Source organism: Nicotiana tabacum, chromosome 5, assembly GCF_000715075.1.
Source record: "Nicotiana tabacum cultivar K326 chromosome 5, ASM71507v2, whole genome shotgun sequence".
Classification (NCBI taxonomy): Eukaryota; Viridiplantae; Streptophyta; class Magnoliopsida; order Solanales; family Solanaceae; genus Nicotiana; species Nicotiana tabacum.
In genome coordinates, this window is record NC_134084.1 from 24,773,269 (window position 1) to 24,845,357 (window position 72,089).

The 72,089-nt window shown below is 39.4% G+C and overlaps 2 protein-coding genes and 1 pseudogene across 2 annotated transcripts; 2 read left to right on the forward strand and 1 right to left on the reverse strand.

Moving 5' to 3' along the window:
- Positions 1–37,430: 37,430 nt before the first annotated feature.
- On the forward strand, positions 37,431–41,779 carry LOC107811075 (agmatine coumaroyltransferase-2-like; annotated as a pseudogene).
- Positions 41,780–47,546: 5,767 nt separating this feature from the next.
- Positions 47,547–48,772, reverse strand: LOC142180721 (uncharacterized). The gene is made up of 3 exons (XM_075252784.1): positions 48,343–48,772; positions 47,977–48,169; positions 47,547–47,784 (listed from the first exon to the last, which is right to left on the reverse strand). The coding sequence occupies exons 1-3, from the start codon at positions 48,770–48,772 to the stop codon at positions 47,547–47,549; spliced, it is 861 nt and encodes a 286-aa protein (XP_075108885.1).
- Positions 48,773–50,223: 1,451 nt separating this feature from the next.
- On the forward strand, positions 50,224–57,395 carry LOC107811077 (uncharacterized). The gene is made up of 4 exons (XM_075252785.1): positions 50,224–50,851; positions 51,020–51,453; positions 51,608–51,771; positions 56,747–57,395. The coding sequence occupies exons 1-4, from the start codon at positions 50,224–50,226 to the stop codon at positions 57,393–57,395; spliced, it is 1,875 nt and encodes a 624-aa protein (XP_075108886.1).
- Positions 57,396–72,089: the final 14,694 nt, after the last annotated feature.

The window sequence follows — 72,089 nt, forward strand, 5'->3', positions numbered from 1 at the left end:
GGTTTTCACTATCAAGCCTCTCTCATTTTGGCTTTTTTTTCTCAGCTTTCATCGCCTTATGGTGTCCGTGAAGATTTTCACCGATAAGACTCTCTTAGTTATATCACTTTACAGCTGGGGATTTGGAGTGTTGCCGATATGACTCTTTCTGCTGGGGATTAGAGTCCTTTCTGCCGTGGAACAGAATGTTATATTCACCGGTAAGACTCTATTTGTCTGACTTGGCATCTTTTGAAGACTGATCAGAAGGTCTCTCTTTAGACCGTAATGTGGGTTTTGGATAGGCTAGAAAGAAAGGGGTATTAAAGGCTCAAAAACAAAATAAACTTGGGGTTCAAAATTACAACCTTCGGAACCATATTTGCTTACGACAAGCGCCACTCTTGCCCCAGTTTCTAGCTTGGGGATTATTATTATTATTACACTATGCACATTATGCACATTAAGCACCCTATGCACATTATGCACCATATGACCGAGCCGTGAAGCGCCTACGTATCCTCTTTGAGGAATCAGGTCAAACGTAGTTCCCAATTCCTCTGTTTTCTTCTGACTTTCTTTTGTTTTCTGTTATCATTTTTCTCATTTCTTTTCATTTTTTTTCTTTTTTGTTGCTTTTTGTTTTTCTTTTCTCTTTGTGTTGTTTTTTTTCTTTTTCTTTTTGTGTTTTTTTTCTTTTTCTTTTCTTATCTTTTTATGTTTGTGTTTCTACTCTTTGCTACTGATTCCGAAAGAGGGGTACGAAATAAAAATAAATAAGGCTCAAAAAGGGGTAACGAAGGATAAAGTGTTTAGGTAGAAGAACAAAATGCCTTCGTCATTCCAGTCTTCAAAACATGCCAAGTGCAAACAACACAATTAAACAAAGATTTGTAGTATCTTCTGATGGTGCTGGACTTGACAATTATATTCACACATTTTCTTTTTCATTTGTCATTTCTAAAGCACCGTCGGGCGACACTCTCACCCTCATTATCATGAACGACCCTCATGCCAATTTGGCGAATCTTGCTTTTAACGGTTTTCTTTGTGTTTTACTTGCCCTAGTTCCACATGACTCGAGCTCTGAATAATCTCAAACCGTTCATATTTCCTTTAAACGTTCTGATCAACTTTCCGGGGTTTTATGATTAACTTTTAAGATTAGGCCCAAACTGTATGCGCATGTCATGTCACGAGAATCGGCGCCGAACAAAAATGATAAAAGTACTAAACAAAAAGATGACTGGAAATAATAAAAGACCGGATTTTGCATTAGACTACCGGTGAAATGGTAAAAACAAACCAGAATAAAATCCTAAAACAACCTAGACAAAACTTAAACAAACCACTATGACAAAATGGAAAGATAAGAAAGTTTGACACAAGACAACATCCGAATTACAACCCTAACAATCCGGACAACAGAAATGACAACAAAATAAGCCACCAAAAGCTTCTCTCTTGCTAACCAAGGAACGAAGCGTCCTCCCACAATTATCAAACCTGGCATCTTAGTCACTGAGCTTTGCATCAATACTGCCAAGACCATTACCAGCTTCAATATCATCAACCTCCGTCAACAAGTTCTCGATAGGGTTCGAGTGCTCCATGTCACTGTTATTGATCACAATCCGCCCTTTTTGGATCATTTTTTCTACTTCCCTTTTCAGATTACGACAGCTCTCAATGTTGTGCCCTCTGACATTGGAGTGGTATGCGCATCGTGCTGCCGGATCAAAGTTTCTTGCACGTGGATCTGGAGTATATACGGGGAGTGGCTCAATCAAGCCAACATGCTTTAGCCTTTCAAACAGACTTGCATAAGATACTCCGATAGGGGTGAGATCCTTTCCTCGTTTCAACAACCTCTCGTTCCTAAATGCTTGATTAGGCCGAAAACCTGATCCAGGGGGCTTCCAGTAGGCTTGTGAGGGTGGATAGGCCTTTTGTGGAGTTGGGTATTTAGAAAGTGAAGCATGTCTTTGGGAGTCTAGTGGAGAGAAGTAGCGTTGGGGAGGAGAGTAGCATTGACGAGTGATGGAGCTACTCGGGTAGCTAGGAAAGCTGCCATAAGTGGGTTGGGATGAAGAGTATGAGGGATCTTCCGTTATGGTGTTGGGTGCTGGGGTAAGGACAGAATTCAAGAAGCTTGGCGGTGGCGGGGGTGGTGTTTTCCCAGTCATCCATGCCTGATACATGTCTGCCACATGCTGTCTCAGCATTTTCACTTCTTCTACCAACCCGTTGTTCCGTTCAACCAGTTGTTGTCTGTCATCAGTACCGACCCACTCGGTTCTGCGGTTCTGTGTCATTGTCCTTTGACTTTGCTTTGTAGGGAGGAGTTACCACAACCAACCACTTTTCTATATATGAACAACAGCAAAGTGAAGCCATCACGTTAGTGTTAGGGCATTTGACAGATAATTATATATCAGAGATACAATGCCCCTAAGCAGTTAGACCGTTCTATCACGCATTCACTTCAGTTACGTGCGTCGTTCCGGCTTCTTGTAATTGTGCCCCTTTGAAAATCTCCCACACTTTCCTTTATTTTCCTTTTTTTTCTTTTTTCTTTCAATGGTGGTCGAATCTTATAGAGATTGCCTACGTATCATGACCCCGCATGAATCAGACCTTGCGTAGTTCGGACAAAATGAAAGGTAACAACAATGAAACATTTTTTTTCTTTATCAATTTTCATAATAAAACAAACTGGGTTTCAAAGGCTTAAAGATGGCCTACAAACTCGAAAATCAAAACAACCCACATATTCTAATCAAAAGATTTACAAACTTAAAAACAAAAGGCCAGCTCTCGTTCTCCGTTTGACAAATACATCCAAACGGTTATTTTTGCAAATGTGGCCCCTTCCAAATTTCACATGAATTTTGAGGCCGGGGAGGATTATTTTATGACACTTTACAAACTTGTCCGTTCTTTTACGAAAATAGCCTTTCGACAACTAAAATATACTCTAAGGCTATTTCGGCAAGAACGGTTTAAGACGCTGCCGAAGCTGGCTCGGCTTATTTTTGACTAAAAATCCAAACGGTATTCACCTGACCGCTGAATCTTTGTTTTTTTTTTCAAATTACAATAAAACCTGGTGTTGCAAACACGGCCCTTCAGCGCCTCGGGGATGAAGATTTTTAAGGCTGTGTGGGTCAACTGGGCCAAAAAATCTAAAAAAATGACCCAAGGTGGCTGTTTATACAAAGTCAGCCCTTCTGCGTCCATTTCGGGAACATTCGGCTATTTTTGACAAAAACAGCATCACCCAACTTATTTATGACTCTTTTTATCATTTTTCAAAATAGAAAACTCAATATTGCAAACACGGCCTTTCAACGCCTCGGGGATGAAGATTTTTAAGGCTGTGTGGGTCAACTGGACCAAATCTTAAACATGACCCAAAAGGTGGCTGTTTATACAAAGTCAGCCTTCCGGTGTCCCTTTCGGGAACATTCGGCTATGTCTTGACAAAACAGCGTCACCCAACTTCTTTAAAGTTTGACATATATATATAATTTTCTTATTTTTATTTTTTTTGCTATTTTTTGCAAAAGGGGAGGTTGGACCTGATGAGGGTTGCCTACGTATCTCACATCTGGTGAGAATCAAACCCGCGTAGTTCGGGCAAATGATGAATGAAGTAAATGAACTAACTTTTTTTTTTTGAAAGGAAAAGACTTATAAAGAAGAAAGGGAGCATTTTTTAAAGAAATGCTTCTAAAAAATATTTTTGAATTTTCTTTTCAATTTTGAAAGAAGAATGAAAATATTTTTCTTGGATTTTTTTTTGAAGAAATTAAAAGAAAATATTTAAGAAAAACAATAAAAAAAATTTCTAATGAAATAAATAGTGGAAAATATTTTTGGATTTTTCTTTATATATATATATATATATATATATATATATATATATATATATATATATATATATATATATATATATATATATATATATATATATATATATATATATATATATATATATATATATATATATATATATATATATATATATATATATATATATATATATATATATATATATATATATATATATATATATATAGAGAGAGAGAGAGATATTTTTATTTTTGGCATTTTCATAAACAAATAAATAAATAATAAAAAATCATTTTAAAAACAAGACTCTTTTTCATTTTCATTTTTCATGGCAAGACAAACTATTTTTTTTTTTTTTGAAAATAAAATAAAACATTTTTCCTTTCTTCACTTTTTCAAGATTTTCGGCAGAATTTCGACAGTATTTGGGTATTGTTTTCTTTCTCTTCCTAAAATAGGCGATTAATTCTCTACACTGTTACCTCGCTCTTCTTTTTTCCATAATTTTCCAATATTCCTGATTTTTCGAAGCCGGTCAGCATGCAAGTCTGAAGCAAATAAATGTGTAAAGCAAACAGGATGCTGCAGGATGGTCTTTTCATTTCAGGTTGCTAGTCCTAGACGGACCCAACCCCTGTGTTGAGTCCCCTAAGTCAAAGCAACATGATACAAATAATCGTTCCTACTAGGGATCCGGCATGAAGTCATGTTATTCTATGTTCAAAACCTAAGTCGGTGTTCTAGATTGTGTACCCGAGCGGACAACTCGAATCGAGGAGGGGACAACTTTCTGGGAACCAAAGGGCCATCCGGCTTAGTAACTTGTCCGACCTCTTTCCTATTTCAAGGTATGACACTAACAGAATAGGGAGTCTCAACCAGTAAGCACATCCCCGGAGGTAAGAAGAGAATGGTTTCGGCACAGTTTATATACAGTTTAGATAATATCAAAGCGGTAAAAGCAGCATTTAGCACATTAGGCTCAAACATGTAAAAATCAGATAAAGCCAAATATAACAATTTATCTAAGCTCGAATTCTGAACCCTGAACCAGAGATTCTGGGTTTAAGATCCCCAGCAGAGTCGCCAGAGCTGTTACACCTCCTTTTTCCGCCCCCGCGAGGCGTAGAGGGAGTTTTTCCAATTAAAGGACAATCGAAATGAGATTTGTTTGTTTAATTCAGAGTCGCCACTTGGGAGATTTATGGTGTCCCAAGTCACCGGTTTAATCCCGAATCGAGGAAAAAAATAACTCTGTATTACAGTCCGTGAACCAGAAATCCGAATAAGGAATTCTGTTAACCCGGGAGAAGGTGTTAGGCATTCCCGAGTTCCATGGTTCTAGCACGGTCGTTCAAATATCATATTCGGCTTGTTTATCTGATTTTATACAATTATGAGCTCATGAGCAAATTTTAACTCTTAACCGCTTTTGTCATTATTATTATTTTTTTTTAGAATTGCAACGTCGTAAAAATGCGTTTAGTACCACACCGCAATCATTGCACCCATGGTTGTTGACACGTTTTGACTCCGTTGAGATTTGGATTTGGGTCGCATAAATGCGCACCCGAGTTTAGGGATGTAGTATTAATAAAATCATGCCTAAAGAATCTAACACTTTATTACTTTGGAGAAAGCCGTGAAATTTGCTAAACGACCCATCTCGAAATCTAAGTATTCAATTAAACATTATTGAGGGCCCCGCAATTGGTGCGTTTTATTGGGCGAGGCTCGTCTCATTTTATTTAAAAGGATAAACCTATAGTGACTACATTTTTTCTATTAAGTTCGTTTTCTAAAATAAATGAAGAAAAAGTCCTACTTTATTTACATACTTTCGAGTTATTATAGTCAAGTTTCGAAAATGAGTCGTTTAAAGAGTTTACATGGAGAACAGATATAATGTTCTATATACAGATAGTAAAAGAAAGAAAAGACTACATTAAACTACAACTTCAAATATTTCTCATTTTTGCATTCATGTTTCGAGTGGCTTACAAGATGAACCAGTGTATCAGTTTGTGTACCTAGTATTTGGAAAGCAAGGAAAGAAGATGAAGATCAGTAGAAGCAGCAGTAGTGTAAATACACAGCAACCCAGCAGCAATTCGACCCAGATTCAAGGCACAGAAAACTTTGAAGAAAAACCGAACAACTCAATAGAACAAACCCAAAAGTATGTAAACAAACTAAACAGTAATAACCGACGCGTGTATTAAAACCCGAAACTAAACTCGTTTCTCACTTTGTTTTTGTTTTCTCTTTTTAAACTCTATCACACTCTCTTCCGATTTTCAGAATGTATTCCTCTCTCAAAAATGTTCTCCCCCAAAAATCCCTTCTCTCCCCTTTATATACCCAAAGCAAGACCCAATATTCTTCTACTATGTGCACTCTTTAACTTTTATTATTACCCACACTTTTACTTTAGTAAAAGTAGTCAACGTGGGCCCCCCGTGTTCCCTCTTTTTGAAAAGTAGTCAAAGTGGGCCCCCATGTTCCCTCTTTTTGAAAAGAAGACATCATTATCCACTTTTTCCTTTTTGCTTTTATCATTACGTCTTGTCCCCCACCATAATTAAATAATCTGCAATGGGTTAATTCCCGTTTTACCCCCTAAAACTACTGTTACGCCCCGATTCAAAAATATGTTCAACTTCAAAATTATTTAAGAACCTAAAATTAAATTACCAGCTATAACCAATCCTTAATCCAGTTCAATCAACGAATTCAAACTTAAACTATGAACAACAAATCAACAATCGGAATTATTTTGACTGAACGATATTCTTAACCACACATATAGTTGCAGATTCAATAATATTAACAAATTGAACACAACCAACAAGTATATTTGAATTTCTAAATTCAATAACCAATTAATCTTTAAACTAAATCCAACAACATTACAACCAAGATGAATATTCAAATTAAATCAAGCATTTAAAACATAAATTCACATTAAATCACCGGATTAAGAACGAACTTCAACCAAAAGATGAACACGAATTTAATCTAAACTAATCAACAAAGACGGATGATTCGAGCGATTAAACTAAATCTAACAATATTAAAATTAAACTAACAATTCCTTTTTACAAAAATAAATAAAATTAACATGAAACAAACCAAAATAAGTAATTAAATTTCAATTTGATTCTAACAACATAAAAATTAAACTAACAATTTCGCATGACCAAACTGAAAAATTAACAAAACAATGAACACGAACGAAACAAAAATCAAACATTTACCGATTTTAGATTCGAGAATATCAAAAACAAAATACGGACAAAAGTAAAAATTGAACCTACTAACCTGATCGAAACCACGAAGAACTTGATGAAAACAAATCTGCCCGGAGACCATTATCGCACCAAAATAATTCGACGACGAAGACGACCATTAACAGACGACTCATGACTAGAAGATCTCTGGAGGCAGTCGCGGGGGAGGCAGCCATGGTCGCTGGAGGTGAAGCTCGTTTTGGACTGGTTCGACGGGGTTGGGACGGAGAAACAATGGCGGGTTTGGGTGGTGTATTGGTGGTGCTCGCGACTGGAGCTGGACAGTGGTCGTCATTTGGAATGTCGAGTCGTTTGGAGCAGGAGTTGGAGAAGTAGAAGAAGAAGAAGAAGACGTAAGAAAGGCAGCCATGGGAGTAAGGTTTGGAAGGAGAAGAAGAAGAAGAAGAGGGGAGGGGGCGGATAGTTTAGGTTTTGTTTTTGTTTTTTTCAAGAATGAAAAATAGAAAGGGTGGGGTGAGGTTTTGGGTTATGGAGTGGGTCGACCCGGTTTGAAATGGACCGGGTCGTAGGGGAAGGTTGGGTATTTTTTGGGCTTGTGGTTTAAATTGAAGAAGAGGTCCAATCCGATTTTCGTCTATTTTTTGTTCTCTTTTCTTCTTTTATTTTTTTCTAAAACTAAACTCTAAAAATCCTTAAATTATCATATAGAACTAAATTAATTTATAAAAGCGCAAATTAACTCCCAATAACAATTAACACACAATTAAGTAATAATTAAGCATAAAATTGTACATTTGGACATTAAATGCTAAAAATGCAAACGATGCCTATTTTTGTAATTTTTAATTTTTGTAAAACAAACTTAATTACTAACAATTGTAGAATTAAATCCTACATGCAAAATGCGACATATTTGTGTATTTTTTATTAATTTAAAAAATAAACATGCACAGACAGATACAAATAATTATCCAAAATGTCACAAAAACTCTCAAAATAGCACACCAAGGAAAATTATTTTATTTTGAATTTTTTGGGAGTAATTCTTTCATAGGGCAAAAATCACGTGCTTACAGCTGCCCCTCTTTGCCCGAAGACACGAAGGGTTTTCGTGCAAAGATAAAGTGAGTGATTTTTGCCTATCCGAGTACTCCGTGTGAAACATTTTTTTGAAAAAGATTTAACCGAACCTTTGCTTCAAAGGTTTCCTATATATCCCTGGCTAAAAGGGAATCAGGTTAATGTAATTCAGGAAGTTTTGGTTGCTGGGACTACCATGGGACTGCAATGTTACTGCTGTTGCATGCTATTACCACTGCTTACCGATCTCCTTGTTACACCGTGCTTAAAAGAAAACAAGAAGCTAGGCTAGACTACGGATCATAAGATCTCATCTATCTTCAACTTGTTCTTGTTGCCTTGCTTTCTTGTCGGCTTGTGTTTCTTCCGGTGCTTTTCTTCCGATAATTTGGGGATGACACTAGCCTTTTGCTTTTCTGAATACCAGTTTTCATCATTTTGTTCGGTCTACTGGGGATATGGCCTCCTTCATTAAGCTTTTCGGTGGTTCCTCTGGGGATACGTCTTTCTTCATCAGATTTGTTATGCTGGGCATAATTTAATGTTCACAAGCCGCTTCTTTCAAGACGCGTCTTTCTTCCTTTTGACTCATGCGCTTGAACTTGTGCTGGGACCTCTTGTTGCAACCTTCTGCTTCCCGGTGCTGGGGATTTTTATTGTTTCCTGCTGGGGATTCCTGTTGTAACCTTCTGCTTTCTGGAGGGGCTACTGATTTCAAGACCTGAAGTATAAGACTGAAAAGTATTTCTCTCGTTATACAGGTGGGCGCCTGAGACATGAAATGTAAAGACTAAAAAGTATTCCTCTCGTTATACAGGTGGGCGCCTGACTTCAACAACAACTTTGAAAAATAAAACGCCTTTCCTCTTTTCAGGAGGGCTCCTGTCTTCAACAACTTTGAAAATAAAATGTCATTCCTTCCTTTAGGTTGGCGAGATTTAACAACTTTAAAAATAAAACGCTTTTCCTCTCTTCAGACGGGCTCCTGACTTCAACAACTTTGAAAAATAAACGCCTTTCCTCTCTTCAGGCGGACTCCTGATTTCAACAACTTTTGAAAATAAAATCCTATTTGAGGGCGGATGAACCCAAAATATCCTATTTGAGGGCGGATGAACCCGACACATCCTATTTGAGGGTGGATGAACCCGACATATCCTATTTGAGGGCGGATGAACCCGACATATCCTATTTGAGGGCGGATGGACCCGACATATCCTATTTGAGGGCGGATGGACCCGACATATCCTATTTGAGGGCGGATGAACCCGACATATCCTATTTGAGGGCGGATGAACCCAAAATATCCTATTCGAGGGCGGATGAACCCAAAATATCCTATTCGAGGGCGGATGAACCCAAAATATCCTATTCGAGGGCGGATGAACCCAAAATATCCTATTCGAGGGCGGATGAACACAAAATATCCTATTCGAGGGCGGATGAACCCAAAATATCCTATTCGAGGGCGGATGAACCCAAAATATCCTATTCGAGGGCGGATGAACCCAAAATATTCAACTTAAATGTAAAAACTGAAATGTATTCCAACTTCAAAACTTGAAATTTAAATTGTCATTCTATAGGTGGGCTCCTGACTTCTTTAACTTAAAATTTAACAACCTCCGTTCTACAGGCGGGCTCCTGACTTCAACAATTTCTTAAATTTTAACACCTCCATTCTCCAGGCGGGCTCTTGACTTTAACAACTTTGAAAAATAAATGCCTTTCCTCTCTTCAGGCGGGCTCCTGACTTCAACAACTTTGAAAAATAAACGCCTTTCCTCTCTTCAGGCGGGCTCCTGACTTCAACAACTTTGAATAATAAACGCCTTTCCTCTCTTCAGGCGGGCTCCTGATTTCAACAACAACTTTTGAAAATAAAGTGCCATTCCTTCCTTTAGGTTGGCGAGATTTCAACAACTTTTTAAAAATAAAACGCCTTTCCTCTTTTCAGGCGGGTTCTTGACCTCAACAACAACTTTGAAAAATAAAACGCCATTCCTTTCTTTGGGTTAGCGAGATTTAAACAACTTTAAAAATAAAACGCCTTTCCTCTCTTCAGGCGGGCTCCTGACCTCAACAACAACTTTGAAAAATAAAACGCCATTCCTTTCTTTAGGTTGGCGAGATTTAAACAACTTTAAAAATAAAACGCCTTTCCTCTCTTCAGGCGGGCTCCTGACCTCAACAACAACTTTGCAAAATAAACGCCTTTCCTCTCTTCAGGCGGGCTCCTGACTTCAACAACTTTGAAACTAAAACGCCATTCCTTTCTTTAGGCTGGCGAGATTTCAACAACTTTTAAAAACAAAATGCCTTTCCTCTCTTCAGGCGGGCTCCTGACCTCAACAACAACTTTGCAAAATAAATGCCTTTCCTCTCTTCAGGCGGGCTCCTGACTTCAACAACTTTGAAACTAAAATGCCATTCCTTTCTTTAGGCTGGCTAGATTTCAAAAACTTTTAAAAACAAAACGCCTTTCCTCTTTTCAGGCGGGCTCCTGACCTCAACAACAACTTTGCAAAATAAAATGCCATTCCTTTCTTTAGGCTGACGAGATTTCAACAACTTTTAAAAATAAAACGCCTTTCCTCTCTTCAGGCGGGCTCCTGACCTAAACAACAACTTTGAAAATAAAATCCTATTTGAGGGCGGATGAACCGAAAATATCCTATTCGAGGGTGGATGAACCCAAAATATCCTATTCGAGGGCGGATGAACCCGACATATCCTATTCGAGGGCGGATGAACCCAAAATATTCAACTTAAATGTAAAGACTGAAATGTATTCCAACTTCAAAACTTGAAATTTAAATTGCCATTCTACAGGTGGGCTCCTGACTTCTTTAACTTAAAATTTAACAACCTCCGTTCTACAGGCGGGCTCCTGACTTCAACAATTTCCTAAATTTTAACACCTCCATTCTCCAGGCGGGCTCCTGACTTCAACTCTAATATTTTAAAAATAAATCAAGCTCCTTTCGAGCTTTGGAGAAAGATTCATCGGACTAAGATTTGGTATCTCAGGAGAAAATTTCATCAGACTAGGACTTTTATCCTAGGAGGAAAATGTAAAGATCAAAGGTTTGAGAAACTTACCTTTGTAATTCCTTCTTTTCTTTTCTTTTTCCCTTGCGCTGCTTTGTTCCTGTTTCAACTCTCAAGCAAAGAAAATTTTATCAGTTTTTTTTAAATGGTGGCCGATTTGTGGCCTTGCTGGGGATGGATTTCTTCTTTAAAAGCTCGTGTTGTCTTTCCCCGAGACTGCTGGAGATAACACTGATGGGGAATTATTTACTTACCTGTTGGGGAATGATATCATTGGGGAGTCTCCTTTCTTCCCCTTTTCTCCAAATCTACTTTCTTCAAAACTTTTCTCTCTCAACATTGCTGGGGATAAAATGTTATCAGCCGGGGATAACGCTGTTGAGGATAACACTGCTGGGAGATTTTGATTCTTTCAAAACTAGTGCTTCACTCTTCTGAAGGCTGTTGGGAATGAAACTAGTTCCCAATTCCTCCGTTTTCTTCTGACTTTCTTTTGTTTTCTGTTATCATTTTTCTCATTTCTTTTCATTTTTTTTCTTTTTGGTTGCTTTTTGTTTTTCTTTTCTCTTTGTGTTGTTTTTTCTTTTTCTTTTTGTGTTTTTTTTCTTTTTCTTTTCTTATCTTTTTATGTTTGTGTTTCTACTCTTTGCTACTGATTCCGAAAGAGGGTACGAAAGAAAAATAAATAAGGCTCAAAAAGAGGTAACGAAGGATAAAGTGTTTAGGTAGCAGAACAAAATGCCTTCATCATTCCAGTCTTCAAAACATGCCAAGTGCAAAGTGTAAACAACACAAAGATTTGTAGCCTCTTCTGAGGGTGCTGGACTTGACAATTATATTCACACATTTCCTTTTTCATTTGTCATTTCTAAAGCACCGTCGGGCGACACTCTCACCCTCATTATCATGAACGACCCTCATGCCAATTTGGCGAATCTTGCTTTTAACGGTTTTCTTTGTGTTTTACTTGCCCTAGTTCCACATGACTCGAGCTCTGAATAATCTCAAACCGTTCTTATTTCCTTTAAACATTCTGATCACCTTTTCGGGGTTTTATGATTAACTTTTAAGATTAGGCCCAAACTGTATGCGCATGTCATGTCACGAGAATCGGCGCCGAACAAAAATGATAAAAGGACTAAACAAAAAGATGACCGGAAATAATAAAAGACCGGATTTTGCATTAGACTACCGGTGAAATGGTAAAAACAAACCAGAATAAAATCCTAAAATAACCTGGACAAAACTTAAACAAACCGCTATGACAAAATGGAAAGATAAGAAAGTTTGACACAAGACAACATCCGAATTACAACCCTAACAATCCGGACAACAGAAATGACAACAAAATAAGCCACCAAAAGCTTCTCTCTTGCTAACCAAGGAACGGAGCGTCCTCCCACTTTATCAAAACTGACATCTTAGCCACTGAGCTTTGCATCAATATTGCCAAGACCATTACCAGCTTCAGCATCATCAACCTCCGTCAACAAGTTCTCGATAGGGTTCGAGTGCTCCATGTCACTGTTATTGATCACAATCCGCCCTTTTTGGATCATTTTTTCTACTTCCCTTTTCATATTACGACAACTCTCAATTTTGTGCCCTCTGACATTGGAGTGGTATACGCATCGTGCTGCCGGATCAAAGTTTCTTGCACGTGGATCTGGAGTATATGCGGGGAGTGGCTCAATCAAGCCAGCATGCTTTAGCCTTTCAAACAGACTTGCATAAGATACTCCGATATGGGTGAGAGCCTTTCCTCGTTTCAACAACCTCTCGTTCCTAAATGCTTGATTGGGCCGGAAACCTGATCCAGGGGGCTTCCGGTAGGCTTGTGGGGGTGGATAGGCCTTTTGTGGAGCTGGGTATTTAGAAAGTGAAGCATGTCTTTGGGAGTCTCGTAGAGAGAAGTAGCGTTGGGGAGGGTAGTAGCATTGACGAGTGATGGAGCTACTCGGGTAGCTAGGAAAGCTGCCATAAGTGGGTTGGGATGGAGAGTATGGGGGATCTTCCGTTATGGTGTTGGGTGCTAGGGTAAGAATAGAGTTCAAGAAGCTTGGCAGTGGCGGGGGTGGTGTTTTCCCAGTCATCCATGCCTGATACATGTCTGCCACATGTTGTATCAGCATTTTCACTTCTTCTACCAACCCGTTGTTTCGTTCAACCAGTTGTTGTCTGTCATCAGTACCGACCCACTCGATTTTGCGGTTCTGTGTCATTGTCCTTTGACTTTGCTTTGCAGGGAGGAGTTACCACAACCAACCACTTTTCTATATATGAACAACAGCAAAGTGAAGCCATCACATTAGTGTTAGGGCATTTGACAGATAATCATATATCAGAGATACAATGCCCTAAGCAGTTAGACCATTCTATCACGCATTCACTTCAGTTACGTGCGTCGTTCCGGCTTCTTGTAATTGTGCCCCTTTGAAAATTTCCCACACTTTCCTTTATTTTTCTTTTTTTTTTTCAATGGTGGTCGAATTTTATGGAGATTGCCTACGTATCATGACCCCGCATGAATCAGACCTTGCGTAGTTCGGACAAAATGAAAGGTAACAACAATGAAACATTTTTTTCTTTATCAATTTTCATAATAAAACAAACTGGGTTTCAAAGGCTTAAAGATGACCTACAAACTCGAAAATCAAAAAAACCCACATATCCTAATCAAAAGATTTACAAACTTAAAAACAAAAGGCCAGCTCCCGTTCTCCGTTTGACAAATGCATCCAAACGGTTATTTTTGCAAATGTGGCCCCTTCCAAATTTCACATGAATTTTGAGGCCGGGGAGGATTATTTTATGACACTTTACAAACTTGTCCGTTCTTTTACGAAAATAGCCTTTCGACAACTAAAAGATACTCTAAGGCTATTTCAGCAAGAACGGTTTAAGACGCTGCCGAAGCTGGCTCGGCTTATTTTTGACTAAAAATCCAAACGGTATTCACCTGACCGCTGACTCTTTGTTTTTTTTTTCAAATTACAATAAAACCTGGTGTTGCAAACACGGCTCTTCAGCGCCTCGGGGATGAAGATTTTTAAGGCTGTGTGGGTCAACTAGGCCAAAAAATCTAAAAAGAATGACCCACGGTGGCTGTTTATACAAAGTCAGCCCTCCTGCGTCCCTTTCGGGAACATTCAGCTATTTTTGACAAAAACAGCATCACCCAACTTATTTATGACTCTTTTTATCATTTTTCAAAATAGAAAACTCAATATTGCAAACACGGCCTTTCAACACCTCGGGGACGAAGATTTTTAAGGCTGTGTGGGTCAACTGGACCAAATCTTAAACATGACCCAAAAGGTGACTGTTTATACAAAGTCAGCCTTCCGGCGTCCCTTTCGGGAACATTCGGCTATGTCTTGACAAAACAACGTCACCCAACTTCTTTAAAATTTGACATATATATATAATTTTTTTTTATATATATATATATAATTTTTTTATTTTTATTTTTTTTGCTATTTTTCGCAAAAGGGGAGGTTGGACCCAATGAGGGTTGCCTACGTATCTCACATCCGGTGAGAATCAAACCCGCGTCGTTCGGGCAAATGATGAATGAAGTAAATGAACAAACTTTTTTATTTATTTATTTGTTTTTTTTTGAAAGGAAAGACTTATAAAGAAGAAAGGGAGCATTTTTTAAAGAAATGCTTCTAAAAAATATTTTTGAATTTTCTTTTCAATTTTGGAAGAAGAATGAAAATATTTTTATTTGTTATTTTTATTTTTTTTAAAAATAAGTAAAAAAAAAATTCTAATGAAATAAATAGTGAAAAATATTTTTGGATTTTTCTTTTAAAAATTGGGGGTCTAAAAAAACTTTTCTAGAAAGGAAATAAAGAAAAATACTTTTTGGATTTATATATATATATATATGCAACAAATAATAAAACCACGTTCAGCACACGACTCTTTTTTATTTTCATTTTTGGCATTTTCATGAACAAATAAAAAAAACCATTTTAAAAACAAGACTCTTTTTCATTTTCATTTTTCATGGCAAGACAAACTATTTTTCTTTTCTTTTTTTTTATTTTGAAAATAAAATAAAACATTTTTCTTTTCTTCACTTTTTCAAGATTTTCGGCTGAATTTCGACAGTATTTGGGTATTGTTTTTTTTATCTTCCTAAAATAGGCGATTAATTCTCTACACTGTTACCTCACTCTTCTTTTTTCCATAATTTTCCAATATTCCTGATTTTTCGAAACCGGTCAGCATGCAAGTCTGAAGCAAATAAATGCGTAAAGCAAACAGGATGCTGCAGGATGGTCTTTTCATTTCAGGTTGCTAGTCCTAGACGGACCCAACCCCTGTGTTGAGTCCCCTAAGTCAAAGCAACATGATGCAAATAATCGTTCCTACTAGGGATCCGGCATGAAGTCATGTTATTCTATGTTCAAAACCTGAGTCGGTGTTCTAGACTGTGTACCCGAGCGGACAACTCGAATCGAGGAGGGGGCAACTTTCCGGAAACCAAATGGCCATCCGGCTTAGTAACTTGTCCGACCTCTTTCCTATTTCAAGGTATGACACTAACAGAATAGGGAGTCTCAACCAGTAAGCACATCCCCGGAGGTAAGAAGAGAATGGTTTCGGCACAGTTTATATACAGTTCAGATAATATCAAAGCGGTAAAAGCAACATTTAGCACATTAGTCTCAAACATGTAAAAATCAGATAAAGCCAAATATAACAATTTATCTAAGCTCGAATTCTGAACCCTGAACCAGAGATTCTGGGTTTAAGATCCCCAGCAGAGTCGCCAGAGTTGTCACACCTGGCAATTTCTGGGTGTCCCAAGTCACCGGTTTAATCCCGAATCGAGGAAAAAAATGACTCTGTATTACAGTCCGTGAACCAGAAATCCGGATAAGGAATTCTGTTAACCCGGGAGAAGGTGTTAGGCATTCCCGAGTTCCGTGGTTCTAGCACGGTCGCTCAACTGTCATATTCGGCTTGTTTATCTGATTTTATACAATTATGAGCTCATGTGCAAATTTTAACTTTTAACCGCTTTTGTCATTATTATTATTTTTTAGAATTGCAACGTCGTAAAAATGCGTTTCGAACCACACCGCAATCAATGCACCCATGGTTGTTGACACATTTTGACTCCGTTGAGATTTGGATTTGGGTCGCATAAATGCGCACCCGAGTTTAGGGATGTAGTATTATTAAAATCATGTCTAAAGAATCTAACGCTTTATTACTTTGGAGAAAGCCGTGAAATTTGCTAAACGACCCATCTCGAAATCTAAGTATTCAATTAAACATTATTGAGGGCCCCGCAATTGGTGCATTTTATTGGGCGAGGCTCGTCTCATTTTATTTAAAAGGATAAACCTATAGTGACTAAATTTTTTCTATTAAGTTCGTTTTCTAAAATAAATGAAGAAAAGGTCCTACTTTATTTACATACTTTCGAGTTATTATAGTCAAGTTTCAAAAATGAGTCGTTTAAAGAGTTTACATGGACAACGGATATAATATTCTATATACAGACAGTAAAAGAAAGAAAAGACTACATTAAACTACAACTTCAAATCTTTCTCATTTTTGCATTCATGCTTCGAGTGGCTTACAAGATGAACCAGTGTATCAGTTTGTGTATCTGGTATTTGGTAAGCAAGGAAAGAAGATGAAGATCAGTAGAAGCAGCAGTAGAACAATTCGACCCAGATTCAAGGCCCAGAAAACTTTGAAGAAAAACCGAACAACTCAATAGAACAAACCCAAAAGTATGTAAACAAACTAAACAGCAACAACTCACGCGTGTATTAAAACCTGAAACTAAACTCGTTTCTCACTTTGTTTTTGTTTTCTCTTTTTAAACTCTATCACACTCTCTTCCGATTTTCAGAATGTATTTCTCTCTCAAAAATGTTCTCCCCCAAAAATCCCCCTCCTCCCCCTTTATATTCAAAGCAAGACCCAATCTTCTTCCACTATGTGCACCCTTTAACTTTTATTATTACCCACACTTTTACTTTAGTAAAAGTAGTCAACGTGGGCCCCCCGTGTTCCCTCTTTTTGAAAAGTAGTCAAAGTGGGCCCCCATGTTCCCTCTGTTTGAAAAGTAGTCAAAGTGGGCCCCCTTGTTCCCTCTTTTTGAAAAGAAGACATCATTATCCACCTTTTCCTTTTTGCTTTTATCATTACGTCTTGTCCCCCACCATAATTAAATAATCTACAATTGGTTAATTCCCGTTTTACCCCCTAAAACTACTGTTACGCCCCGATTCAAAAATCTGTTCAACTTCAAAATTATTGAAGAACCTAAAATTAAATTACCGGATTAAATCAACCAAGATGAATATTCAAATTAAATCAAGCATTTAAAACATAAATTCACATTAAATCACCGGATTAAGAATGAACTTCAACCAAAAGATGAACACGAATTTAATCTAAACTAATCAACAAAGACGGATGATTCGAGCGATTAAACTAAATCTAACAATATTAAAATTAAACTAACAATTCCTTTTTACAAAAATAAATAAAATTAACATGAAACAAACCAAAATAAGTAATTAAATTTCAATTTGATTCTAACAACATAAAAATTAAACTAACAATTTCGCATGACCAAACTGAAAAATTAACAAAACAATGAACACGAAAAAAACAAAAATCAAACATTTACCGATTTTAGATTCGAGAATATCAAAAACAAAATACGGACAAAAGTAAAAATTGAACCTACTAACCGGATCGAAACCACGAAGAACTTGATGAAAACAAATCTGCCCGGAGACCATTATCGCACCAAAATAATTCGACGACGAAGACGACCATTAACGGACGACTCATGACTGGAAGATCTCGTCTAGTGAGGACGATATGTGAGAGTGATGTGCGATGAAGAAGACAAAGCAGTATGGCAGCCATGGATGTGGTGAAACAGTAGCAGCTGCTACTGCTGCACATGTTGGGCAGTCCATCGATGGAGGAGCTAGTGTCGACGAAGATGAGGCAACTGGTGGAGCTGTACGCAGCAGCGACTCACGTCAGGGAACGGGGATGTTGTGAAGCAGTAGCAGCATGCTGGGCAGTCCGTGGTTATCCATGGCTGGACGTAGCCGGAGGCGGCATTAGCGGGCTGCAGCTCGTCCATGTGCGAGGATGGTCATCGACGATGGATTGGTCGAGCTGCTGGACGTGACAGTAGCGAAGCAACGAGGGGGAGGTGCTGGTTCGCAGGCAATCACGGGGGAGGCAGCCATGGTCGCCAGAGGTGAAGCTCGTTTTGGACTGGTTCGACGGGGTTGGGACGGAGAAACAATGGCGGGTTTGGGTGGTATATTGGTGGTGCTCGCGACTGGAGCTGGACAGTGGTCGTCATTTGGAATGTCGAGGTCATTTGGAGCTGGAGTTGGAGAAGTAGAAGAAGAAGAAGACGCAGGAAAGGCAACCATGGGAGTAAGGTTTGGAAGGAGAAGAAGAAGAAGAACAGGGGAAGGGGGGGGGGGCGGATAGTTTAGGTTTTGGTTAGGGTTTTGTTTTTGTTTTTTTTTGTTTTTTTTCAAGAATGAAAAATAGAAAGGGTGGGGTGAGGTTTTGGGTTATGGAGTGGGTCGACCCGGTTTGAAATGGACCGGGTCGTAGGGGAAGGTTGGGTATTTTTTGGGCTTGTGGTTTAAAATTGAAGAAGAGGCCCAATCCGATTTTCGTCTATTTTTTGTTCTCTTTTCTTCTTTTATTTTTTTCTAAAACTAAACTCTAAAAATCCTTAAATTATCATATAGAACTAAATTAATTTATAAAAGCGCAAATTAACTCCGAATAACAATTAACACACAATTAAGTAATAATTAAGCATAAAATTGTACATTTGGACATTAAATGCTAAAAATGCAAAAGATGCCTATTTTTGTAATTTTCAATTTTTGTAAAACAAACTTAATTACTAACAATTGTAGAATTAAATCCTACATGGAAAATGCGACATATTTTTGTATTTTTTATTAATTTAACAAATAAACATGCACAGACAAATACAAATAATTATCCAAAAATGTCACAAAAACTCTCAAAATTGCACACCAAGGAAAATTATTTTATTTTGAATTTTTTGGGAGTAATTCTTTCATAGGGCAAAAATCACGTGCTTACACCCATCCCATGAGTTCTAATGCATATATCATACATAATTAATCACCATAGAGTAGTTAGAGGTGATAGACATACCTCTTGTAGCAAGAATCTTGAGAATCCTCACTTGTGGTGTTCTTGACAAATTCAAGGATTTTAATGGAAATCTATGGATTTTTAAGATCAATCCATGTTAATATAAGTGTTTAGGAGTAGTAATCAACTCAAAATACTCTAAAAACTTACCTTGGATCAAAGGAATGAAGGTATGGGACGGATTTCCCCTTGTTAGAGCAAGCCCTTGCTCAAAAATGACTTAGGGACTCTTCTTACCCGGTCTTGGGGGTATTTAGAGACCTGGTACTAACGCCCCCGCGCTAAGGTCGCGCTAACGAGGCAGAATACTTCGCCATATGCGCGGCCGCGCTAAGGCCGCGCTAATGACACATGCCCAGTAAAATGGTCATAACGTTCTGTATACACATCCAAATGACAAACGGTTTATTGCGTTGGAAACTAGACTCAATGGGATTTAATTTGATAGGTTTTTCACCACACAAATACTTATATAACTGGAGATATGACCGTCCAAAGTAAGGTCTTGTGCGCACTCATTTACAACTTTCGTCTATTATGAAATTTTCCAACTTGGCTTAGACTTGGGCTTCTCCTTAGACCCCAATCCACCTCTAATATGAATTATATGCTTATTAACATATCCAATTGATACCCATTATATCATGAATCCTCATTTGCACACAAAATGAAATAATTAGCCTACCTTGGTACAACGAAATCTCAAATTACTTGGAAAAATTTTCTGGGGCCTTACATTCTCCCCCCTTCGGATCATTCGTCCTCGAATGAGGGTCAAGGTTCATTCATTAGTCATCTTTATGTAACATCTGCTCTTCTTTTTTTTACATTATGAAATATATCATCAACCCTAAATTTTGGCTAACTCCTTAAATTTCCGAAAATTTCGCAGAGTTTCCTTTGTAACTAGGACTATCCACCTGTCAGAGGGTCCCAGATACATATCCTAACAGTATATTCATGTTCCATAGACATAACATAACTTGTTCAACACCAACCATGGTGCATAGGCAACATACATAGTCAAAATGGAATAGTTTAACATAGATCAAATAAAAAGCTAAGAGTTTACAGGAACCAAATGCATGAAAGCTATTACATATCTATTCAAACAAATGTGGGTACTTCTTTCTCATTTCTTCCTCAGTTTCCCAAGTGGCTTCCTCAACCTGCTGGTTCCGCCATAACACTTTTACAGACGCAATTTCCTTAGTTCTCAATTTTCGGACTTGCCTATCAAGAATGGCAACTGGAATTTCTTCATAAGATAGTTCTTCATTAACCTCAATAGCTTCAATAGGCACAATAACGGACGGATCTCCTACTACCTTCTTCAACATAGACACATGGAAGACCGGATGTACCAACGACATCTCGGGTGGCAGTTCGAGCTTGTGTGACACTTGACCGATCCTCTGAATGATTCTGTATGGTCCGACATACCTCGGACTTAATTTACCTTTCTTCCCAAATCGCATGATTCCCTTCATGGGGGAAACCTTCAAAAATACCCAATCATGTTCTTTGAACTCCAAATCTCTACGACAAATGTCCGAATAACACTTTTGGCGACTTTGAGCAGTTTTCAACCTCTCCTTAATAATTTTGACTTTCTCCATGTCCTTATGCACGAGGTCCGGCTTTATCAATTCTGCTTCTCCAACCTCGAACCACCCAATGGGAGACCTACATCTCATACCATACAGTGCCTCGAATGGTGCCATCTGGATACTAGCATGGAAGCTGTTGTTGTAAGCAAATTTTATGAGTGACAAATAGTCATCCCAACTACCTTTGAAATCAAAAGTACAAGATTGCAACATGTCCTCAAGCGTCTGAATAGTCCGCTCTACTTGCCCGTCAGTTTGAGGATGGAAAGCTGTACTGAGATTTACCTGCGTGCCCAAGCCCTACTGAAATTTCTTCCAAAAGTTGGCCGTGAACTGGGTCCCTCGATCTGAAATGATTGAGACTGGAGTGCCATGCAACCTGACTATTTCTTTGATATACAACTGGGCATACTGTTCCGCTATGTCGGAAGATTTAACTGGCAAGAAGTGCGCTGATTTTGTGAGTCGGTCAACGATCACCCAAATTGAGTCGAACCTGCGCGGAGTGCGCGGCAGCCCTACTACAAAATCCATATTGATCATCTCCCATTTCTACATTGGAATTTCTATGCTTTGAGTCAATCCTCCAGGTCTTTGATGTTCGGCTTTCACTTGCTGACAGTTCGGACATCTAGTCACAAAGTCCGACACACCCCTCTTTATACCGTTCCACCAATAAATTTCCTTGAGATCATGATACATTTTCGTAGAACCTGGGTACACAGAATACCTGGAATTATGAGCCTCCGCCATTACCCTCTCCCAAAGATTATCCACATATGGAACACATAGCCTACCTTGACATTGTAATACACCATCCCAGCCACCGAGTGAAAATGCCAAAGTCTTGTTATTTAAAACTGCCTCTTTCATCTGTGCCAATGCTGGATCAATGAACTACTTTTCCTTGACTTCTGCTACAAGTGACGATTTTGCTCCATTATTCACCATAACCTTCCCCTCATCTGAGGCTGAAATACAAACCCCCAGACTGGCTAATTGATAAACCTCCCGAGCCAAAGGCCTCTGATTCGCTCCCAAATGAGCCAATCTACCCATGGACTTCCGACTGAGAGCGTCGGCCACCATATTCGCTTTCCCTAGATGGTATGAAATGCCCATATCATAATCCTTGATCAATTCTAACCACCGCCGCTGCCTTAAATTCAGCTCCTTCTGTTTGAACAAATATTGGAGATTCTTATGGTCTGAGAATACATCCACATGGACCCCATAAAGGTAATGCCGCCATATTTTCAAGGCGAATACAACTGCCGCAAGCTCCAAATCATGCGTTGGATAATTCTTCTCGTGATTCTTGAGTTGCCTTGAAGCATACGCTATAACCTTCCCATGTTCCATCAACACACACCCCAAACCGACCCTGGAGGCATCGCAATAAACCACAAATCCTTTCGTGCCCTCCGGTAAGGTCAATATCGGCGCCGAGGTCAATCTCGACTTCAATTCCTGAAAACTTTTCTCACAAACGTCAGACCATTGGAACTTAACTACTTTCTGCGTCAACTTAGTCAACGGGGAGGCGAGGGTAGAGAATCCCTCCACAAAACTCGGATAATACCCCGCTAAACCCAAGAAGCTACGGATCTCCGTCGGGGTCATAGGTCTAGGCCAATCTTTCACTGTTGCAATCTTCTAGGGATCCACCTGAATCCCTTCACTAGAAACAACATGACCCAGAAAGGTAACAGACTCCAACCAAAATTCACATTTTGAAAATTTAGCATACAACTGGTGCTGATGAAGAGTCTGCAGAACTGCCCTGAGGTGATCGGCATGATCCTCCCTACTCTGCAAATAAACAAGGATGTCATCAATGAAAACAATCACAAAGGAGTATAGAAACGTCTTGAAGACCCGATTCATAAGATCCATGAAAGCTGTCGGGGCGTTGGTTAGCCCAAAAGATATGACCAAGAATTCAAAGACCATAGTGAGTTCTGAAAGCGGTCTTAGGAATATCCTGCTCTCTGATCTTTAATTGGTGATACCCGGACCGTAGGTCAATTTTGGAGAAGAACCTTGCACCTTGCAATTGGTCGAACAAATCATCTATCTGAGGCAAAGGATATTTATTCTTGATGGTGACCTTGTTAAGCTGCCGATAATCAATACACATCCGGAGCGACCCATCCTTCTTTCTGACAAAAAGAACCGGAGCACCCCACGACGACACACTTGGCCGTATGAACCCCTTTTCTAATAAATCCTTCAGCTACTCCTTTAACTCCTTTAACTCCGCTGGCGCCATTCTATATGGTGGAATAGATATTGGCTGCGTATCTGGCAATACATCAATCCCGAAATCAATCTCCCTATCTGGCGGGATCCCTGGAAGCTCGTTCGGAAACACTTCAATAAACTCATTCACGACTGGCACGGACTCGGGGGCAAACACTTCTGAAGTGGTGTCCGCCACTCGGACCAAATGGTAGATACACCCCTTCCTAATCATCTTTGAAGCCATAAGGTAGGAAATAAACCTACCTTTTGGCACCACACCATTTCCCTTCCACTCGATAACCGGCTCATTAGGGAACTCAAGCCTCATGACTCTCGTTCGGCAGTCAAGTTTAGCAAAGCACGAATAAAGCCAGTCCATTCCCATAATCACATCAAAATCCACCATTCTAAGCTTAATAAGATCGGCCGTGGTAGCACGACCACATACCGTGACAATACAATTCCTATAAACTCGCGCGGCTGTGATAGAATCACCAACCAGAGTCGATACAGAGAATGGCTCTTAAAGCTGTTCGGTTTCTACCCCAAAACTTGAAGCAATGAATGGGGTGACATAAGACAAAGAGGACCCCGGATCAATAAGAGCATAACAATCAATGGCCTAAACAGACAAGATACCTGTAGCAACATCTGGGGAAGCCTCTGCACTCTGGCGACCACTCAAGGCGTAAAACCGGCTGGGTCCACCTCTACCACGAGCTCCACCCCTAATTGCACCACGCCCTGCTGGAGCTGGAGGGCGCGCAGATGATGTGGCGGCTGAAGAACCGGATGACTGAGCAAATCCCCTACCCATGCCCTGACTGGGCGCATGGTAGTCCCGCTGGATATGACCTCTCGCCCTGCATCTATAACACACCGGGAGATCCATATAACAAGTCTCCATATGGAATCTCCCACACTTGGGGCATAGAGCCCTCCCCTGCTGCTGTGATCTCCCTCTCGGATGACCGGACTGATGGGGTTTCCTACTATCTGAACCTGGCCTCGAGTGACTACTCTGCTGATAACTGTACACAGATGGCAGTGCGCTCGCTGAGGACTGATCATATGACTGGGATGACCCTGATGGTCCCCTTCTCTGAACTGGTCTCCCTGAGTGAACCACTGATCGGGCCCTTCTGTTACTCTCCCTTCCTGCCTGTATTTTCAACTTCCTAGCCTCGGTGGCCTGAGTGAATCCCACAATCTTCCCATAATTCATATCTGAGTGTAAGGCCGCTGTAGCAGCCTCGTTCACTACCAAAGGACTAAAACCCTGAACAAATCACCGAACTCGATCACCCATGGTCGATACTAACTGGGGAGCATACTTGGACAATCTCACAAACTCCATGTGGTACTCCCAAACACTCATACTGCCCTGCTTGAGGACCTCAAACTCAGTGGCACGGGCCGCCATTGTCTCGGCAGGCAAGAAGTGGTCCATGAATGCATCTACAAACTTATCCCATCTAGCCGGAGGTCTTCCCTCCCCACGGGAATCCTCCCACATCTCGAACCATGAATACGCTGCTCCCCTCAACCGGTATGAGGCCAACTCAACCCCTTCCGTCTCTGTAGCCTTCATCACTCGAAGGGTCTTATACATTTCATCAAGGAAATCCTACGGATCGGCCTCTGGATCTGTGCCTGTGAACTCTGGAGGGGCCAACCACAGAAACTGGTTGACTCTAGAGCTGGCAGAATCTCCCTGTCTGCTGGAGGAAGTAGGGGTATCATGAGATCTCTGGGCTTGAGCGGCCACTAACTAGGTCAACATATGGATGGCTCCTCTAAGGTCCCCATCAGAAACCCCGGGACCGAAAGATGGAACTGTATCAGGATCAGGAGTATCAGTGGGAGGGATGGTAGCACCCTCAGCCGCAGCTGGGATAGGATTACTCGGATCCGGAATAAATGGGCCAGGCAGATTCAAGACCGGGGAGTCACTCTCACCCACAACATTAGGTACATGATTCATAGTCACACTTGGGGTGGCATTGGCCCCAAGGCCGAGTTTAGCTCTCTTCTTAGGTACCATTACTGAAAAATTCGAAACAGAGCACGAGTTAGACGTGAATACTTTCACTTTTCACTTCACCGCACGATATAGAATAACAAAGAAGAGAGTAATTTCCTAAATGCCCATGTAGCCCCCTACTTATAGATGTGGTCGACAACACACCGATAAGAAGGGCTCTACTAGGCACGGCTTCGAGACATCCTAGGACCCTTTTAAAACCTTAGGCTCTGATACCAAGTTTGTCACGCCCCAAAACCGAAGGGTGCGACCGGCGCTCGACCGGGTAGCCCCAGCCAAGCGGACCTGGGTGCCTTTCCTATTCCACTTATTACCCCGCATTTCCATTTTCCATTTAACCAAGTGAAGTAGCTATTTATAGATTTAAACATATTCTTACGAGATTTACATAACATACATACTTACTTCGCGTGGTTTACAAGTTATACTGCACAAAATACATAAGTACATAACCCACATTTCCTGTCTACGAAGCCTCTAGGGGTACAAAAGAGTATTTCAATACTTGCCGGTAACAAGGCTCCGGCTATACCTTACACAAATACCAAAATAAGACTCAGGGAAGAAAAGCGACATGAGCCATGCAGGGCCCCGAGAGGAAAGGGGCTCACCAATACAGCTGACGGGAAGTGGAGGAGGTGCTACTGCTGATGGACTGGAGTACCTGCTATAGAATCACCTACAATCATAACACGAATGTAGCGCCCCCGATAAAAGGGGACGTCAGTACATTTGAATTGTACTGGTATGTATGAACCAACTTGCCCTGAGTAAACTCAACCATACACAAAACACAAGTAACAAGTAGTAATGGAATCACCAATCAAATACACCTGAAAGAAAACAATCAAGCCAAACAAGTTACAAACTCTCCATTTCCCCTTCAACATTTTCATATCAATGATTTCACAATTTTCTCATATTTTCATTTTAATAGTGATTTCGATCACTTTCCATCCTTATTACCTCGGCCACCCTTATCACCACAACCCACACCTTATTACTTCGTGTTGAGGCGCGCAACCCGATCCCACTGTACAATCACAATTCACAAACAACACAACAACAACAACAGTTTACAAAGAACAACAATAACAATTTCTCAAAGAACAATAATAATAATTTCTCAAAGAATTTCCACAACCATCAATACTATTTCCATCATGTTCAACAACTCATATGCGTTTTATATCACCGCGATAATTGCCAATACAAGCCATATATGTTATTACCACAATTGTTCCAATTTCATCATTCATGATTTCCTTCTATCATTTGTTTCTCAACTCTTACCACATAACACATTCACAACCACACATTTGGTTTACTGCCAATTACGGACACCATTATATCAGGAAATTTAACCACGAACAATCAAATCATACCAAACACAGTAATTCCACAAGTAATTCACGTAGATATTACATACCAGATATTCGTACACCAAACAAACTGACTTTACAATGGTCAAAGTTAGCCATACATACCTCATTTTAGCTTTCCTTAAGTTACTACGACGTTTCGAAAATTCTAGCAATCCCAATCTACTTGAAACATAACAAAATTAACACAAATTAGGAAGGTATTCATGGTCTCAGCTCATTTGAGCATTTTATCAAACACTAGTTGAGCATCTTGATTTTAAATTCCTTTTACAAGATTTTCTTCTTTCCCCAACCCAATCTTTACTTATTTATATTTATCAACTTTCCCACAAACCTAATTTGTACATGCATGTATACATAATACTATTACCCCAAGAATCATACCCAATAACACACCTCACAATCTCTACAATACCAACACAACCTAGGTTAGGCACCTATGACTTCCAATCCCCATCCCATGAGTTCTAATGTATATATCATACATAATTAATCACCATAGAGTAGTTAGAGGTGATAGACATACCTCTTGTAGCAAGAATCTTGAGAATCCTCACTTGTGGTGTTCTTGACAAATTCAAGGATTTTAATGGAAATCTATGTATTTTTAAGATCAATCCATGTTAATATAAGTGTTTAGGAGTAGTAATCAACTCAAAATACTCCAAAAACTTACCTTGGATCAAAGGAATGAAGGTATGGGACATATTTCCCCTTGTTAGAGCAAGCCCTTGCTCAAAAATGACTTAGGGACTCTTCTTACCCGGTCTTGGGGGTATTTAGATACCTGGTACTAGCGCGCCCGCGCTAAGTTCGCGCTAACGAGGCAGAATACTTCGCCATAAGGCCGCGCTAATGATACATGCCCAGTAAAATGGTCATAACTTTCTGTATACACCTCCAAATGACAAACGGTTTATTGCGTTGGAAACTAGACTCAAAGGGATTTAATTTGATAGGTTGTTAATTACACAACTCCTTATATTACTGGATATATGACCGTCCAAAGTAAGGTCTTGTGCGCACTCATTTACAATTTTCGTCTATTATGAAAATTTTCAACTTGGCTTAGACTTAGGCCTCTCCTTAGACCCCAATCCACCTCTAATATGAATTATATGCTTATTAACATATCCAATTGATATCCATTATATCATGAATCCTCATTTGCACACAAAATGAAATAATTAGCCTACCTTGGTACGACGAAATCTCAAATTACTTGGAAAAATTTTCCGGGGCCTTACAGATTAATCATATATAAACCATCATACACATAATAAAATACAAGTATATATATGTTACTTTAGTATATTTATTTAATTGAACCATGTATGCAGATGTGACGACCCGGTCAATTGTCTCATGAGTTACCGCTCCGTTTTCCCTATTTCTGCTTCTTTATGCTTTGTTATCCATATTTTGTGGTATCGGATTGGTCGAATCGAATCCAGAATAATTTTTGGTAAGGTTTGAGACACTTAGTCTCTTTTAAGAAAGTTTAAGTTAGAAAAGTCAACCGGATGTTGACTTATGTGTTAGAGGGCTCAGATGTGAGTTTCGGTGGTTCGGTTAGATTCGGAAGGTGATTTGGGACTTAGGAGTGTGACCGAAATGGGTTTTGGAGGTTCGGAGTAGATTTAGGCTTGAATTGGCGAAGTTGATATTATGGCAATTTCCGGTTGGTAGACGAGATTTTGATATAGGAGGCGGAATGGAATTCCGAGAGTTTCAGTAGTTCCATTGGGTCATTTGGGAGATGTGTGCAAAATTTTAGGTCATTCGGACGTGGTTTGGTTGGGTTTTTGATCAAAAGCGGAATTTGAAAGATTTTAGAAAGTTTGGCTTGAATCCGATGTGTTTTGGGTGATTTAATGTTGTTTGAGGTATTTTGATGATTGGAATAAGTTTGAATAAGGTATTGGGATATGTTTGTGCTTTTGGTTGAGGTCCTGGGGGGCCTCGGGGTGATTTCGAATGGTTAACGGGAAGTTTGGATTTTGTTGCAGCTCTTGAATTGCTGCTTCTGGTATTTTCGCACCTGTGGATTGGGGACCGCAGGTGCGGCACCGCACGTGCGGGAGATCGATTGCAGAAGCGAAAAAGATCCAGGTGAGCAGAGACCACAGAAGCGGTTAGGGTGACCGCATTTGCGATGTCGCAGATGCGATTTTTGGCTGGTTAAGTGATTTTCGCAGAAGCGGAGAAATAACTGCAAATGCGGTACCGCAAAAGCGGGTATTGGGCCGCAGATGCGAAATGTTTTGGGCATAAAGTATAAATTGTGGCCTTTGCGAATTTTGAGCTATTTCACCATTTTTATCTCGGCTTTGGAGCTTTTTGGACTATTTGAGAGAGGGATTTCAAGGGAACTTCATTGAGGTAAGGAATTTGGACCTAAATCTCGTTCCTATGCTATTATTTCATGGATTAGAGCCAGAAATCATGGAAATTAAAGGTTAAAATTGGGAAAATTTAGGGCTTGGAACTCAGGCCTTTAATTGTGGATTTGAAGGACCATTTGGGGGCGGATTTCTGAACTTTTGATATGTATGAACTCGAGGGGAAATAAGGAATCTATTGATGTAAAAATTATTGAATTCCGAGATGTAGGCCCGGGGGTCGGATTTTGGTAATTTCAGGATTTGTGCCCTTTTATTAATTGTTTTCGCTTAGGATTCGACGCAAGTGGAGGCCGATTCGAGGGGAAAAGTCATCGCGAGCTAGAGATTTGACCGGTTCGAGGTGAGTAATGATTGTAAATAATGTTCTGAGGGTTTGAAACCCCGGTTTGCACATCGTAGTGCTATATTGAGGTGAGGTACACGCTTGATGACGAGCGTGGGGTCGTGCACTATTGGAGATTGTGACTTGGTCCGTCCCGATCGATGATTTTACCGAGTATTTGACCGAAAACTATTTGCTATCATCATTATTTGGGCTGAATGCCATATTTGGGCTGAATGCCAACTATTTGAACCCTTCGGGGCTTTTATTTATATTTCCTCACTGTTTTGACTTTATACTTGAACTTGGTCATGCTATTTTTCCACTGTTTTCATACTCAGCCATGTTTACTCAGTTTTAATACTTAAATGATATTTTTAAATGATGTTTGGGTTGAGAAACACTATTTTACTATTGTCCGAGTGGCTTGCGATGATTTTTGACTGAGTAAGGCCGATGGCCTATGTTGTGAGGAGACACTGAGATTTACGTGAGGCCGAAGGCCTGAGATATGTACGCCACAAGGTGGCTTGAGTGATATGAGGTCGAGAGCCTAGTGTTGATGCTACGAGATGGCTTGTTATTGCGCTTGGGCCGTAGGAGGCCCCTCCAGGAGTCTGCACACCCGAGTGAGCGCGGGTACCTATTGTGATGTGAGATTGAGCCCGAGGGGCTGGTATTGTTCTGAGATGTTGCCCGAGGGACGGTTTTCTTGATACAGTGCCCGACGGGCGAACTTCTATGTGTTTATTCTTCCTTAATTTGCTTGTCAATTACCTGTTTACTTGTTGAAAAAGGGTATTACTTATCTTTTCACTGGTTTACTATTTTCAAATGGTTTTACTACTTCATTATAGAATGCCTTGTGCCTTACGTGTTTTCTTGCTTTCAGTCTTTATTTACATTTGTTACTCACTGAGTTGGAGTACTCACTTTACTCCCTGCACCCTATGTGCAGATTCAGGCGTAGCTGGTTCCGCTCTCGATTGCTGATCCTTCCAGCTTCAGGCGGATATTCGGAGTTCACGAGGTAGCTGTTTGACGTCCACAGTCCCGTGTTCCTCCTCCTTTATCATTTCTATCCCTTTTCAGACAGTTGTACTAGTTTATAGACTTAGTAGAGTTGTATTATGACTTATAGATTCTCATGACTAGTGACACCCTGGTTAGGGCTGCGTTGAGTTGTACTTCCGCATTTTATTGATATTATCTGCTACTTAGTATCATTAAATCATGTTTTAGACTGCTTTCTTGCTGTTTAACTATTTTAACATTGAATTAGGAATAATTGGCTGGCCTTGTCTTCACGATAGGCATCATCACGACCGGGTCTGGGTTTAGGCTCGTGACAAGTTGGTATCAAAGCCTAGGTTACACAGGTCTCATGAGTCATGAGCAGGTTTAGTAGAGTCTTGCGGATCGGTACGGAGACAACTGTATTTATCCTCGAGAGGCTGCAGAACCTTTAGGAAAAACTTCATATTCTTGAAATTCTTGTCGTGCGAATTTGTTGATTCGAGTACTAAACTTCTATTATTCTATTCTCTCACAGATGGTGAGGACACGCACTACCAGTCAGGATGGACGACCACCAGTACCACCAGCTGTGGCCATTAGAGGCCGAGGACGTAGGTCGTGGTCAGGGTAGAGGCAGAGCAGCAGGGACAGCACCTGTAGATCCACCAGCTGCCCCAGTTTAGGACCAGGTCCCAGTTATGGACGCTCCGACAGCACCAGCTTAGGCACCAGTTATGCCCATTGTGATTCCGGGACTTCAAGAGGCCTTGGCTCGGATCTTGTCAGTTTGCACTGGCCTAGCTCAGGCGGTTTCAACCACTACAGCCGCAGCTACTTCTCAGGTCAGGGGAGGCAATCAGACTCCCGTCGCTTGCACACTTGAGCAGGTCGTGCAGGGACTTCAGACACCGCGGGCACATCCAGCCCAGCCGGTTGCAGCTGCTCAGGACTATATAGTTCCTGCCATGCCGGAGGATGAGCAACATAGGTTGGAAAGATTTGGTAGACTTTAACCTCCGATCTTTAGTGGTGCAGAGGGCGAGGATGCCCAAGGCTTTTTGGACAAGTGTCAGAGGATGCTTCGTACAGCGGGTATTCTGGAGAGCAGCGGGTCGCTTTCACTACTTATCAGTTTTCAGGAGCTGCTTTCACTTGGTGGAAGGATTTTGAGAGGCGTAGGCCTGTTGGTGTATCACCCTTTACCTGGCAGCAGTTCTCCGTTCTCTTTCTGGAGAAGTATATGCTGCAGTCTCACAGAGAGGAGTTGCGTAGGCAGTTTGAGTGGTTGTGTCAGGGGGAGATGACTGTGTCACAGTATGAGTTGAGGTTCTCTGAGTTGGCTCGTCATGCCATCTAGTTGGTTCCGACAGATAGAGAGAGGATTAGGAGGTTTGTTGATGGTCTCACTTATCAGCTCTGTATTCTTATAACCAGGGAGAGGGTGACTGGTGCTACTTTCGAGGAGGTTGTGGATATCGCCCGTGAGATTGAGTCTGTTCGTCGCCAAGAGAAAGAGGAGAGGGAGGCCAAGAGGCCTCGAGGATCTGGTAGCTATAGTGGTGCTCCTTCGAGGGGTCAGTTTCAGCACGACAGAGGTCGTCTATTCAGGTATGCTTAGCCAGCTTGCCCAGGTTATCGTGGGGTGTCATCGGGTCATGGTTCTTACAGTTCTCATCAGGGACAGTCCTCACTTAGTGCCCTTCCAGCTCAGAGTTTATCCTGTGCTCCATCAATTCAGGGCTCTTCTATGTCGAGTGCATCTGCTAGTCACTCCAGTGCGAGGGGTTCCCTTCAGTCCCCTTCTCCAGCACCTGGGAGTTGTTATGAGTGTGGAGAGATGGGTCACATATGGAGGCAATGTCCTCATCGTTTTGCTAGTTCATCCCAACAGAGGGGTCAGTCATCGGCTTCAGTGCTAGTTGCTTCATCACCACCCGCCCAGCCAGCTAGGGGTGAGGGTCAGTCAGCTAGAGGCCGTCCTAGAGGGGGAGGTCGATCAGGTGGCGGTCAGGCCCGTTTCTATGCACTTCCAGGCAGACCCCATGCTATTGCTTCAGATGTTGTTATTACAGGTATTGTTTCAGTCTGCCACAGAGATGCCTTTGTATTATTTGATCCCGGTTCCACCTTTTCTTATGTGTCATCATACTCTGCTCGTTATTTGGGTACGCCCCATGAGTTTCTTGCTTTACTTGTTCGTGTATCTACCCCAGTGGGTGATACTGTTGTTGTAGACCGTGTGTACCGATCATGTGTGGTGACTATTGGGGGTCAGGAGACCCGAGTGGATCTATTATTATTGATCCCGTGTTCGTGAAGGTTCGAGCGGCTGAAGCATCGCGTTCGCGATGGGGTGGTCGCGTTCGTGTAAGAGAAATTTTGGTCAATGGTATTTTGTGCTTCAGAAAAGCGAGGCTTTGACCACGTTCGCGAAGAAGGATTTCAAATCGCTAGGAAGAATGTTTAAAAGGCTATTTTCGCGATTTTTGGCCTAAGTCCACTATTTTTGACTTGGTTTTGGAGCTTTTTTAGAGAGATTGAAGAGGAAATCAAGGAGAACTTGTTAGAGGTAAGAATATTGGACTTAATACTCGATCCTATTGTGATTTTTACCTAATTAAACATTAAATTTGGGGAATTTGAAGCCTAAATTGGGGAGTTAGGGCTTGGAAACTTGAGATTTTAATCTAGGGATTTGAGGGGTCATTTGTGGCCGGATTTTGGTATTCTTGGTATGTTTGAACTCGTGGGAGGATAAGAATTCCGTTGATGTAATTTTTATCGAATTTCGAGACGTGGGCCGGGGGGTCGGCTTGGACCAATTTCGGAAGTTTTGGTATAATTTGATTAATTTCACATGGGCTACGTCCCTTTAGCATATTCTAATGTTATGAATCAGATTTTGGGTAGATTGAGTGCGAGTTGAGGCTGAGGCGAGAGGCAAAGGCATTGTAGAGTAGTATTTCATCCGGTTTGAGGTAAGTAACCATTGTAAATCTGGAACTGAGGGTACAAACTCCGGTATTTTGTATTGTTTTTTTTGATAAATGAGGTGACACACATGCTACGTGACGAGCGTGTGGGCGTGCACCGATAGGGATTGTGACTTGGTTTGTCCCGTAGCGACTATTAAGCCGCGTATTTGATTTTAAATCTTATGATATCACTTATTTTAGAGATTGATACTATATTATGGGTTATATGCCATGTTTGGGGCCTTGTGCCGACCTGTTGAGACCCTTAGGGGCATTTTTATTATTTTCCTCACTCTCTTTGTTTGAAAGCATATTCTCGGTCATATTTTACCTGTTTATTATTTAAATCTGGTTTTTATCACTCTATTTCTTAAAAATGTGAAACTGTTTGGGCTGAGTTTCCCTGATTTCCACTGTTATACCCGAGTGGCTGTGAGGTTAATGACTGAGAGAGGTTGAAGACCTAATGGTGAGGATTATGTATATATTACGGATCGGGTTGCACGCCGCAACAATATTATATGAATATATTATGGATCGGGATGCACGCCACATCGATATATATATGTATATATATATATTGAATCGGGCTACGCACCGCAGCGATATGACACATTTGGGCTGTAGGAGTCCCTCCGGAGTTTGTACACTCCCAGTGAGTCTAGTCGACTATAAATTATGGATCGGGCTGCACGCCGTAGCGGTTATTATGATTAATACTATTATGAGATATTACTGAGCCTGAGTTCTGAGCGTAAGCACTGAGTGACGAGAGCTGAGTCACGAGTGACTGAGAGGCTTGCCCGAGAGGCTATATTTATGAGTGATACCTTGCCCGAGGGGCCCATTTATGATATCTTTGTTGATTTCACTCTTCTTTTATAGTGAGCCTCTGTTGAAAGTTGCTAAGTAAATGATTTCAAAGTATTTCAATTGAAACTGAAATTTTTACGAAGTAACTGACTTTTAAACTATTGAGTTTGATTTGATACTCTGTTGTGTACTCATATATATGATATTTAACTGCTCGTCAATGCACTCGGGCCTTATTTACTTTAGTTACTTACTGAGTTGACGTACTCACGTTAATCCCCGCACCTTGTGTGCAGATCCAGGTACCCGAGCGGCAGAGTGAGGGTCCCCAGCATTTTTGGAGCTTATCGGAGATTGCAAGGTAGCTGCATGGCGTCCGTAGCCCTGCTTTCATCCTTCCTATCCTTGTTTTTAGCATTTTTAGACTTGTTATGTAATAGACAGTCGGACTTATTGTATTTAGAGGCTCTAGACTAGTGACACCAGATTGTTGGGCTGTGTTGGTTTGATATTTTTACTGTTTTCCGTACATTTTGGTGATTTAAATATTTCTTTATGAAAAATTGAGACTTAATTAATGTTAAAAAAATATTTTTATTAAAAGAGATTTACTGTGGATATTCGATTGGGTTGGCCTGCCTAGTATTGTAATAGATGTCATCACAACCGGGTAATTGGGGTCGTGACCATTATTTATTCAATGTTATAAAGACTTGCATTAAACAACATCAAAAACAACATATCTAATGTATTCCCACAAGTGCAATTTGGATAATGTGTACATAGATTTAACTCCTACCTTTTACAGGTAGAGAAACTGTTTCCAATAGGCTCTCGGCATATGCAAAAAAAGACTTGCATCAAACATATCATTAAATTTGTTGTGTCTTTTTACTTATATAGTAGACGATTGATCAAGTCTAGAGCTTATATTATACACAGAAAGATTAAATTATTAGCTTTTACAAGTCACAATATAATGTTTAAGTTCACCATCTAAGATGAAAATTGTGCACGCCATCAGTATAACTGTAGCACAATATTAGATATTTTTTTGATTATGAGAATGATCTAGTTTTATTTCTTGTGCTAGTGCATTATGAATGTATTGAACATAATCAAGTAAAGATAAGTATTTTTATATTGACTATATAAACAAATTCTCTAATTCGTTAATTTATACTCTTACAAATCTTGGTATAATTATTAAGAATAATATATATTATTTATTATTAACGGGCAAGACTCTTTATTGTACAATATGCAAAATTTATATATATAGATAGAATGATCTAGTTTTATTTCTTATGCTATTGCATTATGAATGTATCGAATATAATCAAGTAAATATAAGTATTTTTATATTGACTATATAAACAAATTCTCTAATTCATTAATTTATACTCTTACAAATCTTGGTATAATTATTACGAATAATATATATTATTTATTATTAACGGGCAAGACTCTTTATGGATCAATATATATATTGATAGGATCTATGCCTCCATTTATAATGGTGGTAACCCTTTATGAAAGATTATAAGTTTTCATGTATAAATTCGTAGGTAGATTTTGTATTTGATACATAAAATAAGGTTAAAGAAAGTCTAGAGAAACTTATTTAATCAATAAATTAAATCATCAGTAATTCAATCTAGTTAATCAGAATCTATAATCTTAACATGAGAAGTTAATACGTGTTTAATACTGAATTAAAAAAATTTGAGGAGTGTAATTATGAAATTTTACTGAAATAATTCGTAATCTATTGTGGTAAGAATAATTCGGCTAAAAAGAACTTACTTTTACAATAGGAAGCCTTATTTATTACTTACTTTGTGGTCGCACTTTGACATATTACTCCTTTGGTTGGAAAGAAATTTAACATTGTACATCAAACATTGGCGGAGCCACATTGAATAAAGGGGTGTCAAGCGATACTGCTTCGCCGGAAAATTATACTATATTGTTAAATAATTTTTTTTATTTTATATATATTTACTATACGTTGACTCCCCTTGATTTTTCGATGTATCTAATTATTTATATTTTAACACCCCTTGATAAAAATTCCGGATCCGCCCCTGACATCAAATATATGTTGTTTATTTATGTGATTTTAATAAAATTTATATTCATTAATATGAAATACACTTAAAAGAGTGTAACCAAAAATTCTTTTAAAAAAAAAAAAACCCATCAGTTGTAGCATAAATTATTTCTCTCTCCTATGCAGGTGGGGGATGAAATGAATATCTGTTGCTTCAAAGTATGTAGATTTTAAATCAAACTGAATCTGCACGTTCCATTCTTATGAACCTTATTTTACTTTATTTAGGAGTCATATTAATTAAAACAAAATTTTATTTACAAAATACACACTGCACAAACATGGTTAGTGAAATACAAGTCTAATACATTAATCAGAATAAACAAAATCTAAAACAACAGTCAGCACTCAGATCTTTGCAGAAATAAAGGTAAATAATTATATATTATTGGTCAGTGACCACCATGAGAAAGATATAAGCCCCTGAATGCTATATCCTTGCTCAGCCGCGGAATTAGGATTTAAATCTTTTGGGCTCGAAATTATATTTTTTTAAATTATTGAGTTCTAAATTAATAATTTGTACATATTAATTAAATTTCTTAATACAAATATAGTATTTGAATAAAAGTTTTAGGTTCAGGTTCGGCTAGCTCTATCCCATATCCATTACTCTCTGACTATGAAGTAATAATAATGGAAAATTTTATTTTGTGTCTCATACAACTGAGACTAGTTGTATGAGACAATTTTTTTTGTCTCACAGTTTTATGGACCCAGATTTCTGTGGACCCAGAAGTATAAAATTAGGATCCACAAATTTGTAAGATAAAAAGGAACCTCACACAACTAGTATCAATTGTATGGGACACAAAATAAAACTTCTCAATAATAATGGAGCACCCCGTCCACTTGGCGGATGGATTGTACGTTTTCCTGACTTTTCTCTTTGCTGGGACCTAGATCGATATGGTTGATTTTCTATTTCTAGCTTGAACTAAGGCTTTCCCACCAGCATAAACATGTCATGTTCATAGTATATATAAAGCTAACCTATCCCCATAATTAATAGAACAAGCTAAACTATAACCGAAGGCCAAAATACCCCTCTAGAGAAAGCACACAAATAATAAGCATGAATGTGAAAATTGAGAGCTCGAGAATCATCAAGCCCTTTTACGAAGGAACTTGTCACGACCCGGATTTTCTATCCTCGGAAGTCGTGATAGCGCCTACTAATGTGAGCTAGACAAGCTGACTATTTGAACAAATTACTTTTTTACCCAATTTATATTCTTTAACAATTATAAAGCAATAACGTGTAGACAGCGGAAATTACAGTAAGCAGAAGAAAATACAGTAAACTATCTGAAATATGTATCTAATACAACTGTTTGAGTCTCGACCATCCAGAACTGGTGTCACAGTTTCACAGACGATCTAAGAATACTACATACAAAGTCTGAAAGATAAAAGATACACTGTTTCTGAACTAAGTAAATGAAACAGGAGTAAAGGGACAGAGGGAGACGTCAGGGCCTGCGGACGCCTGCAGGACTACCTTAGATCTCCGCGTGGACTGAAGGCAGCACCCAATCTATGGTCCAAAAAGTGCTGCTCCGGGATCTGCACACAGTGCAGAGTGTAGTATCAGCACAATCGACCCCATGTGCTGGTAAGTGCCTAGCCTAACCTCGGCGAAGTAGTGACGAGGCTAGGACCAGACTACCAATCAAAACCTGTGCAATTCAACTATATACAACGGAAAAAGAAGAACAACAATATACAGTCAAGTATGGGAGGGGTAACATGCTGCGGGGGAACTACCAATTTAGAATAGAAAGATAACAGGTAATTGAAAGAAACAACATATCTCAAACATCAACAAGGAATCAGAAATCAATAAGTGCACGGCATCACCCTTCGTGCTTTTACTCTTGTCCTCACCAAAGCAATCAAGTAATGAAAATGTGCACGGCATCACCCTCTGTGCTTTTTCTCTCGTCCTAACAATATAATTAATATAATCGACACAGAATGGTACATCGTGCGGCACGACATCACCCTTCGTGCTTTACACTCTTTCCTCACAAATCATACACGGCATCACCCTTCGTGCTTTAACACTCTCTCACCAAACAATATACGGCATTACCCTTCGTGCTTTAACACTCTTCCTCACCCAAGCAACAATCATAAACAATAGGGCAAGGAAATAAATGAAATTACAATAAGAATCCCGGCAAGGGAACAATAGTTCAACAAACAAGTCCTGGCAAGGGAACAACATCAAAAGAAAATATCAACATCCCGACAAAGGAGATAACGTTAAAAGCAACAATATCCCGGCAAGAGAGATAATATAATGATTCTCTTCTCTTTTTCACTTTTACTTCTCAACTCACTTCGCAACTTGAGCCAATGCTCTAAAAGGTTCAATCACCACTTATACTTTCACATTTCATTATACAACTTGAGTCAACGCTCCTCAATATTCAAATGTCACAATTACTTCCACAAACTTTTTCCAACAATAGAAATCATCATCAAAGCATGAAATAATACAACGAAGTCATAATAATCACAATATAAGACTCACGTGCATGCTTGACACCAACGTATAGATACTCGTCACCATGCCTATACGTCGTACTCAACAAATACCACATAGAAAATAGGACTCGACCCCTAATCCCTCAAGCTAAGGTTAAACCAAACACTTACCTCGATGCCACGAATACAATTCAAGTCTCAACTATCGCTTTACCTCTTCATTCCACCACCAGTTCGCTTTATCTAGCTACAAGCTACTTAATTACATCAATAAATGCTAAATGAGTCAATTCTAATGCATGAAAATAAGTTTTCCAAAGTTTTACCCAAAAAGTCAAAAATCGCCCCTGGGCCCACATGGTCAAAACCTGAGGTTCGAACTAAAACCCGAGGTTCGAACTAAAACCCGATTAACTATTCCCCCACGAACTCAAATATATAATTTGTTTTGAAATCGGACCTCAAATCGAGGTCCAAATCCCCAATTTTTGAAAAAACCTAGGTTCTACCCAAAACACCCAATTTTTCCCATGAAAATCATTGATTTTGAGTTGAAATCATGTGAAAAGATGTTAATAATTGAAGGAAACAAGTTAAAATTGACTTACAATCGATTTGCAAGAAGAGTTGTCTTTGAAAAATCGCCCAAGAGTGTTTTGGTTTTGAAAGAGTGTGAAAAATGAAAGATTTTCGGCTAAGTTATAAAATTGCAGGTTGCAGATGTCGCAATTGTGACCAGGGTTCGCAATTACGAACCTAGACTTCTGCTAAGTTCGCATTTGCGAAGAAGCTTTCGCATTTACAAAGTGGGAATTGCGAATAGTATGTCGCATTTGCGATGACTGGCAAAAACTGGGGGGGATCGCATTTGCGATAAATCTCTCGCATTTGCGAGGTAGGCTGGCCTGGACTACTTTCGCATTTGCGAGCCAGGCTTCGCAACCGCAAGCCTGCAATGCAACAGCTGAAATCTGCAATTTCTCATGTCCAAAATCCACCCCGTGGCCTATCCAAAACTCACCCGAGCCCTCGAGGCTCTAAACCAAACATGCACACCAACCTAAAAATATCATACAGACTCGCTCGTGCATTCAACTCACTAAAATAATATCAACAACTATGAATTTAACATCAAAATCATGAAATTTCTTAAGAACTTCAAATTTTCCAATTTTCTCAAATACGATCCGATTCACGTCATCTCAAGTTCGTTTATTACCAAATTTCACAGACTTATCTTAAATCACATATAAGACCTGTACCGGGCGCCAGAACAAAAATACGGGCCCAATACCATCAAGTTTTAAACACATTTCATTATCAAAACTCATAAATAATTCAAGAAAATAATTTTCTTTAAAAATTTATTTCTCAGGCTTGGGACCTCGGAATTCGAATCTGGGCATACGCACAAGTCTCATATTTTCCTACGGACCCTCCAGGACCGTCAAATCACGGGTTCGGGTCCGTTTACCTAAAATATTGACCGAAGTCAACTTAAATATATTTTAAAGTAAAAATTCATCATTTTTCACAGATTTTCACATAATGGCTTTCCGATTACGCGCCTGGACGTCACACGTAAATTAAGGTGATGCCGAAAGAGGTTTTTGAGACCTCGAAATGCAGAATTTATTTTTAAAACAAGTGATGACCTTTGAACTCCACCTTCAACCACAACTCACATTCCCTTCAATGTCTCTGACAATGTTACCTATGATGCTTTGATTGCTTTGATTTTCGCCTATCGCCCACCCACCCCACCAAGTTCCACCATTGAAATGGGACTTAGAAAAACCTTAGCAGTTTATAGGGAATGGGCTGGGAGAATATGCCAAGATGTAAATGGCCAAAATCGTGTGATTTTTCTCAATGATGAGGGAGTTCGATTCGTCGAAGCATCAGTTGATGCCACGTTGGATGAATTATTGCCCTTAAAGCCTTCTCCTTCTTTGCTTGGTTTACATCCTAATATGAAAGACGTAGTTGAACTAATCCAAGTTCAAATCACAAGGTTCACTTGTGGTTCCATGGTGGTCGGGTTCGCCGGCCACCACATGATAGCCGATGGCTATGCGGCACGCAACTTTTTAATTGCGTGGGGCCAAACTTGTCGCGGTGTAGAAATTAATCCACACCCTTTGCACGATCATGCTATTTTCCACCCTCGGGACCCTCCTCTTATTGAATTTAACCACGTGGGGCCCGAGTTCATGTCCAAATTATTAGTAAACAAGAAAGAAGAGCACCATTGAAAATACAAAAAGAAACATAGTTGTACACAAAGTGCATTTCTCATTGGAGTTCCTAGGCAAACTCAAGGCAAATGCTTCTTTCATGAATGGGAAAACCAAGACTTATAGCACGTTCGAAAGTCTTGTTGCCCATTTATGGAGGGTCATAACTAAATCACGCGAACTAGACGGGACACAAAATACCTAAATAAGAATCTCAGTGGATGGTCGCAGAAGAGTTATACCAAGAGTGCCAGATGAATATTTTGGTAACTTGGTTCTTTGGGCTTTTCCAACTTCAAAAGTGAGAGACCTTTTAAATGAGCCACTTCACTATGCAACAAAGATAATTCATGATGCCATCACAAAGGTAGATGATAAGTATTTCAAGTCATTTATTGACTTTGCAAATCACAAAGTCACAGAAGATCTCATCCCTACTTTAGACATGAACAAAGAATCACATTGGCCAAATTTGGAAGTTGCTAGTTGGTTAAGGTTTCCTTTCTATGACTTGGATTTTGGTACTGGTCGCCCTTTCGTTTTTATGCCTTCATATTACCCAATAGAAGGAATGATACTTCTTGTGGCATCCTTCATTGGAGATGGAAGCATTGGTGCTTTCATTCCTTTACACCAAGATAACTTGGCAACCTTTGAGAAAGTTTGTTATTCTCTTGATCTGAAAGCAAAATAAAAAGAGCTATGAAGTTATGGGATACAAAGGAAATAAGTTAAATAATATAATGTTGTTTGACTGTTTGTAGCTTATTAGCTAGCACTTCGGTTGTTATCTTTTATCCTAAAGTTTTTTTATTTGCTTATTGTCATGTTGATGGTCCTTAAATCTTGGAGAAGAAGTTATTGTGTAAGTTGGCTTTTTCTGATTATAAGTGATTGAAGAATAGAAGGCTATTTTTCTATATTTTAGCTAGATCCAACTCCCCTCCATTTCCTAGTCTCTCCATTTCTCCAAGTTCCTATTTGGATTGGAGACACTTGTCATAGTTAAAAATTAATGGACAAGATTTAATTGAATAATAAACCTCTAGCCATGATTAAAGTATTTAATTCCTACTTTTATCCCTTCTCAAATAATATCCTTTGCAATCTACAATTATGGCTACACATTATCTAAGATTCTCTCTCTTTTTTGTAATGAGTTGCATTTAAACTCGGTTTTGGGGTCACAACTGAACCTATACCCACTTTGTAAAAAAGTTTGCAAGCTTACCTACTTTATGATCAACTTCAGACTTATGGGTCTAAAGTTATAAAAAAGATGCCTGAAGTGAAAAGATTGCACTTCAACTACACTTAAGGCAAATAGGTTTGAAGTGCAACCAATAGTTTCATGCACTTAAGGTTAATAAGTCTGAAGTGAAAAATTGCACATCAGATGCACTTAAGACCAATAAGTTTGAAGTGAAAAATTGCACTTCAGATGTACTTAAGGCCAAAAAGTCCGAAGTGCAACAAACGTTTTCATTCACTTAAGGCCAATAAGTCTGAAGTGAAAATTGCCCAGAAACGAAAAATTTGTTCTTCAAATTATAACAATCCAATATATGATTTAATACCTAAATCTACTCCAAATGAGCTCAAATTTGAAATATAGCCTCCAAATATCATCAGGAACAAACCTCAATCATCAATTTGTTAAAACAACAATAAATCTAATGAACCCATTTTGCAATTAAGAAAAAGAAAAGAAAAGAAGAAACCCTAAGCAATAGTAAAAAAATAAAACATCATAACAGCTCATCATTGTTTTATAAACTACATTAAAATATATTCACAACCACCATATAAAATCATTGTCACCCGAAAATGAAGTAGGAGGAGGAAAAGGAGGAGAAAGATGCCTGAAATTGTTTAAAAAGTGGGTACAGGTTAAAACTTTTTTAAAAGGAATAATGGCCTAAATGATACCTATACTTGTACCACTTTGTCATGACGGTCCTCCTACTTCACTTTTTTTCATCCAGACACTTTAACTTGTTCAAAATCTATATTTTAAACCCCTCTGACCATGTGTGTATCTTACTTGCTTGACGTGGATGACACATCATATTCCACGTTATTTTTTATATTGTATCTACTAAAAATACTTATTATATACTACTTTCATAAAGAAAAAGAAAATTAATGCATCTATCTCATCTCCCTTCTCTCAAATTAGGGCTGCCTTGTGCTTAGCAGTGCACAAATATTTTCTTCCTTATACGTCTCATATCCCTTCTTCCTCAAAGGTTTTTATCTGTTTATTAACTGATGAAGCAATTTATATTGATTTTCGGCTACTGAGCCAATGATTTAATTGGAGAAGTTACAACTTGCCAGAGATAAACTGAATGATTGTGTATGATATAGTTGATGATTTTTGGCCCAAAATATTTGGGCAGAAAAAAATTACAGCACATCCTATCCAAAGCACAAGAACTTTTGTTGAGTTGCAGAGGGGAGAGAGAAAATGAGGAGTGAGGCCATTTTAGACGGCTAGTTTTGCAATTCCGTCAATTATATCACTTTCTGCCGTGAAGAATCAATATTTGTTTTCACGACGTTAAATTGAGACGTCTTAGTGGCTCTGCTTTTGTTTATAAACACGGGGGAGGGGGGGGGGGGAGAAGAAAAGAAGCATTAGCTTTTTTCTTTTTCTTTTTTTAGCTTATTTTATTTTTCATTCGTATTTTGATGATTTTTTTCTCCTTATATTTTAGTTATTTCTTCTTCAAAATCTTCATATGCACGCTCTTGGTCGCGTGAATTACACACACTTTGTCCAACTCAACCATTTTGTTGCCACATGTGCTTGGTCAACAGTCAGAGGAGTTTAAAATATAGATTTTGAACAAGTTAAAGTGTATGGATGAAAAAAAGTGAAGTAGGAGGACCGGCATGACAAAGTGGCACAAGTATAGGTATCATTTAGGCCATTCTTCCAGTGGATATAAGTTAAATGGGAGCGACCAAATAGGGCGCCCCGTGCAATTTTTACGTTTTCTTTCCGTGAGTTAATTTTTTTTCCCATTTTCATAAAATCTTCTAACATTCTCATTACAAAATGATAAATATTAGAGGTAAATTCCAACCTTTGACAATAAAAATTAAAGAACGGTACAAATCCATTTGGAGGCTTCAGTTGAGTTGCCATTTTTCTATTTCTTTTGCATCTTCAGAGCAATGAAAAAAGGATTCAATTTTATTCAAAAAGTTGAGTTAGTAAATTCTACAAACACATCACATTGTATACAACTTTTTTAATTGACAAGTGCCACAATAAGGAGCGCACACGGCATAAATAAGTATCTAATTTCTAAGGAATAGAAATAAATAATAAATAAATAAATAAGAACCTGGCAAGAATTGGTTGGTTATATCCAGAAAAATGAAGTTCCACGAACTTGCTATCTTGTTCTCTGTTTTTCCACTTGTTGTTTTTTCTGTTGATTTTTGACCTAACAATGACTTTAAGGACTTGATTTTCATGGTAAAAGTCTGAAAGATTTTCTTTGGTGTGGTGATTTTCGGTGTTGCAAAGAGGGATGAATTATAGGAAGTTCACCGCTAAAAGAGATAAAAGATAGTATTATTTGAGAACGGATAAAAGAAGGAATTAAATATTTTAATCATGGTTCGGGATTTATTTTATTCAATTAAATTTCATCCATTGATTTTTAACCATGACAAGTATCTTCAAAACATGGAGAAATGGAGAGACTAGAAAATGGAAAGGAATTGGATTCATTTTAGCTTACCATCTTCCCTCTTCCCCCACCCCCGGATACTTTGCTTTTCTAGCATTACTCAACATTGACAAAGCTTTTCATCTTTGACAAATCATTTTATTTTTTATAATTACATCACGGGAGGGATAGGCGAAAGGGAAAGGGGAACTACCCTACTCTAGCCCTCAACCCCAATCTTTCGGGTTTGATTAGCACTGGGTAGTGTAAATTTGGAATCTGAAGGTGTTTGGGCAAGAGGATGATTTTGTATTTGGAGGTTCTGAGTATCATACTGCTTTAAATGTAGAGATTTTGTTGTTTACAAGGCCAAATAAGGTATACATTCGACCGGCGATCAAATTTGTGTTACGGTTCGGATTAATTATTTTTTATTTATATGGGCAAATTAATTGAACGAAAAACTTTAATAATTGTTGATACCGATTGTGATGTACTCATACTATACTTCTGCATATTTTTGTGTAGATCCAGGTACTTCGGACCAGACTGATAGGTAGTGAGACATTTCATACACCGGAGACTTCAAGGTATCCCTGCATGATCCGACCACAGACTTCAGAGTCACCCTCCTTGTTTCATTCTACTGTTTATGTATTTCTGGCAGTACTATATTTTGAGATATTCTCATGTATTCAGTTAGAGCTTATGACTATGTACGTACCAAGATCTGGGGAATTTTGTTGAGTATTGTCGTTGTGGCATGTATTACTCTTATTTCTGCATTTATATAAAAAACTCAGTTTCGCTGTCTAGAATGAATGTTAAGTGTTAGGCTTACCTAGTTTTAGGAACTATGTGCTATCATGGCTCATGTGGAGGATTTTGGGTCATGACAATATACATGTGTATACCTTAAAAATGGTTAAGTTAAATCACATGGCACCTTGAACACTAAAAACCTTTGGAGGGCACTGGTTGAGCAGAATACTGGTGCCTCCGTTGCGTTAAAATCATGAGTTCGCTTCTGGAGTAGGAGGTACAATAGTGAGTAGTTTAGCATACTTATTTTCTATCACGAATAAAATCCTTAACTTTTTTTTTGGTGGAAATAAAAATTTATTATTCAATCATCCAGAACCAAAACATATACAGTTTATCATATCATCATGTCCTTCCCTTCCCTTCCTATATCTCTATCCTCCTTCCACTATTAAGTGCTAAACATTTTGATATTATTCTATTCAACAACTACTTGTATAGATTCTCTACCTAGTTTGTCTCCTTCTGTTGCCTCTTTTTCCGTATTAACTTCCAAACATATGTATTTACATGTATATTGTATTTGCTCCAGTATCTTGGGGTCTTGGTACTTTCTGCAACGAAACTGCTTCGTCCATGGCCCTCCAAATGTGATATATGACTGCTGCCAAAGCTGCCTGTGTAAATGATCGTCCTATTTTTCCTTTTGGTGCTCTAGACATCCTTCGCCATAAACCTGTCACCTCTGTGTTTCTTAGTTCATCCCAATCTATTTGAGGACTTCTTCTAAGCACATCTTAGAGAATGCATTCGAAAAATATATGATCAATCAATTTTGTGTGACCATCACATAGCATACACTCACTGTCTTGCTTAATCTCCATTCTTAGTGTTCTATCTTTTGTCAAGAGTCTTCTTCGCATTGCAAGCCAACAGATAAAGCTATGCTTTGATTTTTTCATTTTGTTCCACACCCATATGCTCCAAGTCCTTGGTTCCTGTCCCCTATTTTCCATTGATAACCACGTTTTATTGTATGCTTTCTAATCTTGTTCTTCTATCCATTCTCTACATACCATGTTGCATACCTATCTCGTATGCAACATATTTTCCTCCAGTACTAACAACAATCCTGTGGGGGATGTAGTTCCACCAGGTTTTCCCTTTCAAGTGTATATGGTTCACTCATTTAACCCATAATATGTCTTCTTTGCTTGCAATGTGCCAAACATATTTTTCCACCGCTGCTTCATTACAAGTATTGCATTCCCTTATTTCCAGACCCCTTTTCATTTTGGTCTGCAAACTAGGTCTCATGCTACCAACGGTACCTTATTTGATACTCCTTTTCCATCCCACAAGTAATTTCTATAGATTGTCATAATGTCCTTTATTACTTTCTTTGGGAGAATAAAAATTGTTGCCCAGTATGTATGTATGTTTATCTACATAGAGTTAATCAATTATACTATGCCTGCGTATGATAGATGTTTTGATTCCCATGAGTTTATTCTTGTACTCAATTTGTCCACCAGTAGTTCACAATCCCTTGCTGACAGTTTCTTTGATGATATAGGTACCCCTAGGTATTTGAAAGGTAATGTCCCTTGCTTATATCGTGTTATCTCACAAATATTTGCTAGGCATTGTCCCTCCATGTTTGCACTGTATATGTTTGATTTTCCAACATTTGTGCTTAGTCCTGAGGCATTAGAGAAAGCTTGTCATCCTCTGAGCATGAGTATCACAACTTGGTAGTTTTCTTTACTAAACATTAGGATCATCCGCGAAGCAAAAGTGATGTAACTTCAGACTCTTACACTTTGTGTGGAGAGCAAAGCCTTCCAGAGTGGCTACCCATTGCATGATCCTCGTAACATATTCCATACATATCACAAATATTAGAGGTGATATAGGGTCTCCCTAACACAGTCTCCTTCTCCCCTTAATATAGCTATAGATTCCCCCATTCAATGCAATTGAGTATTGTGTAGTGGATATACATACCATAATCTATTTGTCAAATCTGGGTGGAAAGTTTAATGTATGTAGCATCTCTTCCACAAAGCCCCATTCCACAAAGTCGTATGCTTTCTTTAAGTCTATCTTTATAAGACAGCTTCTTGTGGTTTTCTTCCCGTTGTACAATTTCACCAGGTCTTGACAAATGAGAATATTTTGTACTATGCTTCTTCCTTTCACAAAGGCACTCTGGTTCTCAGCAACTACTGTAGGCAGTACTCTTTTTAGCCTATTGAATAACATTTTGGATATCACTTTGTAAATTGTATTACAACAGGCGATAGGCCTATAATCTCCCATTTTTTCTGCATGGTTACTCTTTGGAACTAGAGTTATCACTGTGTTGTTTATGATCTTAAGCATTTTTTGTGTTTCAAAGAACTCAAACACACTCTCTACCAAGTCTTGTTTCATCACTCACCAACAGTCTTTGAAAAATTGGCTCTCATAGCCATCAGGCCCTAGGGACTTGTCTCCTGATATTGACCATAGTGCCTCCTTTACTTCTATTTCAGTGAATTGTTCTTCCAACCTATCTATCTGTTCTTGTTGTACTATAGGACCTCTTCGAACAAGATCACAACATATATATTGTCTCCCTTTTTTAGAATCCCCTAGTAGTCACTATAAAATTTTGTAAAGGAATTAGCAGTCCTTTCTATATCAGTATGAACCTGCCCTGATGAGACCTTAATGGAGAAGATTTTATTGGAATTTCTTCTAGATTTTATCACATTATGGAAATACCTTGTATTCTAGTCCCCTTGCTTGAGCCACTTTATTTTACTCTTTTGTGTAAAAAACTGCTCCTTAGCAACCTTCCATTTAATGCTTTCTTGCAGCAGGCTAACTTCCTCATTTATTAAATCAGCATTTCTTGGATCCTTCTGGATCTTCTCTTGACAATTTATCAATCTTGCCATTGCTATTTCTGCATTCCCTTCAATAACAGAGAACCTTTCCTTGTTTAATCTTTGCAAAACATATTTTGTTATATTCATCTTCCCCACAAGTTTATATATTTTGGTGCCTTTCAACTCAGTTTTCCAAACTTTTTGCACTTTTGTTTTGAATTCTGGTAATAGGCTCCACATATTAAAGTATCTGAATTGCTTCTTGTGTCCTGTGTTCCCCCTTTCCCAATTTAATACAGCCGGGCAATGGTCATAGATTTCTTCACTCATGAAGTGAACTTCTGATGCTGGCAAGTATGTCATCCATTCATCATTTATCAGTACTCGATCTATTTTGTTTGCTATCTCCACCCTGTTTGTTGTTTCATGTGAAGAATGCGTGATGAGTTTTCAATGTCTTAGCTCCATGTTTTGATGATCTAACAAACTTACTGTCAAGAACCAGATAGGGAACCTGACACACTTGGTATAAATTGATAATCAACGGACTCCAGCTAATGTGAATTGCTGCAACTGTAGAAGATAGAGAACCAACACAGGGACCTGATCCCTTGTGTTTCCCTAACAGCAGTACGAAAGCCAACTATGTACAGTTGGAAAGTGACTGCCACAGAAACTGTGTACACAGTGCAGCGCAGTTCTGCAGTTACTTGTCCTTTGACCAACCAAGTGCTTACATCATTCAAGTGATGTCATCAAAGGTGTATTAACAAGAGCATTACAATGAAACATCACTTGAACACTTGAGAATTCACTTCAAACATTCAAGCCTTCTAAGGTTCGTTCATTTAGTTCTCAAGTGCATCAAGAACAAAGTTTAAGGCTACTACGGATCAGTTCCTAAATCTAGTACTTTGTTGTCCTTAGTTGAGTTGTAACTTTGTAATTATTCTTCATTGTAATTCCTAATTTGCTTAGCTAGAAGCGTTGCTTAGGAACCTCTTTCTAAAACCATAAACCCTTTGCGTTTGTGTCGTGACTAGAGTTAGTTATGAGTTGAAGTCTTTGTAATAGATGTATTGCAAATTGGCTTGTAATAGGTGTATTACGAGTTAGTGAAGGATTAAGAGTTTAATTCCTAGATTGCATAGGTTGTAATTTAAAAATTGCTCATAGTAAAGTTGATCCTACCAGCATAGGTCGTGATTTTTTATCCCCTTGAATAGGGATTTTCCCACGTAAAACTCCCTGTCTTATTTACTTACTATTTTATTAAAGTTCTTAGTGGAAACTCATAGAGGATCTGGTACTCTATAGTTTGGTGGACTCACATAAACTATCAATTGGTATCAGAGCAAGTTCCTCCTATCAGGCTAACACCTAGGAAGGATCCTTATGGCTGCTCCACCAAATTTTGAAGAAGGTCAATCTACGTATAGACCACTCAAGTTCAATAGACAATACTATGGGTGGTGGAAAACAAGAATGTATGATTTTATCATGGCTGAAGATTCTGAGTTGTGGGATGTCATATGTGATTGTCCTTATATCCCAACGAAGAACGTCAGAGATCTTCCATTGACGATGCCAAAGACCAAAAAAGAATACACTGACGCAGACAAGAAAGCTGTGGAGAAAAATTTTCGTGCCAAGAAAATTTTGGCATGTGAAATAGGATCTGATGATACAATAGGATCTCTGCTTGTGAAACTGCTAAGGAGATATGGGAAGCTTTGCAAACAGCATATGAGGGAACCACTCAAGCAAAGCAATCCAAGATTGATATGCTCACCACCGAGTATGAACTCTTTAGGATGAACGACGATGAATCTATTCAAGATATGCATACAAGATTCATTTCTATCATAAATGAGTTACACTCACTTGGTGAAATCATTCGCAAGAACAAGCTCGTGAGGAAGATCCTTAGTATTTTGCCTAGTTCATGGGAGAGTAAAGTGAATGTTATTACTGAAGCAAAGGACCTGCAAGAGCTGACCATAGACGAGCTGGATGGAAATCTAAAAACCTATGAGATGAAGAGGAAGATAGACAGTGAAAGAAGAGAACCAAAGACAAAAAAGAACTTGGTACTCAAAGCTAAAAGCAATGACTCAAGTGAGGAGGACAGTGGCATGACTTACTTAACCAAAAGGTTTCAGAAGATGGTCAGGAGAAATGGAGGAATACTAAAAAAGGGCAACTCCAGCAGACCAAAGAACTATGACCTTTGCCACAAATGTGGAAAGCCAGGGTACTTCATCAAAGATTGTCCTCTCATGAAGCATAAACACTCCAAATACAACCCTGATAAAACCGCAAAGAGGAACCCGGTTCCTGACAAGCACTTTAAAAGGAAGAGATCTGCTGACAATGTGGTGAAACAGGCTCTTGCAGCATGGGGAGATTCCTCTAGTGAGTTTGAAGAAGAAACTGATGCAGGTGACATTTCCATGATGGCAGTTGAAAGTGAAGAAAATGAATATGATTCAATATTTGTTTTGATGGCTCAATCAGATAATGATGAAGATGATGACAACAGTGAGGTAAATTTCAGGGATGTTCAGAGAAATCTGAAATCCTACTCCCCTAAGAAACTCATGTCATTAGCTAGTGTATTAATTGATGCCTATCATAGTCCTGTGGAGGATAAAGATGCCTTGACCTTAGAACTAGAAGAAGCTGAACAAACAAGAGATGATTTGGTAGTGTGTGTAGTTGACCTAAAGGAAACTATAAGCAATTTGGAAGATGAAAAAATGGTTTTGACTGAAAAAATTGCTAGTATAGAACAGGAAAGAGATGACTTGGTGGTTGTAGTTGTTACCTATAAGGAAACCATTGAAAATTTCAGTAAAGAAAAAGAAACCTTAGTGAAGAGAGTGACTGAAATTGAGGAGGAGGGAGATGATCTCTTAATAGTGATTGCAGACCGGAGGGAAACTATAGAGGGACTAGGAACTGAATCTAGACCTGGAAATTCTGAAAAAGGAAAAGAGGTAGCCAATGAGGCACATATTAGGCTTGAAAACGAGTTGAAAGCTGTGAAAACTAGATTGTGTGTTGAAATTGAAAAATAACAAGCATCTCCAAACTAAACTAGAAAGAGTAAAAAATGATCTTGAAAAATCCATTAAGTGGACCTGATCCTCAGAAGCTATTACTGCCATGTATGTTAATAATGGTGGGAACCGACAGAGAATAGGGTTTCAAAGGGAGAAAACTCCTTACAACCCCCATAGCAAGTATGTTACTGTACCGGATAACTGGTTGTGTACCCACTGTGGGAGCAATGGGCATCTCAAGAAAATTACCAAGCCAGGGTCCAGTCTATTCAGAAAAACAAAGCGTTTAATGAAAAGGTAACTACTAAAAAGGGACCAAGTGCCACCCATAAAAAACGCATGTTACCTGCATGGACTAAGAGAGCTCTTATTTATCCTCTTGATTACTACAAGGGACCCAAACTTGTTTGGGTTCTTAAAACTAACTCTTGATTTCCTTGTGCAGGGAACAGTGAAAGGAAGCAGTCAACAATGGTTCATTGTGTCGCGTCCCCTTTTTCTCGCGAAATCGGTCTTGTGACATTTAGGAGGACAACTCGTTCCCTATTGGAAATTGGGTTTTGGAACTTGAAGAGTCTCCATCTAATGATTAAATGCATTAGGACACTAAGAAGGGTTTGAGTTTGAAGAACCAGAGTTTGGGTAAGGGCTAGAAATTATCTCGAGGGGAAGGTGTTAGGCACCCCTCAAGATCCACCAGTGTGGTTCCCGGCCATGTTACAATTGGGACTTCACATAATCAAATAAGCAATTAAGGGCCTCAAATAAAAGGGGATTTTCACATATTATTGCAAATAAATTGAAAGTTTGGAGAGAATAAGGAAAGCAGAAATAGTTCGGACAATAAAACAAGTTAAAAGGAAAGGGGGTTCTAGGTTTACAAACAATATGGATCATATCAATGCAATACCCGGCAATCGCTCCTCAGAAGAGGGGTTGCACGTGGTATTAGCGCACCAGTCATCATATCCATATCTACCCTTCCCACCCCGTTAAGGTAGTAAAGCGTAGAATGGTGTCGTTACTTATTGCATGCTAGTACCCGCCCCAATGCTATCAGTCCCGGAGGCATTTGGGACTACTAGTCCTAAAGGAAAGGAAATTTTGCTTTTCAGAGTTTTAAAAGGATAAAATTCTAGGGCGACAATCAAAACATATAAGGTAGGTATGGGGAGAACACATAATAGTTTAAAGGGCTCAAACAGGCCTCATCATTTAAAGAGACAAATTGGCTAGCATGACTTACAAGTACTGGTTATGGTCTGAACTCAAATTAAAGCGTAGGATAGGCTGATTCATCACATATTTCTCAGATGAGGAGTCCGAATTAGCCTTCCATGGTTGTAATTTATCAAAGACTGATGCAGTTAATTAATTACCTAATGGTTTGCCTAAGTGAGACCTATAGGCATGATATCTACCAGTGCTTACTCCGATTTTAAAGAAGGCTTACTGATTGTAGAAAACACATAAGTTATACAGACGTTAAACGACATTACCACTGATTTTAGTCTTGTAGATGAAATAAACGAATCAGATTCAACTGGTTACTCCTATAGGCATGATGTCTAGGCGTTGTTGATTTTATGACGATTATAAAAGTGCAGGAGTCCTATAGACATGGTATCTAGAATGAAAATTATTATTACTTAACCCATAACTGTTTGCCTAATGATAGATGTAAAATGCAGAAATGCAGAAACTATAGGCAGGATTTCTATATGACGTGCATGAATGTAGAAAACTTATAGGCATGATTTCTAATGAAATGCGGAAGTGCAGAAATTGTAAATGGTAACACCTATGAGCTTGCTGTCTACCCTTTGCATATATGAGTGACCCTCCCCTTTCACTAGAACTCCATAAGTTATTACAACATATTACAGACCAGAATGAATTAAGAAAAGTAAAATTACATCAGAAATTAAGCTACAACGAAGGAGCCTAATTCAGACTCAAGGTCCAACAATATGAGGTGAACCAACTTCCAGGATCCGGTTTCCAAAGCCTTCTCTTATTTGGGATGTGTCAAAGCTCATCAAGAGCCTCAAATGAACTCCGGGCAGTGCTTGCAACCCAAATATATTGCAGAATTAAGAGCATAGTGCGGTGTGGAAATGTCAGGCCTCAAATGTTCAAGTTCATAGGGAACTCAAGGTCCCAAAGCAAGGATCACAAGAGGGGGGCAGAACTTAGAATCAAAGAGTAAGTGTAAGTGCATAGATGGGGAATTAGGGAGAGCCATGGCAGGCTGGTAGTCATGCCCAGCAATCAGAAGTGCTGGCACACCCCTGACTAGCCTATTAGCCACATTTGAGAGTTGGGATCCATTGAGGATCAGGTTCAGACCTAAGCAGCAATTAGATGTTGTCAGGCCATGAACCTTAACTCAAACCATAGAAGGGAGTGGGGGTATAGGGAGTTCATAACGAACAACAGATGCAAAGAGAAAGTAGCATACTCAATACAGAACATGAACAACAAAGTAGACAGGAGTGTAGCAACTGTAAAATAAACACATAGGGATGGTACTGAAATCGAAATTAAGGCATACCAATTTCAGGTAAACAAATAAGTGAAAGTTGAAGTCTTGTAAACCAAATTGCAAGCAAACATTACAAACAGATCTCAGAAGAGAGTAGAGTAGAGTATGTAATTGAGAGGTGTGCATGTAAAATGTTGAACTGAAGGTTCAAGGTGTCTAAGTGTAGAAGGGTCGTGGACCTTTTATAGTGCAGAAAATAAGTAAGAAAAGGTAAGGGAATAGTTCGCAATCAATCACACAGAATCTCCCTTCAGTTAAGGGATTCTGATTTCAAACGGGTAAAAGACAATTAAGGAAACAATTGGATTAAAATCTTTTCCAAAGTAGTACAAGAAGGGTGAATACACAGGGTTTATTTAAGGCAAAAGTCCAATGGTACGCAGTTTGTAAAAAATAAGGAAATGGAATCAATCAAACAGCCAGGGAAATCAAAATTACAAGTTCAATTCGAATGAACCAAGTCATAAAAAGGTAAAGGAGGTTCAATCAAAGAAAATCAGTAACAATCAATCAAACCCCCATTAGAGGATTTCAGAATCAATCATTAGTTGGTAAACCTTTTAAAAGCAGAGTTTCTCATATATAAAGCACACAAATATGTGAATCAAGAAGGAATTGTAATGTTACTTAGAAAAGAGTCCGACATAGAAAGGTTTAGAATCATAAGCAAAGGGGTACAAGTTCAGTTTGTAGACTCATAATGAGTCTGAGAGTCCAGGGTCCCAAAGTAGAACCCTAGTCCAAGATAAAACTTGCCAAAACCTAAAGTCTAGGGTTTTCAACTTTAATCAGAAGCAGAGACGAAAGGACAGATAACAGGCTCAGAGGTCTCTTTCAGAGACTCATGAGAAACAAACAGACATGATACATAGTCAAGAGCATAGAGAACACGTTTTGAGAAAAACTCAGAACTTAAACAAGTTCAGAAGAAAAAGTGATACAAACTTAAGAAGCGGTAGATGAAACACATTTAGCAAGAACACGAACAGAGTCCAGTAAAGCAAACAAAATTGAAGAACTTAACAGTAAACACATATAGTAGAAGAGCAATGAAAACATAACAAGGATAATCATGTGAGCACAGGAGTAACATGTATAAAAAAAAGTAGAAGGACAGTACATGTGTAGTAAAAAGAAGTCACACGAGCATGATATATACAAACATACATAAAGAAAAGAAGAAGAAGAATCAGAAAGATGTTTTTTGAAAACCCTTTAAGAAACCCTAAATCGAAGACAAACGATTTTGAAAAAAGAATTTGGGGAAAACACTTTAAATGTCAAGTAAAGCATAGATACAACACAGATCTAAGCAAACAAACAGAGAAAGAACCTCGAATAGCTTAGGGTTTTGGAGAAACCCTAGAAATGAGAAAGGCTTGGAAGAAGGTCCGATCTTGAGTCAGACGAGTTAGAATCAGGCTCCTAATGCTTGAATATGTCGGAGCATGGCCGGAGAAGCCATAGAACTGTAGATTCTGAGAGGATCTGAAGGGGAACCATCGAGGTCAGGCCTTGAAGCTTTGAACAACCATGGTTTGATGGTGGAGGGGGGTGAGTACCAACCATCCATGGCCTGAGAAGCCGTGGATTCCGGTGAAAGGCGGTTGAAAAGGGGTAGGAGGAGGCTAGGGTTCCAAAGAGTTTTGAGAGACGAAGGGTTTCAAGGCGGCTGAGAGGTGGAAATGAAGGATTAGGGTAGGTCATTTGAGTTTAATTATGGAAGGGTGAATTATGGTCGTTGATTTGCATGATCAACGACCTAGATCTAAGAAGGTAGGTGGGGAACCGGGTAGGGCCGTTTGGATTGGGTTATGGGTTGGGTCAAATAGAAAAATGGTTCGGTCCGGTTGGGGTTAGGATTGGGTCAATTTAAGGGCTAAAATTGAAATGAAATGGGGCTGTAATTGAAATGAAATGGGGCTAAATGTTAAATAGCCAGTTTTCCTTTTATTTTATAAAGAATAGTAAAAATAATTTTAAAAGAAAATTAAAAGTAATGAGCCAATTAATAATATATAAATATCAATTTAAAAATACTGTAACCAATTTTACAATTATAAAATGCTATTAATCTTAAAGTAGGCTAGAATTGCAATTATATGCAATTTAGTCTTTTAAATACCAAATAAATTTGTAAAAATGTACAAAAATTATCTTAACTATATTTTGGTATAAATATAGGAATAAAATAAATTATTTACCATATTGATAATTTTGGGAATAATTATGGATTTGTACTGCTAAAATGGATAGTAAATTGATTTTAAAAACTCTTCAAAAGATCGGAAAAATACTAAAACACTTGGGTATGCTTACGTATGCATATATATGCTAGTTTGAAAGTATTTTGTATATAAAAATACATAGGAAAAAATTGGGTATCGACACATGGATAGTGGATGTTCAAAGCACATGACTGGGAACACCATGGACTTTCTTTCACTAAAAGTCGTGCAAGGAGGGAGTGTATCCTTTGGCAATGGGAAAAGGGATACATTCTCGGAGTTGAAAAAGTTGGGAAATCACTCACTCACTCAATTGAGAATATGTACTATGTCAATGATCTTAAGTACAGTCTCTTGAGTGTCTCTCAGATTTGTGATAAAGGAAACAAGGTGGAGTTCTTGTCCAAGACACAGTTACAAATCTGGTAACTGGTGAAGTGGTACTTGTAGCCAAAAGATACAAGAACATCTATGTTGCTGATTTCGAGTCTATACAAAGTGGTGATCTGAGTTTCCTGAAAGCTATTGATGATGATGCTGAACTTTGGCACAAAAGACTGGGGCATGCAAGCTTCTCTCTTCTGAACAAACTAATTCAGAAGGAACCGGTTCATGTTCTGCCCATGTCAAAGTTCAAAGAACACAAAGTCTATGATGCTAGTGCTAGAGGGAAGCATGTGAAGTCCTCATTCAAGTCAAAGAAAGATGTCAGCACCTCAAAACCACTTGATCTCCTTCATATGGATATGTGTGGCCCTATGAGAGTGCAAAGCAGGGGAGGAAAAAGATACATTTTTGCGATAGTGCATGACTACTCCAGATTCACTTGGACTTTGTGTCTTAGAACAAAAGATGAAACCTTTGAGGTATTCATGGCCTTTGTGAAGAAAATCCAAGTGAAGATGGAGTCTAGAGTAGCATGTATTATATTGGATCATGGAACAAGATTTGACAATGCTAAATTTGATGAGTTCTATAATGAAAATGGCATTACCCTCAACTTCTCAGTCCTAAGAACTCCCCAGCAAAATGGAGTTGTGGAAAAGAAGAATAGAACTTTGGAGGAAATGGCAAGAACAATGCTAATGACAGTGGGATTGCAAAGAGCTTCTGGGCTGAAGCTGTCAACACTGCCTGCTACTTGGTGAACAGGTGCATGATCAGATCTCTCCTGAACAAAACTCCCTATGAGTTGTTGAATGGAAGAAAACCCAAGCTGACTCACCTAAGAACATTTGGGTGCAAATGTTATGTTATCAACAATGGAAAGGATCGGCTTGGTAAATTTGATGCCAATAGTGATGAAGGAATCTTTTTGGGGTATTCTTCTCAAAGAAAACCTTACAAGATATATATCAAGCGGACTCAGTGTGTTTAGGAAAGTGTTCATGTAATCTTTGACGAGTCATATCCCTCCTTTGAGAAAATCAACAAGGATGATCAAGATGGGGAGCCCTTACTGGTTCCAGGTAAAGTCATCGACATGACAAATGGAAAGGCAGACATGATGAGTCAAGTGAAGGAGCCAAGTGGAAACAATGCAGCTTCTTCCTCAAGGGAACCAGGTACCACAATTACAACTACTGAAGCTGAAGAAAGAGTTGTTGATGCAGTGTAAGGTACTCCAAAAGCATCTGAGAGAAGAACACAAGGGAACCAGATAGATCTTCCCAGCTCCTCTACAAATAAGGTTCAAGTACCCAACTGAAAACACAAAAGCTCCTATCCTCTTGACAACATAATTACCCCTCTAGATTCAGGTGTGCAAACCCATTCAAAAGCCATAAATTTACTTGCCTTCTCAGCCTTTCTTTCCCAAATAGAACCCAAAAATATCAAAGAAGCCTTAAAGGATGCAGACTAGATTACAGCCATGCAAGATGAGTTGCATCAGTTCGAAAGGAACAATGAATGACACCTAGTACCTAGACCCTCTGATCGAACCATCATAAGAACCAGGTGGGTATTCAAGAATAAGCTTGATGAACATGGAAACACATCAAGGAACAAGGCTAGGCTAGTGGTTCAAGGTTATAATAAGGAGGAAGGAATTGATTATGATGAGATGTTTGCTCTAATTGCTCGAATGGAAGCTATTAGAATACTAATCGCTTTTGCATCACATATGGAATTCACTTTATTCCAAATGGATGTCTAAAGTGTATTTATGAATGGATTTATTAAGGAATAAGTCTATGTAAAGCAATCTCCAGGGTTTGAATGTCATGAACACCCTGAATATGTGTTTAAACTGGACAAGGCATTGTATGGGTTGAAGTAGGCTCCTCTATCTCGGTATGAAAGGCTATCAAAGTTCCTCTTAGAAATTAGTTTTACAAGAGGGAAAATTGATGATACCATTTCCTGAAGAAATGGGGGAGGAACCTGCTCATCGTTCAGGCAATTGATGATATCATTTTTGGGGCAACAACTGATTCACTGTGTGAATAATTTGCAAAACTCATGGGAAGTGAGTTTGAAATGAGCATGATGGGTGAGTTGAATTTCTTCTTGGGTCTTCAAGTGAAGTAGTCCACAAAGGGTACATTCATTTGCCAGCAGAAATACATCAAGGAGCTCTTGAAGAGGTTTGATATGGAAGCATCAAAAGTGATATGCACTCCCATTGCAACGGTTACTCGACTGGACATGGATGAGTCTAGATCTTCTGTGAGTCAAACTATGTATAAAGGCATTATTAGGTCTCTTCTCTACCTTACTGCCAGCAGACCTGATATTGTCTTTAGTGTGGGGCTATGTGCAAGGTTTCAGTCAAATCCCAAGGAATCTCATCTGAAGGCTGCCAAAAGAATTTTGAGATATCTTAAGGGAACACAGGACCTTGTCCTGTACTACCCCTCAGGTGACAACTTTAATCTTGTTAGGTATGCTGATGCTGACTATACTGGTTATCTTTTGGATAGGAAAAAGTACTTCTAGAATGGCTCACTTTATAGGATCTTGTCTCATCTCATGGGGCACAAGGAAGCAAAACTCAGTGGCTCTTTCAACAACTGAAGCAGAATATGTAGCTGCAGCTTCCTGCTGTGCTCATCTCCTATGGATCAAACAACAATTGGAAGATTTTGGGATGTTTACTGACTGTGTACCTCTTCTATGTGATAACACCAATGCACTCAACATGGCCAAGAATCCAGTTCAACACAAAAGAACCAAGCACATTGATATGAGACATCATTTTCTGAGGGACAATGTGGAGAAAGGGCTTATCTGTATGAGGTTCTGCAGTATAGAAGACCAAATTGCAGATATCCTCACCAAAGTATTGAGTAGGGAGCATTTTGAAAGAAATAGGGTGAAGCTGGGGGCTATTGAAGCCTAATTGAGAACCTGATTCCCATCAATGGCTATGAAAGTCCCCTTCAGGTAATATTAGCTAAAGTGTTTTTTGGGAAAATCTAACTCACTTCAATACCATTGTAGGTAGACACGCATGATGATTATAGAAGCTGTAAATGCATTGCATGGGCGGTGAAAGAGGATTGAAATTTTCAAAGACAGGTCAAGAACCTGGTTCTTGTACCAAAGGTTAGTAGTCCTATGCATTCTTTAATACACATCTTGAAAAGAGGTGCAAATATCAACTGTCATGTCATCCACCTTTTCAGACTCTACTGTCACGTCTTTTCATTTCAAATCCTTTCCATCTCCCTCTGAAACGTTGCAACTCCCCACACACTACTGCCGTTTCAGAACCGGTTTATATCTTTCTTCCTCATAATTATCTTCTCTCATTAAAACCCTCTCTTCTCTTGACCGTTCATATTTCTCTCATCAGACCTTCTTTAAAAATTCTCAACTTTATCTCTTCAATGGCTGACAATCACTCCAAAATCCGTTCTTCAGTCGACACTAACCTAGAGAAAACACTTGAGTCCTCCGTCCCTAATGAATCCTCTGTCACCATTCCAGTCTTAACCACTGAAACCACATCAAACCCAGATTTCCCTTCACTCTTCAGTTCTAATGCGACTATCTCAGACCTCACTCTCCTTCCAAATGATAAGGACTCAGAAACCCCAAAAATCGATGATCCTTCATTTTTGTCGTCTGAGATTCTCACCGACCAAGGCAAAAGTGGAGAACGGGGTAAAGCTCAAAAATTTGTTGAGGTTTTAGAGGCTAGTGTTGATCAACCTTCCGCTATTGTTGCTTTAGATTCTATGGTGTCCATGGAGTCTCTAGAGGAGGAAATCGTTGCAACCATTATTGTTGTATCTATAGATGGAATAGTATATGAGGTAGTCTCTAGTGAAACCAAGTCTTGGAGGAATGAGACATAGGAGTTAGTGGAAGAAGGAGCCATGGTGATAGTTGAAAGCTCTGCACCAGCAAAAACTACTGGGACTTCTTGTGAAGGACCTGACTCCTCTCCGGAGGAAATAGGTCAAGGATCCCCCTTCCTGGTCAGTTCTGCTCCTGCACCTTCTCCACACTTTGATGTTGAGCCCTTGGAAATTTTGGTTCCTGAGATGAGGTCTACTGATGAGGAAGATTAAGACAACATTGCTCTTGATGCAATTATTGTCAAGCGAAGGGCAGTAATCACTCCTAAGTCTTCTACTAAGCGACCTACTACTAGGTTGCAAGCAAAGGAAGCTTATGAGTAAGAAAAAAAAAGAGGTTGGTGAAAAATGGTGAGGTAGTATGTGATAAGAGTGTCCCTGTGGAGGAAGTGGATGAGGAAGCAACAGAGAAACCTAGTTCTTTGGTGAAAATGTCCCAGAAGAAGAAGCAATCTGCTTCAGTGGAAGATGTTACAACCCCCAGTTCAAAGTTGAAAGATGCTGTGAGTGAACCATCAGTTTTTGATGAGGATGTTTTGGTCAAGTCTAGTGGAAAAGCAAAATCAAGTATTGTGAAGTCTAGAAAGAGAAAGTTGGAACCTGTAAAGAAACCTGGTTCGGCAAAGAAAGTGAAAATGGAGACAAGGTCTGCTACAGAACGTTTCAGGCACCAAAAGGTCTTGTTGGGTCACACTTTTGACCCAACAATTTTTGATATGGCTGGCATAAGACAAGTAATTGAAATGGTTGAGTTTCAATAGTGGGGGCATTTATTCCAAATGGATGCGCCCAAGGTGTAAGAGGATGATGTTCAAAGCTTCTATGCCGACCTCTTTCCTATTGACACTGACCATATTTGTGCCTTAGTTAATGGGGTGGATATTGTGTTCGATGTTGCTCTGCTTGAGGATATTCTGAAAGTCCCTACTGTTGGTTTGTCTATAGTGAAGGATGTGTGGGGGTCAAACTTCAGAAATGCTATCGTGAAGGAAAATGCAAACCAGAAAGGGGAACGGGTTCACAAGAAAGCCTTGCTCCCTATTTATCAGTTGCTCTTCGAGCTGGTGAACAAGGTTCTTCTAGTCGTGCTGAGAGGAGGTGCATGACTTCTAGGTCTGACTTGTACCTGATGGAGGCACTGTTGTACCTGATGGAGGCACTAGATGGATTTACACATGTGAGCTTTCCTGCTATCATGATTGAGCACATGCAGAAGGTAGCAACTTTCAAGGATGGCAATTATGGTCTTCCGTATTGGTTCCTTCTTACACACGTGTTTAAGTTCTTCAAAGTGCCACTGGGATAATGCAAAGTAGGAACCAAGAAGCAGACTTATCTCAAACAACTTTGGAGGAATGTGAGTGTATTGAAAAGAATGGAGGGGTAGGCAGTACTTCGACAATCTCTCAGCTCATCAATGCTCAAAATAGTACAACTGAGGAGATTCAAAAGTTGAAGGCATGGAATGCTATCCTAGAAGGTCAGCAGGCCTAAGGGGCCTCAGGGTCAAATGAGGAGATAGCTCGCTTGACCAAAGAAAATGTTGACCTCAGGGCACAAGTGGAGAACCTGAAGAAGAAACTGCTCATCGAGCAAACGTTGGCGAATGCCCGAATAGATCTTGTTCTTCAATCCTTGTTGCAGCTTCCAAACCCTCTCTCCTAGTGCCCCCTAAGCAACCCCTTTCAGTGACCAGTTTCTGGATTTTCTATTCTTGTTTTAATAACTTGGTAGTTGTTTTTGTTTATCTTTGTTTTGATGTGGATGGGATGTACCTGTACTTCTTCCGATGACAATAGTCCAATCTTTGCCTTTACTGTATAGCAAAGGCATATGTGTTATATATAAAACCTATCCTCTTTTGCTATCTAAATGCTTATGTTTTCAGTTTCTCTTTTGTATCATGTTGTGTGAACATATGTGGCATGAGTTAGCTAGGCTAGACTTCTTTATGCTGATTGCCTGCTTGTGTATTTGATACGCTCAAATTACACTTTAATTAAATAGTGTAAGGTGGTCGGTGTCAAATATAATAACCCAACAAGGTTGGGGTCGAATCCCATAGGGAATAGGTGTGAAAAGGTTACTCAGATAGTGTGTTACTTGACTAAAGTCATAATTCTATTTGGTTAATGGTAACAAGAGTATGAATTGAGTTTGGTTTGTAGAAATAACTAATTGTAATATTGAGAATGTAAATAATTTGATTAAAGAAACCAATGTTGTGTTCCTTTCAATGAAGTGTAATGCTATCAGTGTTAATATGATATATTTCTAATGGAAGGTTCTTTTGATATGCAAATCATTTCTAAATGACTACCCAATATTTTCCAATAGTTGGGTAGTATTTCCTCTTTATGATTTTTCCAAATATAAAAGAGTTGAAATTAAGAACAATCAATATATTCCAAATAGAACCCACTTATTCTCAAGCGATTCTATTAAACAAGGTTTAAAGCCTTGAGTCTTTGATATTTACCAAATTCTAACCCACTTTCCCAAGCAAAGTAAGAATTTAATGGCACTTGTTAAACTTTGCAACCACCAACAATAAATGAAGAATGAGAAGTAAATAAATATCAACCAATCATTATATATATATTCAATGTTAAACACCCATTAACATAACACCCATTTAGGGTCCACAACCTTAGTATTTAAAGCTAGTTACACATACTAGAATACAAAAGGAAGAGAATATTTAATGCCATGAAGCTTACAAAGTGAAAGATTTTTGACCCAAAAGCTTCCAAAAGAGAGGAATATTAAAGTCTTGTATTGTAGCTCCAAAATCAGACAAGATGCCCCCACAAAATCCCAATAAATCTATTTATAGTGGGTCAAAACTCGGGACAAAATTTGGATAAAAATACCCTTTCTAGTTAAATATGCGACCGTATATCTGTCGCATAACAGACATGCGGTCTGCATTCTTGACATAGCCATCGCATCTTCAAACCCTAGTTTACAGGCCTTCATCGCATTGATATTTTGCAGTCCACATTACAGATATGCGATCGCATTTCACGTCGCACTTTCTACCTTCAGCAACCTTTATGTCGAGTTTACGGTCCATTATGTGGCTCGCAAACATGTTATACGATCGCAGACTGGACTGCATTTCTTGCACTGGACTTTGCCCAGAAATCTGTTGTGGTTTGTGATTCCCTTGAGCATTCTACGACTCGCATGTTGGATTTGTGATCGCATATCCACATTTGCGATGCCTTTTTGCTCTTTTCTTGCCTTTTTGTGGACTTTTGATTTCATTTCCATGCTCTTAAGTCCTTAAACCTCATACACTGCAAAAACATTAAAATTACATAAGTATAAAAGATATTTGCATCTAAAATAAGCTAAAATCTAAGCAATTTATATCAAATGTGCCGAAATTCTCCGGCACATCAACACCCCCAGCTTAAACTCTTGCTTGTCCTCAAGCAACTAAGACAACACTATCCTATTCTAGACTCCATCTAAAAGATATGAAACAATAGTGACTGTGGACGGTGTTTGTTATTAGTACTACAAGCATGAATTTTCGATTGTTTTACCCTTCCTGAACCATCAATATTTACAAAGAAACTAATCAACTTGTGAAACTTTGAGCCTCGAACAATGTGACAAAATGTTACCCTCAGCTGAGTGTACTTGTATTTGACTCAAAAACTCAACTTTTGTCCAACCTCACAATTCATGTGCCCTCACTAGAAAGAAAGTCCGAAATCACAATATTTACAATGACAACAAAAAGGGACGAATTCACAAATACACTCACTCTCAAAAAGAGTTTCAAGTGTTAAAACATATCATACCATAGGCTTGCCCTTATTTTAATTCATCGCTTTATTCTAAGAACGATCGGTTGGAGATCCCATAAGGACTTTTTAAGCTTGTAATGTAGGTTTAGGGAAGGGTCTGATAAGCATTTGGGTACAAGTGACTACACCCTCCTTGAACACTACTCACATTTTTCTTTCTTGTTGCTCTTTGCTTCTTTTCAAACCACATAGCCCTCATTAGCTTCAATGTTTCCACCATTTAGCCACCTCAACTGCCTCTTTTATTCTCTTCAAAGCTCCTTATGTATATATACTCACAACTCTTATATATATATATATATATATATATATATATATATATATATATATATATATATATATATATATATATATTTTTTTTTTTTTTTTTCTTTTTTTTATTTTGCTTTTTGGAACTTGAGAGTTTCACATTTTGAGGTACATTTTCCTACGCTCATTGCACAACCTTGCCAATTTCCAGCTTGACACCACACCCCCAACTTAGGCCATGTGTGTAATTCTACATGAGCAACCTTGCCAATACCTATATATGTTGCTCAAGCTTTGAGTTCTCAAGCTTGACACCACACCCCCAACCTTGCCAATACCTATATATGTTGCTAATTACTAAAGATGGACAACTATCTACTTGTTTTTATTTTTTTATACACAAGGATAACATAACTTATGTACTAAAACCACAAAACACCAATATATACATAATCACGAACACAAATAAATATAGAAGTTTGCTTATATAGCACAAAAAACATAAACATGTACAACAGTTGCCAATTTCACAAAAATATCTACAAGGCTACCACCCCCAACTAAAAAGCATGCATTGTCCCCAATGCATAAGAATGTAAAAGAGAGTTTAGGGGCTCCCTGAGGTGCACTAAGCGCTATGGGAGTTGAAAGCCGGATGAGTGATGGTGGGGTCACCCTCTGATGCTAAAGCTGGGACCGATGAGATCTCGGCCTAAGGAGTGACCTCCACTAATGGAGGAGGGATCTCTGGCTGATCCAATACTGGAGCTGGGGCCTTTAAGCTACTAGCCTCGCCCGTTGATGGCTGAGTGGCCGATAGATCTGCAGGGGCGGCCATATTTGCTAGCAAATGTTCTATTGCTATCTGAATTGCTACTTGTTCCTCGTCCTCAACTGTAGAGGCAGCAATTTGCTTGCCCTTCTCCTGAGGGCCATCATCCTCCGTGGACCATGAATCCTCATCATCCTCTCCCTCGTCTGCCTCCTCACCCTCGGACTCTGTAGAATGTTCGGAATCCTCCTCGGAAGGAATCTCAATATGTGCAGAGGAGCTGAAGGCTGGGAAGCCCCGGCAGTCGGAGGTGCAATATCTGTCATCAGAGTGGAGAAGTCAAGATCCGAGCCTGGTGCTGTTGTGCCTGCTCCCTGCTCACCTTCCTTGGGTAGGAAGGATAATAGATCGAACTCCAAAGTCTGCATCTTGTGGAGCTCAGCCTTTATAGTGGCAACTTCCTCCCGGAGCTATCTTCTCAACCCTCAACTTAAGCTGTTACAGGCGATCCCCATAAGTTGTTTATTGTTGTTGGAGTGTTGTCACTGAGGACTGTATAGGAGTCAAAGCCTGTCTGGTGAGGGTGGGCAAGTTCTTCAGAAGCTGGTCTACCTTAGCATTGGCATGCAGAGCTATGAGACCAAGCCTCGAAATGACTGGCAGTGCAGCAGAAGGCTGAGCAATGGCGGACTGAGAGGCGGGCTATGAAGTAGAAGTGGATACAGCTGGAGCCTGAGGGGACACAAGAGCTTGGGAATCTGAGGGCTCTACATCAACTGAACCCTGAGTCTGAACCTCTAGGGGAGCAACAACATCATTAATGCGCGTGATATCAATGTCCTTCAATGCCTTCCCTGTCTTGTCAGTGTGTGGCATGGTAGGGACTTTCACAGCCTTACAGAGGGTTGTGATCAAATAGGGGAATGGAAGTGAAGTGGCTACCTGCTTTGCCCAAATCCCTAACTCTAGGAAGATAAGAGCACCCACATCAATCTTGATTCCCTCTATAATGCATGTACTGAGAATAGCTTTCTCAATGCCTATATCAGTTTCATTTCTTGACGGTATCGGTCGAGAGGTGACAAAGCTAAGCCAAAATCGGCCCTATCATGTGAGATCATCCTTGTATATTTTGTGCACAGGGTTGATCCAGGCAGGGGTCCCCTTTGCTATCACAGATGCTATCCAACTCCGCTCATTCTCCCGGTTTGCCCATTTGGCGACATACTCAGTTGTGCCCAGGCTCTAGTCAGGGATGTAAAACTCATTGATAGTCTCATCGCTGTAGAACACACTCTTCCCCCAAACTAACATAGTGTCACAGAAAACCCTAGTGCGCTTGTGATGAGTAGTCCTGGAGGCTCCATATGAGGCATAAAACTCATGGACAATGGTTTCATTATATTCATCAGGCAGCTCGATGAAGCTCTCCCATTTTCTTGCCTTGATGTTCTCCCAGATGTGGGGGTACTGCTCTTGTAGCCCATTCATACTCGGTTGTTTTTCGGCCAGGATTTTTCGTTTGTTCAGCCCTTCTCTATAAAGCTCCCTGGACCCTTCAACCCCAGACCTAAGCTGGAAGTCATCTCCTCATTTCCTTTTTGCCTCAACTTGTAGGTCAACTTCGGGCAAGGTCTCCTCCTCATCTGACTGGGAGGGACGTGTAGCTGTAGGGTTCAATCACGACGTTTTGCTTGTTGAGTGTAACGACTGGAGGATGCCCTTTTCTGGGTGGAGGCTATATGTTTCTTGGGAGCCATATCTGCACAAAAGTGAAATTTGAGCGATATGGTGGGAAACAGTGAAAAGAAAATAGAAAAACTAAAAAAAGAATTTAAGTATGCGACAGGTATTGCGGTCGCATAACCACTATGCGGACCACAAACTTGTCGCAAACTGACAGACTCTAGAAATGATCTAAGTATGCGATAGGTTATGCGATTACATAACCATTATGCGATCTGCATAACCATTGTATACTTGATTGTTCAGAAAACCAAAATCACAAAATGCGATCGCAAAATCCATCGCAAAGTTGGATTTGCGATCGCAAACTGGTCGCACACAACATGTTCTAAAACTGGGTCTACTGTCTCATTATACGGTGACTTTGCGGTCCTCATATCAATTATGCGCTCGCAAAGTCACCGCATTTTATCATCTTCTTTAGCCAACTAGGGTTTACTTATGCGGCAGAAATGCAAACCGCATTTTGATTATACGAGCCGCAAACTTCATCGCTCCCAATGATTAAGCTCAACCCTCAACAATGGTGGTCCTAATTTTTACTACCTAGCACCCCAAACATACTTCCTAACCAAAAAGACTATCACAATACGGGCAGATATCTACTCACAAAACACAAACAAGAAGAAAGAAAGGAAAATAGAAACAAAAAAGGAGAAACAAGAGCAAGAACAAATATAAAAATTAAAACTTGCAAGGATGAAATTAGGACAAGGAAAACATACCAATGACGGGTTTGTGAGCACACTTGGAAGATTAGTTCACAGATGTTGCCTTACGTACGTGATGCACTAGCCGTTTTGTCTTCACCGTTCCTTTTCTTATTTTTTTTCGTTTTGTTTTGTTTCTGATAATAAAAAAAATTCCTTTTTGTTTTGAATGAAGAGATGCGAAAGATATACCTGAATGATTTGCGGTGAGTAAGTCACCGCATAACACACTATGCGACCGCATAACTGTTATGCGGTGGATTCAAGTGAGTTGCTGGAGGGCCAAAGATGTAGTGCACTATGCGATCGCATAGTGGAAATGCGGTCTGCAAAGTGCACCACCTTGTCGCATTTTTATCACCAATTTTAGCCAAACCTACTGTCTGGGTTTGCGACCAAACTGCGGTCCGCATAGTGAAAATACGACCGCATATGTGTAGAAAACTTCCCAAGGTGATATTTCTTCCCTTTCCCAAGGGTTGCCTCCCATAAAGCGCTTGATTTAACATCGCGGCACGACGAAGTTGGCATTCCTTTGGATTCACTCATTGGTCGGGCACGGACCATCTTTGAGAGCCAACTGCTCCACCAAATGTTTTTTTCCATCTGTGCCCAAGTAGTGCTTGATTCGCTGGCCATTCACTTTGAACGTTCAGAGCCCATCCTCTGATTCTAGTTCCACAGCTCCAAAAGGAAAGACATTTACCACCTTGAACGAACCGGACCATTTTGATTTGAGCTTGCCCGGAAAAAATTTGAGCCTTGAGTTAAAGAGCAAAACCAAGTCACCCAACTTGAACTCCCTCTTAAAGATCTTTTTGTCGTGGACGAGCTTTATCCTTTCTTTATACACAGCTGCACTTTCATATGCATGGAAACACAATTCCTCCATTTCATTGAGTTGTGTTAACCTCAAATTTGCAGCTTCAGCCCAGTCCAAGTTCAACCTCTTCAGAGCCCACATGGCTTTGTGTTCCAGTTCTATGGGTAGATGACAAGCTTTTCTGAAAACTAACCGATAAGGAAAAGTGCCAATAGGAGTTTTGTACGCCGTACGGTATGCCCATAATGCATCATCTAGCTTCCTTGACCAATCGGTCCTATTTTCATTGACAGTTTTTGCTAGAATGCTCTTTATCTCCCGGTTGGAAACCTCAACTTGACCACTTGATTGGGGATGATAATGTGTGTCCACCTTATGCTTGACGCCATATTTCTCTAGTAGCCCCGTGAACGCCTTGTTACAGAAATGAGACCCACCATTACTAAGAATGGCTCTAGGAGTGCCAAACCGAGTGAATATGTTTTTCTTCAAGAATGCGGTCACACTTATTGCGTTGTAGTTTGGTAAGGCAATCACTTCAACCCTTTGGACACATAGTCAACATCCACCAAGATATATTTCATCCCACAATACCTTACAAATGGACCCATAAAATCAATTCCCCACACGTCGAAGATTTCTATCTCCATCACAAAGTGCATTGGCATTTCATGCCTCTTGGAGATTGATCCTTGCCTTTGGCATTGGTCACAAGCCTTGACCATTTGATTGGCATCATGATAGATCGACGGCCAATAATAACCACATTCAAGTACCTTAGCCACCGTTCGATTTTCCCCATGGTGACCCCCAACCGGTGAGTCATGGCATGCCTTCAGAATTGGCATAATCTCTTCTTCTGGAACACACCTTCTGATGATGTTGTTAGTACAAACACGTAACAAGAATGGTTCTTCCCAATAGTATTGCCGACAGTCTCTCAAAAACTTCTTCTTTTGATAGGATTCCAATCCCTCCGGAATAAGGTCACTAACCAAGTAGTCAGCAATATCGGCATACCAAGGAGCAAAAATGCTAGATAGTGCCAATATGTGTTCATCCTGGAATGCATCGTTGATTTCAAGATCTCCCTTTGGCCTCCCTACCTCTTCAAGCCTTGATAAATGACCCGCTACTTGATTTTGAGTTCTCTTATGATCCTTGGCCTCGAAGTCAAATTCTTGCAACAACAAGCCCATCGAATCAACCGAGGCTTTGCATCCTTCTTTGTAATGAGATAGCGAAGAGCAGCATGATCTGTGTACACTATCACCTTGGATCCCAACAAATAAGCCTGGAACTTCTCAAAGGCATAGACAATGGCAAGAAGTTCTTGCTTAGTCACTGTGTAATTCATTTTCACCCCATTGAGTGTCTTGCTTGCATAATAGACCGGGTGGAGAACCTTGTTGTGATGTTGGCCAAGCATTGGTCCAATAGCTACACCACTGGCATCACACATGAGCTCGAAAGGAAAAGACCAATCGGGTGTGACAATAATAGGTGTCGTTGTGAGCCTTTGCTTCAATTCCTCAAAGGCTTTGAGGCATTTCTCGTCAAACACAAATTTGACATCTTTCTCAAGGAGTTTGCACATAGGATTTGCAATCTTGGAAAAATCCTTGATGAAACGCCTATAGAACCCGGCATTCCCCAAGAAACTTCAAACGCCTTTAACGGAAGTAGGTGGAGGAAGCTTGGAAATAATCTCGATCTTTGCCCGGTCAATCTCTATGCCATGTTTTGAAATTTTATGCTCCAATACAATGCCTTCATCCACCATGAAATGACATTTCTCCCAGTTGAGCACAAGGTTGGTCTCTTCACATCTCTTAAGCACTTGTCTAAGATTGTTAAGACAATGCTCAAAAGAGTCACCTACCACCGAGAAATCATCCATGAAAACCTCTAGAAAATCTTCCACCATGTCAGAGAAAATGGACATCATACATCTTTGAAAGGTAGCCGGAGCATTGCACAAACCAAATGGCATCCGGCTAAAAGCAAAAGCTCCATAAGGGCAAGTGAATGTTGTCTTCTCTTGGTCCTCCAATGCTATGTTGATTTGGTTGTTGCCGGAATATCCATCAAGAAAGTAATAGAATGACCTTCCCACTAGCCGATCAAGCATTTGATCAATAAAAGGCATAGGGAAATGGTCTTTGCATGTGGCACTGTTGAGCTTCCGATAATCCATACACACCCTCCATCCTGTCATCGTTCTTGTTGGGATGAGCTCATTTTTATCATTTCAATCACGATAATGCCTCCCTTTTTCGGCACACATTGTACCGGGCTCACCCAAGAACTATCGGCAATAGGGTAGACTACCCCGGCATCCAACCACTTGATGATTTCTTTCTTTACCACCTCTTGCATGGACAGGTTCAACCGTCATTGATGTTCCACACTTGGTTTCGTCTCACTCTCCAATTAGATCTTATGTTCGCAAATTCCTGGGGGAATCCCTCGAATATCCGCAATTGTCAATCCAATAGCTTGTTGATGCTCCTTCAAGACTTCCAATAATTGTTCTACCTGCACATCATTCAACAAAGGAGAAACGATTACCAGTAAAGTACTATTTGAGCCAAGAAATTTATACCTCAAGTGTGGTGGAAGTGGTTTGAGCTCTAGTTACGGTGGCTAAATAATAAAAGATTTTGCGGGAGGAGTGGCTCCATTCTCAAAGTCGAGAGAGAGCTTTGCCGGAGCATAAGTGTAGGACCCAATCCCCTCCAATGCATTTACCGATTCCATATATCCTTCCATATCTTCACCATCAAAGTTCACCAAGATAGCTACCAATGCCTCACCAAGGCATTGTTCTTCCATCCTCATTTCAACTGCATCTTCCACTTCATCAACAACATCAATCACCGAGATGCTCTCATACTCATGCGGTAGTTTCATACCATTACATGCTTGGAACGTGACCTCTTCATCATTCACACGAAATTTGATCTTATTCCGTTCCGAATCCATTAGTGCTCTTCGTGTGGCTAGGAATGATGAAGAGGTCACGTTTACGAATCTATTAGTGCTCTTCCTGTGGCAAGGAATGGTCTCCCCAAAATGATAGGGATCTCTTTGTCAACCGCACAATCAAGGATTACGAAATCGGCAGGTAAATGAAACTTTCCCACTTTAACAAGCACAACATCGACAATTCCCATCGGTCTCTTTATGGAACGATCGGCCATTTGCAATCTCATACTTGTGGGCCTTGGCATACCTAACCCTGCTTGCTTGTAAATGGCAAGAGACATTAAGTTGATGCTAGCCCTATTATCACAAAGGGCTCTTGCAAAATCACGTGCCCCAATAGTACAAGGAATGATAAAAGCTCCCGGATTTTCTTTCTTTTGAACGGTAGATGTTGCAATGATGGAACTAACCCGGTGAGTCACACTC

What these genes read in the sequence shown, in the direction of transcription:
- LOC142180721 (XM_075252784.1), bottom strand. Translation starts at nt 48,772, where the DNA reads ATGACATACTTGCCAGCATCAGAAGTTCACTTCATGAGTGAAGAAATC. An exon ending in GCAGTTTTTTACACAAAAGA is followed by an intron (nt 48,170 to 48,342) that starts GTAAAATAAAGT and finishes AGTGACTACTAG; the next exon opens with GGGATTCTAAAAAAGGGAGA. An exon ending in CAATTTTTCAAAGACTGTTG is followed by an intron (nt 47,785 to 47,976) that starts GTGAGTGATGAA and finishes GTTATTCAATAG; the next exon opens with GCTAAAAAGAGTACTGCCTA.
- LOC107811077 (XM_075252785.1), top strand. Translation starts at nt 50,224, where the DNA reads ATGAACGACGATGAATCTATTCAAGATATGCATACAAGATTCATTTCT. An exon ending in TGAAGAAGAAACTGATGCAG is followed by an intron (nt 50,852 to 51,019) that starts GTGACATTTCCA and finishes TCATGTCATTAG; the next exon opens with CTAGTGTATTAATTGATGCC. An exon ending in TTGAAAACGAGTTGAAAGCT is followed by an intron (nt 51,454 to 51,607) that starts GTGAAAACTAGA and finishes GGGAACCGACAG; the next exon opens with AGAATAGGGTTTCAAAGGGA.